General features: G+C 48.1%; 1 protein-coding gene and 6 long non-coding RNA genes across 11 annotated transcripts; all 7 read left to right on the plus strand.

The window, feature by feature from the left end:
- The first annotated feature begins 25864 nt into the window (after positions 1-25864).
- LOC129117711 (uncharacterized) lies at positions 25865-28685 on the plus strand. Its single transcript, XR_008533879.2, has 3 exons — positions 25865-26633; positions 28101-28298; positions 28427-28685. It is a non-coding gene; the product is annotated as an uncharacterized LOC129117711 (long non-coding RNA).
- A 2380-nt stretch (positions 28686-31065) lies between these two features.
- On the plus strand, positions 31066-32421 carry LOC143693161 (uncharacterized). Of its 2 annotated transcripts, none has more exons than XR_013180670.1 (3): positions 31066-31109; positions 31188-31273; positions 31354-32421. It is a non-coding gene; the product is annotated as an uncharacterized LOC143693161 (long non-coding RNA). The 2 variants fall into 2 exon arrangements; XR_013180671.1 differs by having other exon boundaries at positions 31097-31109; positions 31193-31273.
- Positions 32422-33975: 1554 nt separating this feature from the next.
- Positions 33976-34848, plus strand: LOC143693162 (uncharacterized). Of its 2 annotated transcripts, none has more exons than XM_077173179.1 (5): positions 33976-34147; positions 34226-34267; positions 34348-34461; positions 34545-34625; positions 34703-34848. In XM_077173179.1, exons 1-5 carry the CDS (start codon positions 34104-34106, stop codon positions 34806-34808), a joined length of 387 nt encoding a protein of 128 aa, XP_077029294.1. In that variant the 5' UTR covers positions 33976-34103; the 3' UTR covers positions 34809-34848. The 2 variants fall into 2 exon arrangements, with proteins under 2 accessions (XP_077029294.1, XP_077029295.1); XM_077173180.1 differs by having other exon boundaries at positions 34226-34262.
- A 22735-nt stretch (positions 34849-57583) lies between these two features.
- LOC143693157 (uncharacterized) lies at positions 57584-59350 on the plus strand. Its single transcript, XR_013180664.1, has 5 exons — positions 57584-57790; positions 57865-57906; positions 58005-58179; positions 58263-58343; positions 58421-59350. It is a non-coding gene; the product is annotated as an uncharacterized LOC143693157 (long non-coding RNA).
- A 192-nt stretch (positions 59351-59542) lies between these two features.
- LOC143693159 (uncharacterized) lies at positions 59543-61187 on the plus strand. The gene is made up of 4 exons (XR_013180666.1): positions 59543-59616; positions 59704-59868; positions 59952-60033; positions 60111-61187. It is a non-coding gene; the product is annotated as an uncharacterized LOC143693159 (long non-coding RNA).
- A 91-nt stretch (positions 61188-61278) lies between these two features.
- LOC143693158 (uncharacterized) lies at positions 61279-63768 on the plus strand. Its single transcript, XR_013180665.1, has 5 exons — positions 61279-61322; positions 61405-61518; positions 61602-61682; positions 61760-62860; positions 62938-63768. It is a non-coding gene; the product is annotated as an uncharacterized LOC143693158 (long non-coding RNA).
- A 16-nt stretch (positions 63769-63784) lies between these two features.
- On the plus strand, positions 63785-66763 carry LOC143693160 (uncharacterized). 3 transcript variants are annotated; one of them, XR_013180669.1, is made up of 6 exons: positions 63785-64132; positions 64227-64270; positions 64372-64415; positions 64497-64537; positions 64619-64997; positions 66155-66763. It is a non-coding gene; the product is annotated as an uncharacterized LOC143693160 (long non-coding RNA). The 3 variants fall into 3 exon arrangements; XR_013180668.1 differs by having other exon boundaries at positions 63785-64014; positions 64091-64132; positions 64619-66761; XR_013180667.1 differs by having other exon boundaries at positions 64619-66761.
- The last annotated feature ends 1890 nt before the right edge of the window (positions 66764-68653 follow it).

The following is a 68653-nucleotide window of genomic DNA, read 5'->3' on the forward strand; positions in this document are numbered from 1 at the left end:
TTCTTGTGGCCGCGGCCCGGGCCGGAGCGTTGCCGCTCGGGAGCGCTGCCGGCCCGGGCCGGGCGGGTGCCGAGGCGCACGGGGAATTTGGCGCGGCAGCGGCGGAGCCGCTTTGCCGGTGCGAGCCGCCGTGCGGAGCCGAGGGCAGCTGGCGCCGGGCCGGCCAAGGGCGGCAGAGGCGGCGCGGGCGCTGCTGCGCCGGCCCGGCCGGTGCCGGCCGCTCTGTCCGCTCCGGGCGCGGGGCTCGGGCGCCGCCGGGGCCCCCCGGGCAGGGGGAGCGGGCGGGGGCGGGGGGGGTCTCCGGGGCGGCGCCGCCCCTGCGCGCCGGAGCAGCCGCCGGAGGAGCCGCTTTGCCGCCGGGAGCCGCGCTCCGTCCGGGGCCGGCAGCGCGGGGTTGGGCTGCCGCAAGTTCTTGGGTGTCGCGGTTCGGAGGTGCTTTGTAGGGATCGATCGCACGGGTTTGTTCTGGTCGCAGTGGGTGTGCGCTAAGGGCTATGGCGTTCTTCCTGACCGGTACGGTTCTCGGTTCTTCGGGTGGTGACGAATCGAGTTCCGTAGTCGGATAAAGGTTTGGTTTGAATCGAGTTCCGTAGTCGGATATTTTTTTTGCCGGGCTATTCTGTTTTTAAAGGCGTGCAATGGTTTCTACGGGTCGTTGCGTGAAGCAGCGGCTCGGATTTTAATTCTGTCGCCGTGGCTTTTATTAGCGTGGGCGTGTAGCGTTTGTTTCGGTGGGTTCGAGGTGGCGTCGTGTCGTTAATAGCGGCGGGGTTTTTAAAATCTCTCTAATTGCGTTTGTGTTTCTCGTCTTCCAGGGCTTTTATTTCTTTGGTTTGTTTGATTGTAGTGTACGTTTTATTGTGACGGATCCTTTGGGAGATCTTGTCAATGGTTACGTTTCTCTTTCGGCTTTGTGTTTATTTCTGGGTGGTATTTTTATTTTGATCGAATGAGGCTCTATGCGTTTATTCTTCAGTTGGGAATAATTTTTTTGAGGTAAATTAAAGTTGCTTTGGTTTGGGGGACTTTTGTTTTACAAATGTATTTTCTTTTGGTTTTTTTTGTTTTTTTCTTTTTTTTTTCTTTTGGTTTCTTGTTGTCCTTTGACGTATTTGGTGGTTATTGATCAGTTTTATTTTTGGGAACGTGGGTATTTATATGGTGGGTCTTTTTAAGTAGGGTTTTTTTTTTTTTTTTGGGTAGTTATTTTCTTATTTTTTAGTGGTTGAGATTTTTTGGTTTTTTTCTATTTCGTTCATTAGTTCGCTTTCTAAAGTTCTTTTGACAGAGTATTGCTTATTCTTTGAGTTAGTGTAGATGTAGAATTTTGGTTAGTTTTTAAAATAACGTTCAGGGTCAGTGGCACTGATTGGAGTTGAGCGAGTTGGTTTGGGTTTTTTTAGAGGTTTTTGTGATTTGCTGCGTGTGTTTCTCAAGGGTTTTCTTTTCGTTTGGTTCCATTTTTCTGATGTGATGAGAACTGTTAGTGAAAAGAGTGTTGTGTGTTTTTTTCGCTGGCAGTCGTTTGGCTGGTGGAGGTATCTTGATGGTTTTGGAAGACATTGGTGGGAATTCGATGCTGTTTGTTTTGTCATTGCATTTAGGAATTGGATTTTAAATGTAAAATTCTAAGGATAGCTATCTTTAAACAAAACGAGTAGATGTGTAGAAATGGGAATAAACTTTCATTTTGATCTATTCGATCTCTATTTAAAATTTAACAGGTAACTTAAGTCATGATATATTCCAATAAGATATTGTATTTTTCAAAGAGCATTGTGTATGTTGATAGATATATCAATAGAGATGCTAAATATAAACACAGCTCAAAGGAAATTTTAAATCTAGAAATGTGTTGCGAATCTATGCAGATATATAGATCAAATTATTAAAGGATTGTAAATGTAAAGTGACATAAATCCATACAACACGTAATACAAGTGATACCGTATAGATCTTATGATGGTATATTATAGGAAACGGCTATAAATCTAGTACATCACTATGATATAATATCTAAAACATTATAGATATGGTAACTGTAAATACAACAACATTATTAAAAGTAGTTTAAAAGAAAGGATGGTTTTGTTTTTTACTTGGCAAAAGCAGGGGTTTTATTATAAAAACTACAAATACAAATGATAGAAAGGTAGAAATCTACTTGTAAAAAGATCTCATGAATACATCAAGATGGATATAAAAATTGAAAATATTAGAAAAAAGAAGTTGTAGCAGTAGATTTGGTACATGATAAAAATAATGATTTATCTCTATGATGTGAATAATAGATATGTGATATGTAATGATGAATGGAATGCATCAGTATAAACGGTGACTATAAAAGTGAATCTAATTATGCAAGCTCTAAATATAAAACTATTTCAATAGAGTTGAAAAGAAGGGTTTTTTGGTATTTGTTTGGTTAGAGATGGGATTTTTTTTGGAAGAATAAAAGTATGATAGAAATCTAAATGGAAGTCGAGAAATATACAGTCAATATATAATGATATTGCTAAAACCACAAAGTATGAATAAATACAGATAATAGGAATAGGCATAATAGATGGTATAAAGGACGTAACACATCACTGTCCGGTCTAAATATGCGTGTGAATAGAACTAGGAAAACTAGAACTATCAAATTTATTTCAAGAAGGCATGAAAGAAAGGGGGCTTATTTGGTTCTTGTTTGGTAAGAGGCAGGTTTCTGGCATTTATTTTTAGAGGAGTTTTTGGGGGGGATGGCCCCTGTTCTTTTTTGCCGCCTTGGCCGCCCGCAGGCCCAAGGCGCGCGGCGCCCCCGGCTGGGGTGGGCGGCAGTGCTGCCGCCTTGTGGGCAGAGCGCGGTACTGCAGCCCGGCGCCGCCGCCAGGCAGCCCTCTTGGGCGTGGCGCGTGGCGGAGTTTGTTTGACCTTCTGAAAATGGCGGCGAAAAGGGCGGGAAAGCGGAGGACCCTGGTGTGTCTATCCGGACTGCCTGCACGGAACACGGACGCCGGCGCAGCCCCGGCGGAATTTTTGTGGCGTTTTAGGTGTACCCAACATGGGCTGTGGGGTCAGCGGCGCCGTGGGCGGGCGTATTTTGGCGTGTTTCGGACCGGCATGTGAGTAACCGCCTCTCTCGGCCGAGGGGGCCTCTCTGGGCCGCCATGTTGGGAGTGGCGTGTCACCAATGTCGCGGGAGTTTGTTTGACCTTCTGAAAATGGCGGCCAAAAGGGCGGGAAAGCGGAGGACCCCGGTGTGTCTATCCGGACTGCCTGCACGGAACACCGACGCCGGCGCAGCCCCGGCGGGATTTTCTCTTGCGTTTTAGGTGTACCCGACACGGGCTGTGTGGTCAGTGGCGCCGCGGGCGGGCGTATTTTGGCGTGTTTCTGACCGGCATGTGAGTAACCGCCTCTCTCGCCCGAGGGGGTCCTCTCTCGGCCGCCATGTTGGGAGTGGCGCGTCGCCAATGTCGCGGGATATTTTTTTTTTTGACCTTCTCAAAATGGCGGCCAAAAGGGCGGGGATATCGCGGACCCGGGAGTCTGCCGCCCTGTGGCCAGAGCGCGGTACTGCAGCCCCCCGAGCCAGCGCCCTGCCCCTCGCCGCTGGCTGCCGGGGGCGGGGCAAGGGCGCGGCTGCCGAGCGAGGCAAGGGCGAGGGGCGGGAGCGAGGGGCGGGCGGGGCGGGAGCGAGGGGCGGGCGGGAGCGAGGGGCGGGCGGGGCGGGCTCGGTAAATGGCCGGGAGGGGTGAAAGACGTTCAGGAGTGCAAAAGGGACACGATGGCTGAGAAGAATGGCCGGGGGGGGGGGGCGGCCCGGCGGGGCCGCTTTCGGCGGGCGGCGGAGGCGCGGTCGTAGCGCTCCGCGGGCCGGGGGCAGCGAGCGGGGGCGGGCGAACGCCGTCGGAACGGAGCTGCACCCCCCCCCGAGCCCGCACACGCGCCTCTCCAGGAAGCGACGGCGGGCCGGAAAATCCCGGCGGGGCGGCGGCGCTGCCCGCCCTTTCTGCCGCCAGCTTTGCAAGGTAAGACCGTCCGCCCCGCCCCGCCCCGTCCCGCCGCCCTCCGGTGTCTGTAAACAGACGGACTCCCTCTGCCTTCCCACTTCTCCGTGCTGGAGAGTGGGAGAAAGGTCCGTGCTGCTTGCCGTGTCCTCGGTGGGCAGAGAGCTCTGACCTTGCCTTGCATGGGCTGCTGAGGATTGGATCCATGGGGATGTGCTTTGATGCATTTAGTGACCTTTACGGATTTCTTTCCCCGCTTTTTTCAGTTCCCAGAATCATGGAAGAATTCAGGTTGCAAGGGGCTCTAAAGATCACCTCATTCCAAGGCTGCTGCTGCCGTGGGCAGGGACGTGCTTCCATAGAGCAGCTTGCTCAGAGCCTCATCGCAGAGCACCGACGGGCCTTGAGCACTTGCAGCGGTGGGGCAGCCCCGGGACCTCTGAGCAACCTGTGCCCTGTGCCAGCCAGGTGCCAGAGGAGGAAGGAAGCCCTTCCCACCTGGAGCAGAGGCTGCGTAGCCTTGTGTCACCGAGCGTGTGAGACAGAAAGGCCCTTCCTTTCTGGAGGGGTAACAACACTCAAAGCTCTTTCTCGGGACAAGCAGAGCAATGGAAGGCCAAAGTAGCCTTCAGTTCTTCCAGCAGCTTTGGGAACAACTTGAAGGAGGAGCAGAGCTGGCCTGGTGCCTGCCATGGCTGTCTGTCTTCTTGGCTGAGGCTTTATAAATGAGGCGCTTTTCTGTAGTTCCTTTTCAGGCATGACGTGCAAGTTGCCCCTAGAAGTCCAAAGGCAGCTGTTTTCTTAGCAGAAGGAAGTCAGGAGGAGGCAAAGCCAGCAGCTAAGTCTGGATAAAAAACTTGGCTAACCTCTTTTCCCCCCCTCCTCCAAACAGGCAAGTGTGAAGCACTCAGCAGAGATCTGCCCGGGAGGAAAAGCAGAGCCAATCTCTGAGAAGAAGGGACGTGCGAGCTCTGGCGAGGACGGCTGCTCCCCCTGGCCTTGGTGTGGGACCTCCTGAGCTGCCATTCCTGTGGTGGGAGTGTTTCTCCTCTCCTCCAGCCAAGCCAGAGACCGCCTAGGGAAGGAGCAGGTAAGGTTGAAGTACCGAGGTCTCCCAGGTAAGAAGTGACACGGCAAAAGGAAATGGCCTCAACTTGCAGCAGGGAAGGCTTAGATTGGATTGGAGGGAAAATTTCTTCCCTGAAAGGGTGCTGAGGCGTAGGAGCAGGCTGCCCAGGAAAGTCCCCATGCCTGGAGACATGTCAAGGATGTCAAGATGTGGTGTTTAGGGACCTGACTTGGGGGGGCAGCAGCTGGGCTCGATGTCCTTAGAAGGCTTTTCCAACCGCAAGGATGCTACGGATCCTATGGTTCTGGAAAGCCTTGACCCCTCTGGCTCTAGCACAGCACCTGGATGCTGACAAAATGAGGCTGGTCCTAGAGCCTGGAGGTCCCTGTGCCACAGGGAGAGGACAAGCCGGTGTCACCTGCAGGGAGGGTCTCGTCCCCAGAGAGCCGTCAGTGACTCCGTCCCTGCCCGGGGCTCTGGGTGCGCCCTCGGGGGGCGGGGGACGACACCTGCCCTCAGGTGTCCCTCTGGGCACCTGGGAAGGGAACCAGGTCCATCCGTGCGGCAGCTGCAGGGCTTGCAGGCTTTGGGGCTTTGCAGCTGTGTGCCTTGTCACAAGGTGGCAGGGACGTGACACTGCCTGGCAACGCTGCTGGCCTCGGATCCTTGCTGCTCTCATCCTTATCCCATATGGATTTAGCAGCAATCTTCTGTCTTTGCTTTCAAACTGTCCTTGGGAGAGTTCCAAGAGAGGGTCATTAGTTATTTCAAAGCCTACATCTTTTACCTCTTGGCACTGAAGAGAAAAGACACAAACCTGCTTTGCATCCTTCTGCCTGGAAGTCATTGTGACACACAGGGAAGGGAGGAAGGGGCTGGCCGGGGTCAGCCTCTGCTGAGCCTCAGCTCTGGCTGCTCCTGCTCACAGGGTAAAGCCAAAAGCTGTCGTGATCAAAAACGCAGGCCGCCCTTCTGACCTGAGTCACAGGGGCCGTTTCTTCTGAATGAATCAAGGTGGGAAATCATTCTTGGAGCTTCAGAAGAAAAAAAACCCCAAAACCGTAGGTACGTTTGTAAGAGTGGGTATGTACGTACATTTCCTTCGATGAAGAAGAAAATCTTAGAAATATCATGTCACGTCTGGCTTCCTAGAGAAGATCCTGACCTCTGGGCTTCTGAAAGCAAATGGCTGTGCATTTATAGGAGCGTTTCCCTTCTTTTTATGTGCCTCCCCCAGTCATCTTCTACCCTTGCCCACGGCAAGGAGAGCGCGGTGATTTGGCTGCTCCGCTCTGCCGAGGTTGTTGCAGGCTGTGTAGCAGGGAGTGAGGCCTTTTGTGGCTGCTCATCAGACATTTTCCTACAGCCTTCTCCCTGCAATGGTAAAATGAGACTTGTGTTAGCGAGCAGTCAAGTAGAGCAGGTAACATTAGAAAAGAATTGTTTCTGAGCTGCTGTTCACTAGCACGTGTTTCCCCTTTCCGGCAGAGCGCGCATCATTGCGGGCTTGGGATCGATTGAAATGCGCTAAGGAAACCAGCTCTGGGGAGGGAGGGAGGGAGGGAGGGAGGGAAATGCTCTCTTAACATGTGCCAATTCTTCTGTCAAACTCATCAGGGCAGGACAGCGTTCAGACTGAAAGTGTAAGAAGATGTGGAGGGAGACAGAGAATCTGACAGGAGCACCGGACTCACAAGTGCACGAATTTTGCTTTTGGCTTGGATTCAAACGCAGAAGTTGTAAGGAATTTGGGAAGGAGAAGGGACATTTCAGAAGGAGAAGAAGAAAAAGAAGTTGTTGTTGTTGTTACAGCCCTGGCAAAATCTTTGGTTCTAGCTAATAAAGGAAGCTAGTTGAAATAAAAAAAAAAGAAAAAAAAGTGGTTTTTTTTTTTCCTTCGCTGTTGTATTCGTTGGTGGTTCGTTATATGGTGTGTTGTTTTATTTCTTGGTCTTATTACCTCTGTGTAAATAGTTTTTTTGAGTGAAGCTAACTTTCTGGACGGGTTGGTTTGTATTTGAGGTAGGATAAATTTCAAGAGGTTTCTTTCCTAGACTTCTGACAGGTATTCCTGGGATTTTGGTTTTGTTTACTGTGTGTATCAACAGAGAGATTTGGTAGGGCCAGCTGGGCTGCTGGAGTTTTGGGTGTTAATTTATGAGATGGCTTTTGTTCAATGCAGTTTTGAATTGTTGAAAGGGTTTTTAATGTAGTGGTTTTGAGGCGGTCTTTAAGAATTGTTTGTATCGTTTCACGTTGTTTGTAGTTGGTGTACGATCAGGGATATGGTGGAACTTCTTGAACGTTCTGGTTTTAGCGTTCCTAAGTTCCGATTTCTTTCTGCTTTGCTGTTTTGTTTCTGGTTTTCTTTTGGGGGACAGGGGCGTTTGTAGACGGTGGGTTTCTAGAGGCAATGTGTCTTTCAATTTGGGTAGTGATATTTTTTAGTATTTTAATAGTTTCGATTTTTTTTATTTTCATGCTTTTAATGAGTTGTTTTAAAATTTGGAAGATAACCTTTCTAGATGATTGGTTATTATTTGTGAGTTAGCCTCAAGGTAGAGCTTTGGGGGCTTTTTTTAGTAATGTTTAGGGTCAGTTGTAGGGTTTTGAGTTTAGTGAGTTGGTTGGATTTAATTTTTCATGGGTGTTTGTTTTGACTAGCAGTTCTGTCATTTTCCATGTGTATCTGAGTTTTTTGGGGTTTTGAGCCATTGGTTGAGGAGGAAGTTTATGATGAGAATGTACGGAGCTTTTGGGCTAGTTATAGTGGGATTTCAAATGTCTTGACAGTTCGGTTGATTTGAGTTTTTCTTAGGGTTCAATGTTGTGGGGTCTTTGTTCTGTTAGTCCTAGAAATAGGTTTGGTTTGGATACGCTGCGATGGGATGAGCGTGGGCTGCGTACCGGTGCTGCCGAAGGCGCGGTATTTGTGTGGTTCTGATGCGTTGGGTTAATGAATTGATACGGTCTAATATATAGATTAATTAAAGTAGAAATAAATATCAATATAAAAACAAATATAAAATGATAGTGGTAAACATAAATATAGAAAACAAATAGATAAACACATAAAACTATACTATATAGTATATTATTGTAACAGATGCTAATCTATAGAAACGATAGTCTATTATATATGTATACAAAGATATATAAAGATCGGTTGTAAATATAAAAATATTTAGATAGAGTTAAAAGGAATTGGGGATTTTTTGGGATTTTTTTTATTAGGTTATAGGCTGGGGTTTTTTTTCTAGATAGAAATAATATAAAAATAAAAATCCAGATCTCCAAATATATAACGCGTATACCGATCTCTCTAAATATTGAATATAAAGAAATAGAAGTAAAAGAATATCTAGGATATAAAAATACTATATATCTATTATTCTATTAAAAGGTATTCTCTCTAGTATGTATAATACCTACAAATGTAATAAATAAAAATTATAAAAGTAAATGTGAAGAGAATGATGAAAAATGAGATGATTTTTAGAGTTTTAAATATGGTTTAGATAAAGGGGTGTCTTTGGTTTTTGTTTGGTTAGAGGCAGGGGTTTTATTTGAAATAATAGAAGTATTATAGAAATGTGAATCTTAAGATAGAAATCTATCATAAGTCTAGAAAGAGAAATGACGAAACTATGGATAGAAATTGAAATCTAAATCTATGTCAGTAATATGAAGAGTTGTAGTATAGAATAGAAATGACCTTATGTGGCAATATAAATGAGAAATGGGAATAGAAATAGAAGAAGATGTAAATATAGTTGGAAAGAAAGGGAATTTTTTGGCTTTTGTTTGAGTAGAGGCAGGGGTTTTATTTGAAATAACACAAGTGTTCCAGAAGTGAAAATCTGAAGGCAGAAATAGATAATCAATGAATCAAAATACGTATAAAAATATAGAAATAAGTCCTCGGAATAGATGTAATGTAGAATATCAATTGATTTATAAATTGACATTGATAAAGAGAAATGGATCAGTAAGCAATACACATTATAAATAGAAATGTGACTATCAATAGGAAAACCTAGGGGTAAAATCTATTCAAATATTGTCTAAAAGAAAGGGTTGGGGTTTTTTGGGCTCTTCTTGGGTTAGAGGCAGGGTTTTTATTTGAAATAATATGAACATAGATATTACTCTTACCTGTTTCTAAATATTGAGATAGATAATCAAGATATAAATATAAAACCTAAGGAAATAGAAATAATAGGAAGGGATGTAATATAGAATACAAATAAGAGTATACATTGATATACAGTTTAAATGTCAATGTGAACATGAACCTGAAAGATACAATTTTAAAAAAGATTGAAATAGAGTTGAAAAGAAAGGGGTTCTTTTTGGCTTGAATTTGGGTAGAGGCAGGGGTTTTATTTTAAATAATGGAAGAGTTACAGAAGTAAAAATCCTAACACAGAAATATAGATTAAATATAGAAAGATATGAATAAAAAGATGTCAATAAATAGAAGAAATAGGAACAGATGTAAAATAGAATATAAACTTATAAAAAATCGGAAATTATAAATGTAAAAATAAACATTACACATCAATATACATTTGAAATATAAATGTGGATATAAAGATGAAAAAAAAATAATTTTTTTACAAATTTAAATGCAGTCGAAATTAAAGGGGGTTCTTTTTGGCTTTTATCCGGGTAGGGGCAGGGGAATTATTTTAAATAATGTAAACGTTACAGAAGCAAAAATCCTAACAAATATATACTTACTATGTAAAAATATGTATAAAAATAGAGAAATAAATTTAAGTACTAGGGAGAGATGTAATATAGAATAGAAATTTATTTATAAATAGAAATGTATAAATATACATCAATACGCATTATAAATAGAAAGGTGAATATTAATATGAAAAACTATTTTAAAAAATATTTACCTATTTTTTAAAAGAAATTGTTGGGTTTGGGTTTGGTTTGGTGTTTTTGGTTTTTTTTTTTTTATCCTATTAGGTTAGAGGCAGGAGGATTTTTTTCTTCTTCCTGGTTGCTTTGGGGCATTTATTTCAGAGCAGCTTCTGGGGGGGATCCCCCGTGTTCCTTTTTGCCGCCTTGGCCGCCCGCAGGCCCAAGGCGCGCGGCGCCCCCGGCTGGGGTGGGCGGCAGTGCTGCCGCCTTGTGGGCAGAGCGCGGTACTGCAGCCCGGCGCCGCCGCCAGGCAGCCCTCTTGGGCGTGGCGCGTGGCGGAGTTTGTTTGACCTTCTCAAAAGGGCGGAAGAACGGAGGGCCCCCGGCGGTGTGTCTATCCGGAATGCCTGCACGGAACACCGATGCCGGCGCGGCCCCGACGAGCTTTTCTGTGGCGTTTCAATTGCGATGATGGCATTCCGATTCGCCTGCAGGGTTCGGCGTCGCGGGAAATCGTTTCTAGGGCTCGAGGTGGGTGTCGGCATTTTGATCAGGCAGCTGGCAAAACGGCTACGCCTTGGGGTCTTTCCGAGGGGCGCTGGGGGCGGGGCCGGGGCGGGGCGCCGTGTCGACGAGGTGACGTCATTCGGCGGCACTCTGCCTGCAGTTCGCCCATGCACACGGCAGGGGGCGCTGTGCCGGCAGTGCGCCCATGCAGGCGGCAAAGGGCGCTGTGCCTGCAGTGCGCCCATGAAGACGGCAGGGGGCGCTGTATAAATAGAGTATTAAGTATAAACTATCTAGAAGAAGAAATAAAAGCTCGATGTCACCTGCAGCTGTAGAAAATTTCAGGCTCCCATGGAGGAAATAGTTTTCCTAAAATCATTACCGTTTTGGGGTTTTTTGCACTCCCCGGTAGCCTGAACGTTTCTACTGCTGCTTTTTTATCCTAAAGCCAGAATGGAAATCCCAGATTAGAAATACAGGGAAAGAAAGAGAGAAAGAAAGAAAGAGAGAGAGAGAAAGAGAGAAAGAAAGAAGGAAAGAAAGAAGGAAAGAAAGAGACAGAGAGAAAGAAAGAAAGAGAGAGAGAGAAAGAAAGAGAGAGAGAGAGACAGAAAGCGAGACAGAGAGAAAGAAAGAAAGAGAGAGAGAAAGAAAGAAAGAGAGACAGAGAGAGACAGAGAGAAAGAAAGAGACAGAGAGAAAGAAAGAAAGAAAGAAAGAGAGACAGAGAGAGACAGAGAGAAAGAAAGAGACAGAGAGAAAGAAAGAAAGAAAGAAAGAGAGACAGAGAGAGAGAGACAGAAAGAGAGAGAGAAAGAGAGAAAGAAAGAAAGAGAGACAGAGAGAGAGAGACAGAGAGACAGTGAGAACGAAAGAAAGAGAAAGAGAGAAAGAAAGAGAGACAGAGAGAGAGAGACAGAAAGAGAGACAGTGAGAACGAAAGAGAGAGAGAGAAAGAGAGAAAGAAAGAAAGAGAGACAGAGAGAGAGAGACAGAAAGAGAGACAGTGAGAATGAAAGAAAGAGAGAGAGAGAAAGAGAGAAGGAAAGAAAGAGACACAGAGAGAGAGAGACAGAAAGAGAGACAGTGAGAACGAAAGAGAGAGAGAGAAAGAGAGGAAGAAAGAGAGACAGAGAGAGAGACAGAAAGAGAGACAGTGAGAACGAAAGAAAGAGAGAGAGAGAAAGAGAGAAAGAAAGAAAGAGAGACAGAGAGAGAGAGACAGAAAGAGAGACAGTGAGAACGAAAGAAAGAGAGAGAGAGAAAGAGAGAAGGAAAGAAAGAGACACAGAGAGAGAGAGACAGAAAGAGAGACAGTGAGAAACGAAAGAGAGAGAGAGAAAGAGAGGAAGAAAGAGAGACAGAGAGAGAGACAGAAAGAGAGACAGTGAGAACGAAAGAAAGAGAGAGAGAGAAAGAAAGAAAGAGAGACAGAGAGAGAGAGAGACAGAAAGAGAGACAGTGAGAACGAAAGAAAGAGAGAGAAAGAGAGGAAGAAAGAGAGACAGAGAGAGAGACAGAAAGAGAGACAGTGAGAACGAAAGAAAGAGAGAGAGAGAAAGAGAGAAAGAAAGAAAGAGAGACAGAGAGAGAGAGAGACAGAAAGAGAGACAGTGAGAACGAAAGAAAGAGAGAGAAAGAAAGAGAGACAGAGAGAGAGAGACAGAAAGAGAGACAGTGAGAACGAAAGAAAGAGAGAGAGAGAAAGAGAGGAAGAAAGAGAGACAGAGAGAGAGAGACAGTGAGAACGAAAGAAAGAGAGAGAGAGAAAGAGAGAAAGAAAGAAAGAGAGACAGAGAGAGAGAGAGACAGAAAGAGAGACAGTGAGAACGAAAGAAAGAGAGAGAAAGAAAGAGAGAGAGAGAGACAGAAAGAGAGACAGTGAGAACGAAAGAAAGAGAGACAGAGAGAGAGAGACAGAAAGAGAGACAGTGAGAACGAAAGAAAGAGAGAGAAAGAAAGAGAGAAAGAAAGAGAGACAGAGAGAGAGACAGAAAGAGAGACAGTGAGAACGAAAGAGAGAGAGAAAGAGAGACAGAGAGAAAGAAAGAAAGAAAGAAAGAGAGACAGAGAGAGAGAGACAGAAAGAGAGACAGTGAGAACGAAAGAAAGAGAGAGAGAGAAAGAGAGAAAGAAAGAAAGAGAGACAGAGAGAGAGACAGAGAGACAGACAGAAAGAAAGAAAGAGAGAGAGAGAAAGAGAGAAAGAAAGAAAGAGAGACAGAGACAGAGAGAAAGGGAGAGAGACAGAGAGACAGAGAGAAAGAAAGAAAGAGAGACAGAAAGAGAGACAGAAAGAAAGAAATAGAGAGAAAGGAAGAGAGCGAGAGAAAGAAAGAAAGAAAGAGAGAGAGAAAGAAATAGAGAAAGACAGACAGAAAGAAAGAAAGAGAGAGACAGGAAGAGAGCGAGAGAAAGAAAGAAATAGAGAAAGACAGACAGAAAGAAAGAAAGAGCGAAAGAAAGAAAAGGAAAAAGGAAAGGAAGAAAAAAAAAAGGAGGAAGAGAAAGGAAGAAAAAAAATGAAAAAGGAAAAGGGTGAGAGTGAAAAAGAAAGCGCGAAAGTGGAAAAGGGGGTGAAAAACAGAGTGAAAAAAAGAAAAAAGAGTTGGAGTGGAAAAGAAAGGACATTCGGGAGGGGCGGTGCTGCCTAAGGTGCTTCCGCGCCCAGGAGCGAAGGAGCCGTTTGATCCCCTGGCGGGAGCGCCGCTCCCGGTGGCGGAGAACGGAGCGGTGGCTGTCAGTCCGAGACTCCAACTCCCGGCAGGCCCTGCGGCCGTAAAGCGCGGCGTCTGACGCAACGGCCGACGCGCCATATGAATGGCTGGCGGGCCGAGGCGGCCGCGTGCCGGGGGAGCGGGCTGGGCGCGGGGAGCTCCCGGCGCCTGTCCCACGCGGGACGGAGCCGCGGCAGCGACGCCGGAGGGGCGAAGCCTCCGTCCGGCCGCCCGCACGGAGCCGAGCGGCGCGGAAGGGGCGTCCGCCCGGTGCCTCGGCCTCGCTCAGCGGTCCCGGTGGCGGGGGCTGAGCTCGGGCGGGGCGCGCTGCCGCCCGCCGATGGCGGAGCGCCAGGCGGTGCTTTGCTGCCGCGGGCCGGGAGCTGCAGGAGCCGCCCCGGGCGAGCGGCGCCGGGCGCTGCCGCGGTCACTGTGCGGCGGCTGCCCTCGGGCTGGCGGAGGCGCGGGAGCCGCCGAGCTGCAGCCGTCTCCCTCGGGCCGCTGCCGCTGCTGCGGGCGGGGGCGGACGAGCGGCTGCGGAGGCGGCTCCGCGGCGTGCTCAGCCTTGCGAGCAGAGAGCGCTCGACATCGCTGGCATGACACGGCTGCTGAGTGCCTCAGTGCTCGTGGCTCTTTCTTCCACGCAAACAGATGGAGCGGCATCGCTGAGCAGTAAAACACAGCGATGGCCCGGAGAATGGCGAGCGCAAGGAGCGCCGGGCTGGATCCTTCTGATGGCACAGGTGCGATCGGCAAACTCAGCCCCTTGTGCCCCTGCCCTCCCGACCCCCAGGGGAAATGCTCTCCAGCCTCGAGCTGCTGAGAGACAAAACGTGTGATTTGACACTAGGGTCCGGAAAAGGTTTCCGTTTAGATTAGCAAATGCCTCCATTGTTCTCGGTTACATCCTAGGATCGGTTTTAGGCAGTGACTTTCTACCGCTTGTCGGATTTTCTTGTGCAATGGTAAGAAAATAGGCAGGTCTGATACTGGTTTCGCTTTTTTTCTACTTCATGTTCCATGAGCTGCTTTTATCCAAGCAATTGTTTTAAAGTTCTACTGTAGGCGTTTCTGGTTCACTTTTTTTTTTTTTTTTTTTTCCTCTAAATCGGCAGTAAATATAGCTGAGTAAAATTACCTTGGTTTTCTTCCTTCTTAAATGTTTTTATTGATAATCCTATTTGAATATGCAGAACACGTGGGTATGTCCTGTAATATATCCTAGCTTTTCTTGTTTACAGGGTACTCAGAAAATATTTTTCCCTTCGAGTCCCACTGAAACATTCTCCGTGCAATCTCCGTTAAGGTCTGTGTTTACAAATAAGCCACCATCAGCTGAGATATTTGCCTGTGTACCTTTTCCTGTCATTCAGAGCTTGCGTTCTGTGGTTTTTATGATAAACCTATCAAACTTGCGAAACCGTTTTGCAAGTCTTGACCGTTGAAGGCAGCAAGAAGTGGTTTTAAAGCCTGTTCTTGAGCAGACGAAGGGAAAAAGTGTGAATTTGCTGCTGAACTTGTCCTTTTTCATTTGACTTGCCTTGAATTATTTAGGAAGAGAGAGCACTAGAAAAAAGAGAGAAATAGAATTGGTTCTTGAGCCCTCCTAAAATGCTCCCTGTGATTCCGTGTGGAGCCAAAGTGAAGGGTGATGGAACAGAGCCCCTGTGCTTTAGAAGGAAATCAATTTCAACCTGATCTCCACCCTGAGTCTCCCTAATTTCTGTTTTTAAAATGCAAACTCAGTTTAGGAAGTGTTGGGAGTTAGTATTTTGGGGGAGAAATGGCAGTTGCACAAACCGTTCCATTTCCCAGAGGCTCTGGGAAGGATTCATTTTGTAAGCGCTGTAACTGCCATCGGTTGGGGGTTCGGGGTTGGAATGTGCACTTGCCCTCCTATAAAGCACTCGTTCATTTGCATTTCAGTGCCAGGAGTCTGGAGAAACTGGAGAAGAGCCCAAGCGACATTTTTCATCCTGAGATACAAAAGGTAGGAAGTGACTTTTTTTGGTTTGGTTCTTTTTCTTTATGATTTCCTGGAAATAGAAGTAATTAAGTATAGATCCTACTGGTTTGTTTCTTCCAGTAGCTAATAAGAATAATAATAATAATCTAATACTACTTAAACTGTCTCTTTATCCATTGAACTGGCCATTTCAAATCCAAACTTCTAAACACCAATAAAAGCATCATCCTTGTAGAATCTTTAATAGGAGGGGGCTAAAGATGCTGTTTTTGTTGACAGGATTTATTGGTTCTTGAAGGGCAAGAGGTGAGTACAAGCCTAACTACTTCTTGCTCACAGACCCGTCCGGTGAATACGGCTTTGTATTTGGATGGGCTTTTGATGACTTCTAAATCAATTGCTCGTTACAGTAAAAAGAAGTCATGTTTTTTTGAACCTGACAGCAAAAATAACTTGAAGCACCAATTTAATAATAATTGATCACCCGTCTAAGTTAATGATTTTATGCTATACTATCAAAGTTTAAAGGTAAATTATTGTGTAGTAGGAGATGGTATAAAATGTATGTTCTAACGTGTAGGATGTATGCAAAGATTAGAGGAAACAAATTTTTATGTCTTCTGTTTGACTGTTTACCAAATAATATTTGGTTTTATTTTCCTGGGATCGGTGAATTTTAAATTTGGAGTCCTCTATGCTAAGGATGGTCAGCTTACAGGTGATGAAATGTTCAGTCATGGTGAGGTTTTCACCTTCTCCTTAATTGTTTTGCTCATCTGAAAAGAAAAAAAAAAAAAAAAAAAAAAAAAGGTATGTTTATTATTTGTTACCCCGTTCTGTCCGTTTCCTCAGTATTTGCTGGAGCTCTGCTTACCCAAGCTTTGGGTAAAACAAGCTTTGGGTTCCTTCTGTCCCACTGGGTGTTGCCCAGTTTGGTTGCATCTGGTGAAATTCAGCCTGAGCCCTTACAGAACCAGCTCAAACCAGGTGAGAGCCATTCGCAGCTCTCTCAGGACACCCGGAGGAGGATGGGTGACGTTTCTGAGCATCTGGCAAGTGCACTTCTATCAAAACTCGGCCTGTGCAATTTCTGGGGAAAACCCTTCTGTATCCTGAAGGGTTCCTCAAAGTCTGTTGAGGATCCGGTTAGCAGTTGCTCACCTGGATGGTTCCAGCTCCTCAAGCTAACACTTGTACTCTTGCCCTGTAGTTTAGATCTATTGTAGTTTTGTTATTTTGCAAGATTTTACGTCTTTGGACAGTAACGTGCATTTCACTCTTTGGAACCTCTCGGATCGTGCTTTGGTGCAGCACCACCTAATGGGACACTTGGCTGCTGTGCTGAAGGGCTTGGTTACTAGAATTGTAAATCCCGGAGAGTTTGTAAGTCTTCTGTCCCCAGGGAGGTGTCACGCTTTGTTCACCGTTGCTCTGTTTGTCGGGTGCTGCTTCTCGTCGGAGGTATTAACTTCAAACTGCCCTGTTCTTTTTTGAACTTTTTTTCCTGGTTCTCTCCGTAGGGCAGGGAAGGACTCTCGTATCCCGGTCGTCAGACTCAGCGCTGCCCGAGAAGATACAGAGACTGTAAAAATCATAAGAAGCAACTAGGACTGCAGAGGAAACAAACTGGAGAGAACAAAAGGTGATATTGTTCTCCTTAGCCTGGATTAGAAACATCCACTGCGCTTTGATGCCGGTGGCTGCCAGGGGCTCGTTAGGTCTCTTGAGGCAGGTGTAGGTGTTCACTTGTAGGTTCTATTTTTTGGCAAAGGACCACGAGAGAAGTTTATTTATAGATCCAAATAAACATTCATCTTATCTGAACATAACCTGTCATCCCCTTTCTGACATTAAGGACTCCTGTATAAATACTTGGGGGGGTTTTCTTTGTCGTTTCTGAATGGTTCCATTTTGCCGGCTACTTGAACGAGTCTGAGGGGGTTTAATTGCATACTGCTTCCTTGAAATTCTGTTGGTCTCTGCTTGGAACCCTTCTTGTACTGCTTAATGAAAGACTTCTGATGGTGTTTTCTTGCCTGTTTGTGGTTAAGGTCGTGCTCTGATGCATTTACAGAAGCCATGGCAGGAGAGAGTCAGCTGCTGGAGAAGAGGAGACAGTACTATCCCTGTGCAGCACAGAACTGTGCTACTGCTGTGTCATCAGCTGTGTCTGCACTGAAAGTAGCCACCTTCACTTGTAGGTAGCTCCTTGGTGCTTTAGGACACGCTGAGGGATTTATTCCTTTTGGGATCCACGATGAGAATTCCCAAGAGAGGTAGTAGTAATAAGGTCTGAGATTGGAAAAAAGCCTGTGTCCTTGGAATGTTGTTGTTGTCGTCAAAAGTTAATTTTTCCTTCTTTCTTAGCCAGTAGTCAGCTTTTTGCTTTATTTTTTGTGGTATCAGTATTTGATTGTTTAAAAAATTGCTTCAAAAGAACTGCAGTGGCTGGCCACCAGGACCTTGTTCCGATTTGCCTATTTGCTTGTAGCTAAAACCTTTCCATATTGTTTATCATTCTATTGAAGAAACTGCTGCCCAGTCAACTAAGAACTGAACATCTGTCTGTCTAGGACATGGGGAGAGGATTTAGGTCATGTCTTTGTTTCCAGAAAAAAGTTCCAGTGTAGTTTCTAACTAGAGGAAAAGGGGGGGGGGGGGGGGGGGGGGGGTGAAGACTCGGGGCTCTGATGCCGTTGGGGGCACCCCGAGGTGCCCAGGAGAGGGAGCCCCACTGCGGTGCAGGAGCAGGTATGTTATCACGTACTAGAGAGCAAATTAGAAATAGAAATATGAAAATTATAAATATAAAAATATTTTTTAGATCGTTAAAGAAAGCGGTTTTTTTAACTTGTCAATAGGCAGGGTTTTGATGATAAAAATGATAAATACAAAGAATATGAAGGTAGAAATCTAAGTCTAGAAAGATATCATAAATACATACAGATAAAGTTTAAAACTAGAAGAAAAAATCAGTTGCAGCAGTAGATACGATACATAATATAGATAATACTTTAAATACATGTCTAGAATTTTATAGATATTATAGATAATTATTAATAGATTGCATCAAAAGAAACGATAAATAGAAATGTGAGTATAATTACACAAAGTATAAAAATATTTCGATACCGTTTAAAAGAAGGTGTTTTCGTGTATTTATTTGGTTAGAGATGGGGTTTTTGTTTGGATTAATAGACGTATTCTAGAAATATAAATCTAACTGTAGAGAGATCCAATCGATAGAGGAGGCTATTTCTAAAAACACAACCGAACGCCGCCGCCTTCGGGGGAATCGCACGAGCTCGGCCGAAGCAAGGCGAGAGCGGCCGACCCTGACGGCCTCGAGCGAACCGAGGCGAGGCTTCCGAGGCTGCCTGAAGCGAAGCGAGCCGAGCTCAGGCGAAGCGAGCCTGCTGCTCTCGTGCGCGCTGCTTAGCGCCAGTGCGCTCCCAGCCTAATGAGCTCCTGCCCGAGCCCGCGCTCCCGGTCGTGTCCGCGCCGTGGCCGGGCCACCCGCGGGACGCGGCAGCGGGAGAGCCCCGAGCCGGGCGAGCTGAACGGGAGGCGGCGGCGCTTGCCCGCCCGCCGTCGGGGAGCCGAGGCGAGGCGAGCGGAGCCGAAGAGGCGAATGCAGGCGCCAAGAGCCGAGTTGAGGCGCCAAGAGCCGACTCGAGCCGAGCGTCTCCGGAGCGAGCCGAGCTCCGCCGAGCGCCGCAGCATCCCGGGTAGGGCGAGGCGCCGGGCCGGGCTCGGGGTGCAGCCGGGGCTCTGGGAGGCTTCCCCGCCTGTCCCTCTCTCTAGCCCTCCTTCCTTCTCCCCGTCTTCGCCTTCTCTCGCTCCCTTTCCCCCATTCCCTCTCCCCCCGCAAAGCCGGCTCCTTCCTGTCCTGTCCCTAGCCCGCTACTCCCTTCTGTTCCCCCTGTCTCCTTCCTCTGCCCAGCCTCCGTGTACCCTCGTCCCGGGCTTTCCCTTCCCGTGCCGCTTTCCTGCACAGCCCGAGCTCCCTCGCCGCCCTTTGTCGTGCCCTGCTCTCGCTCCTCTCTTCCCGTGCCCCCTTTCCTTCTTTGCCCCGCAGCCGCGGGGCTCGGGCTGCCGGAGAATAAAGCCCCGAGGGCCGGAGCCCGGCGCCCCTGGGCCCTTGCGGGAGTCCCCGCGCGGGGCCGGAGGCTCTCGGCGGATCCCCCCATGCCGCTCAAGCAGCGCGGCCGACAGCGCCGGAGCTGCGGCTTTGCCGGCATCGCGCTGAGAGCGGCCCCCGCTCCGTGCCGGGCCGTCCCCGCCGTCTGTGCCGCTCCCTCTCTCGCTGCCCCTGGCCCGTGACAGCGAGGCTGGGCAGGAACCTCAAGCCTTCTGGGGGCTGCCCCCCCTTTCTTGTTGCAGCAGAATCCCTTGCTGGGGCCATGCACGTGTGGGAAGGGCTTGGGGGAAGCGCTGCGCTGCTGTCCGGGGCAGTCGGATTCGTTCGGAGCCTTCTTTGGGGGTCAGGGAAAGGCGGGGTGAAGACTCGGGGCTCTGATGCCGTTGGGGGCACCCCAAGGTGCCCGGGAGAGGGAGCCCCACGGCGGTGCAGGAGCAGGTGGGGGGCGGGCGAGGGGCGGGGGTCACGCTGGGTGCCGTCCCCCGGAGGGACCCAAAGCTGCCACCAAATGCACAGGGAGGGGTGAGTGGGTGTAGGATGCTAAAACCTGGCAAGGCATTCGGTTTTCTAGGTATTGCTAAAGAATAGGAATTGGTCTCTAAACTCAGCTGGGGAGAAACCCTCTCTATGCACTCATTTGTTTACAGGAATGTAGAAGGTTCCGACTGGAGATGGGTAGTAGTTCTGAAGATATTGCCGTGAGGTTTTGATCTAGGAACGGAGCGAGCTGTGCCCTGGAACCCTCAGAACAGCTGCAGGGGCTGAAGGCGATAGAAAGGGCTCTCTGGCACCTTTTGCCTCCGTTCTCTGCCAGCGCCCAAAGCGTGTCGCAGTCCCGGAAGAGGCGCTTGTCATCCCGAGAGCCAAAAGGAAGACGTGTAAAATCCCAGCTCTGCCTTGTGTTTCGTGTGGGTTTTTTACTTCGTATTGATGTCATTCCAGAGAGCAAGGAAAGAAGAAATGGGACCGGCTCCCACTATTACTGTGTGAAGGCTTTCTTGAAAGGCTGCTGTATTTCTATTGTCTTTTTCCACTCCAAGCTTGACTTTTGCCCTCGTTTTTCGAGCTCTGCTGCATTGGGTGTCCCAAGGAGGGCGGGGTTCCTCAGCAGGGCTCTTAGGAGGCGGCGCTGATTCTGCTTTTTCTGAAGGCGTCTCAAAGCGCGCTACCAGAATGACAGTTTTGTGCACTGGAAAGCTTTCCCTCAGTGCCATCAGCGCACGTCCGTGTCTGAATTGTGGAAGCAGACGGACTCAGAAAAGCCAGCACCCGGAGCAGATTTCTGTTGGCTCTGTGTCTGTGAGAAGCGGGCTGTGTGCTGGACGGGGAGAGGCGCTGTTGGAGAGTGGCATCAGCGCCAGGTGTGAGCTGTGAGGATGATGGGGGGCTCGGAGCAGCCCCAGGTGTGAGCTGTGAGGATGATGAGGGGCCGGCTCCTGCCGGGGGGGGGGGGGTGCGAGGCTGTTTTAGGGGGAGGCTTCGCCTCAGCTCCCTTTTGCATGGAGCTGCTGAGTAGAGGGGTTCACGGGGGGGCTCCCGGGGCTGTCTCATGGAAGGACTGCGAGAGCTTCTCGCAGCGTCTGGGCGAACACCTGGATACGCGCTTGGATCCGCGGAGCATCGCTTCAAGGAGGTGCCGAGGGACGAATCTTTGCGCCGGGAAGCAGCAGCCGAACGGCTGAGGGCGTGTGGATTTGGAGCGGGGACTTTGGTCCTTTCCCTTTTCAATTGGATCTTGGCAGTCCCCCCTCCCCGCTTCCCCAGGAACAAAAAGGGAGCTTGTGAAGACAAAAGAAATGAAGGAGAGGCAAGCAGCTACTCTCCTAATATTGTCTGTGTTTGAACTAGGGGGGATCCGCTTTCGCTTGCGGTTCCAAGGATGTCGATTGAAGGAAAAGCTGCCTTTTCCCGGCTGTTAGGGGTATCCCAGGGGTGACAGGGAATCCCTGCGTTCCATTTGAACGGGAATGGGCAAAGTATTGTTGTCATCGGATGGCTTTGATTTGAAGGTAGCCAGCCCATTTTCATCATCCTAAGGTTTAAATGGAGGGGACAGCGCTGGTGTCCCTCCTTAGCAAGGGTTTGAATGGAGGTCAAAATCCCCCCTTGCACATGGCTTGAAGGATTTCATTGGAGGAAAGCCCCTTCTTTTCTGCTCTCCCAGGGGATGAACTTGAAGGGGAGAAGCCATTTCTTTGCCCTTGTTGAAGCGAGGTGAGCGCCGCCCGCGGCGTCAGTTTCGGGGTTGAGTTGCGGGAAGCCGCAGCTCTGGCGGCGTTTGCAGGGCTGCAGTCGGGCTGTGCCGCTGCATTTGAGGGCGCTTCTTGTGGCCGCGGCCCGGGCCGGAGCGTTGCCGCTCGGGAGCGCTGCCGGCCCGGACCGGGCGGGTGCCGAGGCGCACGGGGAATTTGGCGCGGCAGCGGCGGAGCCGCTTTGCCGGTGCGAGCCGCCGTGCGGAGCCGAGGGCAGCTGGCGCCGGGCCGGCCAAGGGCGGCAGAGGCGGCGCGGGCGCTGCTGCGCCGGCCCGGCCGGTGCCGGCCGCTCTGTCCGCTCCGGGCGCGGGGCTCGGGCGCCGCCGGGGCCCCCCGGGCAGGGGGAGCGGGCGGGGGCGGGGGGGGTCTCCGGGGCGGCGCCGCCCCTGCGCGCCGGAGCAGCCGCCGGAGGAGCCGCTTTGCCGCCGGGAGCCGCGCTCCGTCCGGGGCCGGCAGCGCGGGGTTGGGCTGCCGCAAGTTCTGGGGTGTCGCGGTTCGGAGGTGCTTTGTAGGGATCGATCGCACGGGTTTGTTCTGGTCGCAGTGGGTGTGCGCTAAGGGCTATGGCGTTCTTCCTGACCGGTACGGTTCTCGGTTCTTCGGGTGGTGACGATAAAGGTTTGGTTTGAATCGAGTTCCGTAGTCGGATATTTTTTTTGCCGGGCTATTCTGTTTTTAAAGGCGTGCAATGGTTTCTACGGGTCGTTGCGTGAAGCAGCGGCTCGGATTTTAATTCTGTCGCCGTGGCTTTTATTAGCGTGGGCGTGTAGCGTTTGTTTCGGTGGGTTCGAGGTGGCGTCGTGTCGTTAATAGCGGCGGGGTTTTTAAAATCTCTCTAATTGCGTTTGTGTTTCTCGTCTTCCAGGGCTTTTATTTCTTTGGTTTGTTTGATTGTAGTGTACGTTTTATTGTGACGGATCATTTGGGAGATCTTGTCAATGGTTACGTTTCTCTTTCGGCTTTGTGTTTATTTCTGGGTGGTATTTTTATTTTGATCGAATGAGGCTCTATGCGTTTATTCTTCAGTTGGGAATAATTTTTTTGAGGTAAATTAAAGTTGCTTTGGTTTGGGGGACTTTTGTTTTACAAATGTATTTTCTTTTGGTTTTTTTTGTTTTTTTCTTTTTTTTTTCTTTTGGTTTCTTGTTGTCCTTTGACGTATTTGGTGGTTATTGATCAGTTTTATTTTTGGGAACGTGGGTATTTATATGGTGGGTCTTTTTAAGTAGGGTTTTTTTTTTTTTTTTGGGTAGTTATTTTCTTATTTTTTAGTGGTTGAGATTTTTTGTTTTTTTTCTATTTCGTTCATTAGTTCGCTTTCTAAAGTTCTTTTGACAGAGTATTGCTTATTCTTTGAGTTAGTGTAGATGTAGAATTTTGGTTAGTTTTTAAAATAACGTTCAGGGTCAGTGGCACTGATTGGAGTTGAGCGAGTTGGTTTGGGTTTTTTTAGAGGTTTTTGTGATTTGCTGCGTGTGTTTCTCAAGGGTTTTCTTTTCGTTTGGTTCCATTTTTCTGATGTGATGAGAACTGTTAGTGAAAAGAGTGTTGTGTGTTTTTTTCGCTGGCAGTCGTTTGGCTGGTGGAGGTATCTTGATGGTTTTGGAAGACATTGGTGGGAATTCGATGCTGTTTGTTTTGTCATTGCATTTAGGAATTGGATTTTAAATGTAAAATTCTAAGGATAGCTATCTTTAAACAAAACGAGTAGATGTGTAGAAATGGGAATAAACTTTCATTTTGATCTATTCGATCTCTATTTAAAATTTAACAGGTAACTTAAGTCATGATATATTCCAATAAGATATTGTATTTTTCAAAGAGCATTGTGTATGTTGATAGATATATCAATAGAGATGCTAAATATAAACACAGCTCAAAGGAAATTTTAAATCTAGAAATGTGTTGCGAATCTATGCAGATATATAGATCAAATTATTAAAGGATTGTAAATGTAAAGTGACATAAATCCATACAACACGTAATACAAGTGATACCGTATAGATCTTATGATGGTATATTATAGGAAACGGCTATAAATCTAGTACATCACTATGATATAATATCTAAAACATTATAGATATGGTAACTGTAAATACAACAACATTATTAAAAGTAGTTTAAAAGAAAGGATGGTTTTGTTTTTTACTTGGCAAAAGCAGAGGTTTTATTATAAAAACTACAAATACAAATGATAGAAAGGTAGAAATCTACTTGTAAAAAGATCTCATGAATACATCAAGATGGATATAAAAATTGAAAATATTAGAAAAAAGAAGTTGTAGCAGTAGATTTGGTACATGATAAAAATAATGATTTATCTCTATGATGTGAATAATAGATATGTGATATGTAATGATGAATGGAATGCATCAGTATAAACGGTGACTATAAAAGTGAATCTAATTATGCAAGCTCTAAATATAAAACTATTTCAATAGAGTTGAAAAGAAGGGTTTTTTGGTATTTGTTTGGTTAGAGATGGGATTTTTTTTGGAAGAATAAAAGTATGATAGAAATCTAAATGGAAGTCGAGAAATATACAGTCAATATATAATGATATTGCTAAAACCACAAAGTATGAATAAATACAGATAATAGGAATAGGCATAATAGATGGTATAAAGGACGTAACACATCACTGTCCGGTCTAAATATGCGTGTGAATAGAACTAGGAAAACTAGAACTATCAAATTTATTTCAAGAAGGCATGAAAGAAAGGGGGCTTATTTGGTTCTTGTTTGGTAAGAGGCAGGTTTCTGGCATTTATTTTTAGAGGAGTTTTTGGGGGGGATGGCCCCTGTTCTTTTTTGCCGCCTTGGCCGCCCGCAGGCCCAAGGCGCGCGGCGCCCCCGGCTGGGGTGGGCGGCAGTGCTGCCGCCTTGTGGGCAGAGCGCGGTACTGCAGCCCGGCGCCGCCGCCAGGCAGCCCTCTTGGGCGTGGCGCGTGGCGGAGTTTGTTTGACCTTCTGAAAATGGCGGCGAAAAGGGCGGGAAAGCGGAGGACCCTGGTGTGTCTATCCGGACTGCCTGCACGGAACACGGACGCCGGCGCAGCCCCGGCGGAATTTTTGTGGCGTTTTAGGTGTACCCAACATGGGCTGTGGGGTCAGCGGCGCCGTGGGCGGGCGTATTTTGGCGTGTTTCGGACCGGCATGTGAGTAACCGCCTCTCTCGGCCGAGGGGGCCTCTCTGGGCCGCCATGTTGGGAGTGGCGTGTCACCAATGTCGCGGGAGTTTGTTTGACCTTCTGAAAATGGCGGCCAAAAGGGCGGGAAAGCGGAGGACCCCGGTGTGTCTATCCGGACTGCCTGCACGGAACACCGACGCCGGCGCAGCCCCGGCGGGATTTTCTCTTGCGTTTTAGGTGTACCCGACACGGGCTGTGTGGTCAGTGGCGCCGCGGGCGGGCGTATTTTGGCGTGTTTCTGACCGGCATGTGAGTAACCGCCTCTCTCGCCCGAGGGGGTCCTCTCTCGGCCGCCATGTTGGGAGTGGCGCGTCGCCAATGTCGCGGGATATTTTTTTTTTTTTTGACCTTCTCAAAATGGCGGCCAAAAGGGCGGGGATATCGCGGACCCGGGAGTCTGCCGCCCTGTGGCCAGAGCGCGGTACTGCAGCCCCCCGAGCCAGCGCCCTGCCCCTCGCCGCTGGCTGCCGGGGGCGGGGCAAGGGCGCGGCTGCCGAGCGAGGCAAGGGCGAGGGGCGGGCGGGGCGGGAGCGAGGGGCGGGCGGGGCGGGCTCGGTAAATGGCCGGGAGGGGTGAAAGACGTTCAGGAGTGCAAAAGGGACACGATGGCTGAGAAGAATGGCCGGGGGGGGGGGGCGGCCCGGCGGGGCCGCTTTCGGCGGGCGGCGGAGGCGCGGTCGTAGCGCTCCGCGGGCCGGGGGCAGCGAGCGGGGGCGGGCGAACGCCGTCGGAACGGAGCTGCACCCCCCCCCGAGCCCGCACACGCGCCTCTCCAGGAAGCGACGGCGGGCCGGAAAATCCCGGCGGGGCGGCGGCGCTGCCCGCCCTTTCTGCCGCCAGCTTTGCAAGGTAAGACCGTCCGCCCCGCCCCGCCCCGTCCCGCCGCCCTCCGGTGTCTGTAAACAGACGGACTCCCTCTGCCTTCCCACTTCTCCGTGCTGGAGAGTGGGAGAAAGGTCCGTGCTGCTTGCCGTGTCCTCGGTGGGCAGAGAGCTCTGACCTTGCCTTGCATGGGCTGCTGAGGATTGGATCCATGGGGATGTGCTTTGATGCATTTAGTGACCTTTACGGATTTCTTTCCCCGCTTTTTTCAGTTCCCAGAATCATGGAAGAATTCAGGTTGCAAGGGGCTCTAAAGATCACCTCATTCCAAGGCTGCTGCTGCCGTGGGCAGGGACGTGCTTCCATAGAGCAGCTTGCTCAGAGCCTCATCGCAGAGCACCGACGGGCCTTGAGCACTTGCAGCGGTGGGGCAGCCCCGGGACCTCTGAGCAACCTGTGCCCTGTGCCAGCCAGGTGCCAGAGGAGGAAGGAAGCCCTTCCCACCTGGAGCAGAGGCTGCGTAGCCTTGTGTCACCGAGCGTGTGAGACAGAAAGGCCCTTCCTTTCTGGAGGGGTAACAACACTCAAAGCTCTTTCTCGGGACAAGCAGAGCAATGGAAGGCCAAAGTAGCCTTCAGTTCTTCCAGCAGCTTTGGGAACAACTTGAAGGAGGAGCAGAGCTGGCCTGGTGCCTGCCATGGCTGTCTGTCTTCTTGGCTGAGGCTTTATAAATGAGGCGCTTTTCTGTAGTTCCTTTTCAGGCATGACGTGCAAGTTGCCCCTAGAAGTCCAAAGGCAGCTGTTTTCTTAGCAGAAGGAAGTCAGGAGGAGGCAAAGCCAGCAGCTAAGTCTGGATAAAAAACTTGGCTAACCTCTTTTCCCCCCCTCCTCCAAACAGGCAAGTGTGAAGCACTCAGCAGAGATCTGCCCGGGAGGAAAAGCAGAGCCAATCTCTGAGAAGAAGGGACGTGCGAGCTCTGGCGAGGACGGCTGCTCCCCCTGGCCTTGGTGTGGGACCTCCTGAGCTGCCATTCCTGTGGTGGGAGTGTTTCTCCTCTCCTCCAGCCAAGCCAGAGACCGCCTAGGGAAGGAGCAGGTAAGGTTGAAGTACCGAGGTCTCCCAGGTAAGAAGTGACACGGCAAAAGGAAATGGCCTCAACTTGCAGCAGGGAAGGCTTAGATTGGATTGGAGGGAAAATTTCTTCCCTGAAAGGGTGCTGAGGCGTAGGAGCAGGCTGCCCAGGAAAGTCCCCATGCCTGGAGACATGTCAAGGATGTCAAGATGTGGTGTTTAGGGACCTGACTTGGGGGGGCAGCAGCTGGGCTCGATGTCCTTAGAAGGCTTTTCCAACCGCAAGGATGCTACGGATCCTATGGTTCTGGAAAGCCTTGACCCCTCTGGCTCTAGCACAGCACCTGGATGCTGACAAAATGAGGCTGGTCCTAGAGCCTGGAGGTCCCTGTGCCACAGGGAGAGGACAAGCCGGTGTCACCTGCAGGGAGGGTCTCGTCCCCAGAGAGCCGTCAGTGACTCCGTCCCTGCCCGGGGCTCTGGGTGCGCCCTCGGGGGGCGGGGGACGACACCTGCCCTCAGGTGTCCCTCTGGGCACCTGGGAAGGGAACCAGGTCCATCCGTGCGGCAGCTCCAGGGCTTGCAGGCTTTGGGGCTTTGCAGCTGTGTGCCTTGTCACAAGGTGGCAGGGACGTGACACTGCCTGGCAACGCTGCTGGCCTCGGATCCTTGCTGCTCTCATCCTTATCCCATATGGATTTAGCAGCAATCTTCTGTCTTTGCTTTCAAACTGTCCTTGGGAGAGTTCCAAGAGAGGGTCATTAGTTATTTCAAAGCCTACATCTTTTACCTCTTGGCACTGAAGAGAAAAGACACAAACCTGCTTTGCATCCTTCTGCCTGGAAGTCATTGTGACACACAGGGAAGGGAGGAAGGGGCTGGCCGGGGTCAGCCTCTGCTGAGCCTCAGCTCTGGCTGCTCCTGCTCACAGGGTAAAGCCAAAAGCTGTCGTGATCAAAAACGCAGGCCGCCCTTCTGACCTGAGTCACAGGGGCCGTTTCTTCTGAATGAATCAAGGTGGGAAATCATTCTTGGAGCTTCAGAAGAAAAAAAACCCCAAAACCGTAGGTACGTTTGTAAGAGTGGGTATGTACGTACATTTCCTTCGATGAAGAAGAAAATCTTAGAAATATCATGTCACGTCTGGCTTCCTAGAGAAGATCCTGACCTCTGGGCTTCTGAAAGCAAATGGCTGTGCATTTATAGGAGCGTTTCCCTTCTTTTTATGTGCCTCCCCCAGTCATCTTCTACCCTTGCCCACGGCAAGGAGAGTGCGGTGATTTGGCTGCTCCGCTCTGCCGAGGTTGTTGCAGGCTGTGTAGCAGGGAGTGAGGCCTTTTGTGGCTGCTCATCAGACATTTTCCTACAGCCTTCTCCCTGCAATGGTAAAATGAGACTTGTGTTAGCGAGCAGTCAAGTAGAGCAGGTAACATTAGAAAAGAATTGTTTCTGAGCTGCTGTTCACTAGCACGTGTTTCCCCTTTCCGGCAGAGTGCAGCCGCCCAAGAAGGGATTTTTTTGGCTCAGCCAGATGTGCTCCCGCCTCCCACCGAGACGCTGAGACGGAGCTGAGTTTGCCTTCCAATGTCTTGGAACAGAGGTTCATGGGAAGTTTTCTCAGCTATCTAAGGCACGGAGCCCTGGAGCCAAGTCAGCCTGAGCTGCTGCGTGCTTGCTGTGAGCCTTGAGGTGAGCGCACATCGTTGCGGGCTTGGGATCGATTGAAATGCGCTAAGGAAACCAGCTCTGGGGAGGGAGGGAGGGAGGAAGGGAAATGCTCTCTTAACATGTGCCAATTCTTCTGTCAAACCCATCAGGGCAGGACAGCGTTCAGACTGAAAGTGTAAGAAGATGTGGAGTGAGACAGAATCTGACAGGAGCACCGGACTCACAAGTGCATGAATTTTGCTTTTTGCTTGGATTCAAACTCGGAAGTTGTAAGGAATTTGGGAAGGAGAAGGGACATTTCAGAAGGAGAAGAAGAAAAAGAAGTTGTTGTTTTTACAGCCCTGGCAAAATCTTTGGTTCTAGCTAATAAAGGAAGCTAGTTGAAATAAAAAAAAAGAAAAAAATGGGTTTTTTTCCTTCGCTGTTGTATTCGTTGGTGGGTCGTTATAGGGTGTGTTGTTTTATTTCTTGGTCCTATTAACTCTGTGTAAATAGTTTTTTGAGTGAAGCTAACTTTCTGGACGGGTTGGTTTGTATTTGAGGTAGGATTAATTTCAAGAGGTTTCTTTCCTAGACTTCTGATCGGTATTGCTGGGATTTTGGTTTTTTTGTTTACTGTATGTATCAAGAGAGAGATTTGGTAGGGCCAGCTGGGCTGCTGGAGTTTTGGGTGTTAATTTATTAGATGGCTTTTGTTAAACACAGAATAATTATGTAAGTTAACAGCAAATTACCCAATATATCTAGGTAAGCTACCTAAACGCAATGCTTTATGTCTTACCATTTTTCTGTTCTTCTGCTCCAAGTAGTTGTGTCAAAAAAGAAAGCGCTGTTATTTTTCTGAAGAGCTTTCTTCTATAACAAGGCCTTTACTCCCTTTGAATTTGAGTCAGAGGAGCCAAACAGCTGCAGCTGCTCTGTGGGCTTCTATATTTGGTGGGATTAGCCCCCTCCCTTTTCCCAGGCATCATGGGAATGGGAGGCGGGCACCATCAGGGGTATATTAACCCCAGCTTTTGGTGAGGGGCTTCATTCCGTCTCTGGGGTGTGCTGGGGTGAGAGCTCTCCTGTTATTTCAGTGAAGAGCCTCTTTTAGCTTAGCTTGCTTTCAGCAGGTGTTTCTGGGCATCTAAAGCAATAGAGGCTTTGAAGATACTGTGAAGAAAATGGCATGGAATACAGGGAGTATTTAAGGTGAAGATTTCGGATTTTGTGTTTAGGGGTGATAAAGCGTATCTGCAATTTCTGGTTTTGTTCTTGTTTTGTGTTTTTATTGTTTTTAGGAGGTGCACAGCTTCCAGAGATCCCAGGTTGTGTCAAGCACAGCACTTCTTTCAGCAGATTCATCATGTCACAGGAGGCATCTGGCAGTGTTAAAAATGATGTTTGAGATTGAGGCTTCAGGTGAGTTGAGGGTTGTGACTAGGAGAGGGAGGGTGAGCAGGTATCCAGTTAGGAGTTATTGGGGGGCAGGGGGGTTTGCAGGCAGCAGGGTGAGAAAGGGTGTTTATTTGAGGGCCCCCCCACACAAGGCTTTTCAGAAGCATAGCAGAGGCATTCACATGTTTTCCTCACACAAGGTCATCCACTGCACTCACAGGAATGCCATTTCACTTTGCTTTTCTCTAACCCAGGTGCCACTAATAATAAAGGCCACAGCCTTGGAATCAGGATGAAGGTGGAGCCTGAAAGAGCCAGGCACACTCAGGAGAGGGCAAGTAGCTGACTTGCTGGGATTTGGCCTACATAACTCTAAACTCATACGTTGGTTTTGTTTTTCTTTATTGTAGCTGACCGAGAGGCTAACAGGTGATCACGGGGCCCTCCGAGGCAGACTCATTTCAGGTGCAACGTGGATTCACATCACTGATCATCCAAAAGATAAGTCGGGGGCCATGGCCTGGAGAAGGGAGGGTAGCAGGTTGGGAGTTCTTGGGACAGATTTAAAAATTAGCAGAGGGAAAAGCAATCTTCTCCAAGGGGCCTCTTAGGACAGCTAAAGGGAGAGACTCCACATTTGATGGCAGCGTGCAGGCGGGCAGGGCAGAGCAGTTCCGGTCCACGTCGTATTGTCCGGTGTACCGTGTTACCTACTGTGTCTTTGGGGTCCCTTTTGCCTTTTCCCCTCGAGACCCTCACCACAAGCATAATGTGTCGTGTTTAACGTCCCCCCGTTTGTCACGTTCTGTGTCACGGGTGTCTGCACATGTTTGTGCCGGAGCTGCTCTGCCCTGCCGCAGAGGCTGATGCAACAGGACAAGGCTCAGGGACACGCAGTTTGTGGGGTGTTGCCGGGCTCTAGATGATATTCCTAGATAGACAGAAGATGTTTGGAGCTGTGAAGATATCTTGCAGCCCTTTGACGTTTGTCCTCGCTTTCTTTCAGACGCAGAAGGATAAAATCCAGGGCAAAATCCATCCACCCATCCCGAGTGAGGAGGTTCCCCTGAGCAGGTCAGTCACCGCTTGTCTCTGCAGGGAGATTGTAAAGTGTGACTCTGTTACAGCTCTGTTCTTTTTCTTTTTAGGAAGCAAAGCTGGACATCAGCAGTCAAGGTGAGGTGGGCAAGGTGAGCATTGAGTAGCGTACAGAAGCAGTTGTTATTGCTCCAGTCTCACTTTCCAGTGCAACTCTAAGCATCTGTTCCTGTTTCTGCGCTTTAGGCAATCCACTAGGAGTACGCCAGGCCCCAGTCACCAACCGGCTGACGTGCCGGGTTTGCCGCTCTCCCGAGCCCTGCGGAAGAATCACGGGACTCGTTGATGAAGCCTCTGCCTTTTCTATATAAAGGTGTCACCAGGGTAGCCTTGGGCACGGGCCGAGGAGTTGCGGTGAGTTGGGGAAGTAGGGAGGAGGAGCTAGGGTCCACTCAGGTTTCAGCAACGCCACATCACCTCGTCTCCTCTTAGCCCAGGCGTGCCCCACGACGATGGCGTCAGCCTCCGAGTGCGGCTGAAGCGTGCGGCCCCAGGAGCCGGGCATTCTTGGGAAAAGAGTGAGTGGCAGAATTGTTGGGTTTTGGCCAATGTGCTGCTGAGGTTATGCATTGATATTTTGTTTACTTTATTGGAGCAGACGAAGAAACAACAGGAAGTTGTTTAACAACAGTGCCAGCAGGACCTTCCCAGCTGTCGAGGCAGCCTTCCTTTGCACCTGACACAGACCGGCATCCCCAGATGTCTGAGAGATAAGTAGAGGGCTACGACCCACAGAGGGGATGAAACCAGGGCGCAGGGCAGGGACCCACCGGGAGGGGTTTTTGAGTCCGCTTTGGAGACGGGGGTGTCCACGAAGCGGCCCCTTAGGCCTGGGGGGGAAATAAAAGCAAAGTCTCACTTTTGATCGCAGTGCTGAGGTGTACAGGGCAGAGCAGTCCCGGTGTGTATTGTGTCCCTTGTCTTTTGTGTATTATGTGTGGTTGGATGTGTCATGTCCTTTACCTTAGGCCTTTGAGGAGCCTAGCAGAAACCGTGGCATCATTGTTAGCATCTGTAATCTCTACATTCCTTGGCCTGGTACCCAGGCCATTGAACCTTTGACTCGGGAGCTCCGACAGGCATCAGAATTGCATCTCTCTTTGGAAGCATCCAGTCAGGTGGCTTTTCAGGTCTTGTTCTGAGCTGCACGGACAGCCGTGCTCCGCAATGCTCCATTTCAACGGATTAGGACTTGTAAGAATGTGAGGTTAGGGAGAGGATTCTGACCGTAGGATTCCTGGGTATCCATCTTTGCAGTTCTTGGAATAAATCCTTCAGCCAGCATCTTCCTCCAGGGTTCTCTGAGCCTCATCAGTTTGCCATCTGTCTCATCTCGGTCATCTCCTTTTGCATTCTCTGAGTCCTTGCAGCCACTTTGCTTGCCAGGAGCTTTCTGTTCCTGTTGTGTCCCCCCTGTCTGTCACGTCCCGTCCCGTGTCACGGGTGTCAGCACACACATTTGTGCCGGAGCTGCTCTGCCCTGCCGCATAGCCTGGTGCAGTAGGAGTAGTCCCTGGGAGTTTGTAATGTGGGGTGTAGTGGGACTCTAGATGGGATTTGTAGATAGACACAAGACGTCTGGAGCTCCTAAGTTATCCTGCAACAGTTTGACTCTTGTCCTAACTTTTTTTTCAGATTCAGATGGATTAAATGTGTGCCAGAGGGCCCCATCCCAGATGAGGGGTTTCCCCCGAGCAGGTGAGGCGCCGTTTGTCTCTGCAGCAGAAGTGTAAATGGTGACTCTGTTACAGCACTGTTCTTTGTCTTTCTTTTTAGGAAGCAAATGTGGATACCAGCTGTCAAGGTGAGCAGTGGAGAGAAGTAGTTGTTATTGCTCAGGTCTCAATTTCTGGTGCAGCTCTAAGCTTCCATTCTCGTTTGTGCGCTTTAGGCAATCCACTCGGAGTATGCCAAGCCCCCGTCACCAGCTGGCCGATGCTCCGGGTTTCCTGCAAATGTGAGCCCTGTGGATGCATTACAGGACTTGGTGATGAAGCCCTGAACTTTTCTATTTAAAGGTGCCATCCAGGTGGCCTCTGGCAGCTACCCAGGAGTTGTGGTGAGTCAGGGAAGTAGGGGGGAGGGGCGAGGGTCCACTCAGGTTTCAGCCGTGACAAATCACCTCATCTCCTCTTAATCCAGGCGTCCCCTGTGGCGACGGCCTCGGTCTCTGAGCGTGCCCGAAGCGTGCGGCCCGAGCAGCTGAGCGTTCTTAGGAGCACGGTGAGTAGCAGACTTGTGGGGTTTTGGCCGATGTGGTGCCACAATCAGGCATTGATGTTTGGTTTTCTTTAATACAGCTGTCGAAGAGACACCAGCCCGGTGCCAGCAGGACCTTCCCAGCTGACGAGGTGGACTTTCTTTGCACCTGAGACCGGCATCCCGAGATGTCTGAGAGAGAAGTAGAGGGCTACGACCCCCAGGGGGGATGAAAGCAGGGTGCTGGTTTGGGAATTACTGGGATGGGTTTTTGAGTCCGCTTTGGAGGTGGGGGGGGTGTCCATGAAGTGGCCCCTTAGGCCCCATAAAAGCAAAATCTCACTTTTGATCCCAGTGCTGAGGTGAGCAGGGCAGAACAGTCCTGGTGTGTATGATGTCCCTTGTCTATTGTGCCTTGTGTGTTGTTTGGGTATCTCATGTCTCTTACCTTAGCCTTTTCAGGGGCCTGTCAGAAACCTTGGCATTGTTCTTATCCTCTGTGATCTCTGCATTTCTTGGCCTGGCACCCATGCCATACAACCTTTGCCTGGGGAGCTCAGACATGTATCAGATTCGCATCTCTCTTTGGAAGCATCCGGTCAGATGTCTTTTCAGGTCCTGTTCTGAGCTGTACAGATAGCTATGCCCTGCCAGGATCCATTATGGCAGCTTAGGGCTTGAAAGAACGTGAGGACAGGTAGAGGCTTCTGACCGTAGGATTCTTGGGCATCCATCTTTGCAGTTCTTGGAATAAATAATTCAGTTAGCATCTTCTTCCTTCAGTGTTTTCTGAGCCACATCAGCTTGCCATCAGTCTCACCTCGGTCATCTCATTTGGCATGCTCTCGTTGCTCACAGTAATCCTTTTTGCCAAGAGATTCCTGTCTGTGTTGTGTGCCCATTGTTTGTCGTGTCCTGTCTGTCCTGTGTCACGGGTGTCTGCACATATTTGTGCCAGAGCTGCTCTGCCCTGCTGCATAGCCTTGTGTAATAGGACAAGCCCTGGGGGGTTGAAATTTTTCATGTGGGGTGTACTTGGACTCTAGATGCTGTTCCTAGATTGATATAAGGTGTTTGCAGCTTTTGAGTCATCCTGCAGGTGTTTGACATATGTTCTAACTCTCTTGCAGGTGCAGATGCATTGCATCCATGGCAGAGCACCCCATCCCGGGTGAGGGGGTTCCCCATAGCAGGTCAGTCACCATTTGTCTGTGCAGGGGATGTGTCAAGTGTGACCCTGTTACAGCGCTGTTCTTTGTCTTTATTTTTAGGAAGTATAGCTGGATCTCAGCAGTCAAGTTCAAAAGGGTAAGGTGAGCAGTAGCCTTTCTTGTTGCTGAGGTCTCAATTCCTGGGGCAAGTCTAAGTCTCCATTCTCGTTTTTGTGCCTTAGGCCATCTGCTCGGAGCATGCCAAGCTCCCATCCCCAGCTGGCCGACGGACCGGGTTTGCCGCTCTCGCGAGCCCCGCGTTCCGGGCAGCCGTCAGGAACCGCCGAGGAGTTGCGGTGAGTCAGGGAAGTAGGGAGGAGGAGCGAGTGTCCGCTCAGGTTTCAGCAATGCCACGTCACCTCCTGTCCTCTTAACCCAGGCGTACCCCACGACGATGGCATCGGCCTCCGAGCGTGGCCGGAGCGTGCGACCTGAAGAGCCGGGCCTTCTTAGGAGAACGGTGAGTAGCAGACTTGTGGGGTTTTGGCCAATGTGGTGCCACGATCAGGCATTGATGTTTGGTTTCCTTTGATATAGCTGTCTAAGAGACAACGGCCCGGTGCCAGCAGGACCTTCCCAGCTGGCGAGGCGGCCTTCCTTCGCACCTGACATGGACCCGCATCTCCATATGTCCAAGAGATAAGTCGAGGGCTACGACCCCCAGGGGGGATGAAAGCAGGGTGCTGGGTCGGGGCTCCTGGGGGGGAGGGGGTTGAGTTGTCTCTGGAGATGAGGGTAGCCAAGATGTGGCCCCTTAGGCCACGTAAAAGGAAAGTCTCACTTTTGATCACAGTGCTGAGGTGCACAGGGCAGAGCAGTCCCAGTGTGTATCGTGTCCCTTGTCTTTTGTGTATTATGTGTGGTTGGGTATCTCATGTCTCTTATCATAGCCCTGTGAAGCGCCTGTCAGAAACCTTGGCGCCATTCTTAGAATCTGTGATCTCAGTGTTCCTCAGCCTGGTGCCCAGGCCATTGAACCTTTGACTTGGGAGCTCTGACAGGCATCAGAATTGCATCTCTCTTTGGAAGCATCCAGTCAGGTGGCTTTTCAGGTCTTGTTCTGAGCTGCACGGACAGCCGTGCTCCGCAATGCTCCATTTCAACGGATTAGGCTTTGTAAGAATGTGAGGTTAGGGAGAGGATTCTGACCGTAGGATTCCTGGGTATCCATCTTTGCAGTTCTTGGAATAAATCCTTCAGCCAGCATCTTCCTCCAGGGTTCTCTGAGCCTCATCAGTTTGCCATCTGTCTCATCTCGGTCATCTCCTTTTGCATTCTCTGAGTCCTTGCAGCCACTTTGCTTGCCAGGAGCTTTCTGTTCCTGTTGTGTCCCCCCTGTCTGTCACGTCCCGTCCCGTGTCACGGGTGTCAGCACACACATTTGTGCCGGAGCTGCTCTGCCCTGCCGCATAGCCTGGTGCAGTAGGAGTAGTCCCTGGGAGTTTGTAATGTGGGGTGTAGTGGGACTCTAGATGGGATTTGTAGATAGACACAAGACGTCTGGAGCTCCTAAGTTATCCTGCAACAGTTTGACTCTTGTCCTAACTTTTTTTTCAGATTCAGATGGATTAAATGTGTGCCAGAGGGCCCCATCCCGGATGAGGGGTTTCCCCCGAGCAGGTGAGGCGCTGTTTGTCTCTGCAGCAGAAGTGTAAATGGTGACTCTGTTACAGCACTGTTCTTTGTCTTTCTTTTTAGAAAGCAAATGTGGATACCAGCTGTCAAGGTGAGCAGTGGAGAGAAGTAGTTGTTATTGCTCAGGTCTCAATTTCTGGTGCAGCTCTAAGCTTCCGTTCTCGTTTGTGCACTTTAGGCAATCCACTCGGAGTATGCCAAGCCCCCGTCACCAGCTGGCCGATGCTCCGGGTTTCCTGCAAATGTGAGCCCTGTGGATGCATTACAGGACTTGGTGATGAAGCCCTGAACTTTTCTATTTAAAGGTGCCATCCAGGTGGCCTCTGGCAGCTACCCAGGAGTTGTGGTGAGTCAGGGAAGTAGGGGGGAGGAGCGAGGGTCCACTCAGGTTTCAGCCGTGCCAAATCACCTCATCTCCTCTTAATCCAGGCATCCCTTGTGGCGACGGCCTCGGTCTCCGAGCGTGCCCGAAGCGTGCGGCCCGAGCAGCTGAGCGTTCTTAGGAGCACGGTGAGTAGCAGACTTGTGGGGTTTTGGCCGATGTGGTGCCACAATCAGGCATTGATGTTTGGTTTTCTTTAATACAGCTGTCGAAGAGACACCAGCCCGGTGCCAGCAGGACCTTCCCAGCTGACGAGGTGGCCTTTCTTTGCACCTGAGACCAGCATCCCCAGATGTCTGAGAGAGAAGTAGAGGGCTACGACCCCCAGGGGGGATGAAAGCAGGGTGCTGGTTTGGGAATTACTGGGATGGGTTTTTGAGTCTGCTTTGGAGGTGAGGAGTGTCCATGAAGTGGCCCCTTAGGCCCCATAAAAGCAAAATCTCACTTTTGATCCCAGTGCTGAGGTGAGCGGGGCAGAGCAGTCCCAGTGTGTATTGTGTCACTTGTCTTTTGTGTATTATGTGTTGTTGGATATCTCATGTCTTTTATCATAGCCCTTTGAGGGGCCTGTCAGAAACCTTGGCATCAGTCTTAGTATCTGTACTCTCAGCGTTCCTTGCCCTGGCACCGATGCCATGGAACTTTTAACTCGGCAGCTCAGACAGGTATCAGAATGGCAACTCTTTTTCGAAGCATCCGGTCAGATGTCTTTTCAGGTCTTGTTCTGAGCTGTATGGACAGCTGCACCCTGCAAGGTTCTGTTATGATGGATTAGGACTTGTAAGAATGTGGGGACAGGTAGAGGCTTCTGACCATAGGATTCTCGGGCATCCATCTTTGCAGTTCTTGGAATAAATAATTCAGTTAGCATCTTCTTCCTCCAGGGTTCTCTGAACTTCATCAGCCCGCCATCAGTTTCACCTCAGTCTTCTAATTTTGCGTCCTCTCGGTGCTCGCTGTCATTTTCCTTACCCAGAGATTTCTGTTCCTGTTGTGTCCCCGTTGTTTGTCCTGTCCTGTGTCACGGGTGTCTGCACACATTTGTGCTGGAGCTGCTCTGCCTTGCTGCATAGCCTGGTGCAATAGGAGAAGTCCCGGGGACTTGATGTTTGTAATGTGGGGTGTCGTTGGACTCTAGGTGGGATTTGTAGATGGGCACAAGATGTCTGGAGCTCTTAAGTTATCCTGCAGCTCTTTGATTTTTGTCCTTTCTTTCAGGTGCAGAAGGATGAAATCCAGGGCAGAGCCCCTCATCCCGGGTGAGGGGATTCCCCCGAGCAGGTCAGTCACTGTTTGTCTCTGTAGAGAGAGCATAAATGATGGCTGTTAGAGCAGTCTTCTTTGTCTCTCTTTTTAGGAAGTCAAGGCTGAGAGCAGCAGTCAAGGCCGAGTGGGCGAGGTGAGCATTGAGTAGTGTACAGAAGCAGTTGTTATTGCTGAGGTCTCAGTTTCTGGTGCAGCTCTAAGCATCTCCACTTTTTATTTTAGGTGGTCCACTTGCCATCTATCCTGGCCGGGCATGCCCATTCCAGGTGTGTGCAGCTTAAGGTATCAGTGTGGCATCCTTGTCAGATTTGGGAGGTTGTGTTTTCGCAGTGTCTCAGCATGCTTTTCTGCTTTGTTTCTTTGCAGGTGCTGTCGCTGCCCTAGGCACGCCAAGGAACAGAGGAGGGCAGGTGAGTCGGTGTTTAGGCAGGCTGACTCATAGGTGAGTGTTACACAGCAGCATGCTAAGTGTGTACCTATTCTTTTTGCAGGTATCTTCTGGGCACCCTCTGGAGTCAAATCAAGATTTGAGGTGAGCCGGGGCAGGGGTGCGGAGGAGCCCCGGGGATTACTGTTTTTGACGGCAATAGTCACCTTTTCTGTTTTGTCTTAGGTACCCTGAGGAGCCTCGTAGCCAAAGCTTGGAAACGACAGCACCGAGGCACACACGGAGCACGTTTCAACATCCACGTCCGACCGAGGATGGATTTTGTCCGCTCCTCTTCCAAAAGCTAAGTGTCGGGGCCAGTGGTTTGGAGAAGGGGAAAAACCTTTACTATCACAGAGGGCAATTTGATGTCAGCTTAGCAGAGAGGTCTGTAGTGGGACCGGCTCTCTGGAAGAAAAGGGAGAGGATTTCTCCTCAGCCTGACCAGAGCCTTTGCCGGGCAGGGCAGTTCCGACCCATCTCAGGATTCTCGTGAACTTTGCGTTGTCCGCCTTCCTCGGCCCGACGTCGTCACGGATCTTTCCCCCGAGGAGCTCGCCTTCATGTCCGGAGCTATAGCCACGGTCACCTGGCCGTTGGCTTCCTTCTCTAGGCTTGCTGAGCCTCTCGAGCATCCTCTTAACTGCTGTGGCACTAACTTCTTTTAACGAGTTACGTTTCATCATCACGTGCTATCGTCATAGGGCTTCCTCTCCTTTGGCATCATCAGCCTCTGGCACATCTTGCGCTAGGCATCTCGGGTGCCTAAGGGGACAGTGCCAGGCAGTTGCCACTTGTCTCTGTGTTATGTTGTCCGTGTCTGTGTTGTTCGTGTCTGTGTCCGTTGTCTTCCACGTCATAGGCCTTTGTTACGTCGCGATGCTTTATCAGCACTATTCTGTGCCATATAGGCTGTATTCTACTCACGTTCCTTTCTGGATATCCCTTATTCTGGCATCTTTACATTTTTACTCTTTGAGACAGGAATGTCTCAAACGGACAAGATGTTCTCATCCATCTTCCTTCTCACTACCAGCTTTGGTAGTGCCTTTTTTTCCATGCCATTCTCTTGGACTGCTAGAGGGAGTGTCTTGCACCCTCCTCATGAGACCGCAGTACTTCTATAGGTTCCATCTTCTGAAGGGTATAGGACTCAAGAATTCATCTTCCAGCGAGTTATCTCAAGTCCTGGCTTATATTGTGTGTACCTGTGCTGGCTTATACTGTATGTACCTACCCTCTATGTACACTTGCACTGTATGCATCGACTTACATTGTTGTGTGTACTTATATTGTACCACTTATGGTTGGAGCTGCCCTGCCTGGGCACGTAGTCACAGTTAGGTAGAAGAGTTATAAAAACTTTACTGTTCATCTGTCTTTTATGGGATTTTGGGTAGAAAACTTATTGGTTCAGAGTGGAGACAAGTCCTAGCTGTCAGATAGCCACTCGTTGACCGCTTCCTGTCGTCTCACAGGTCCCCAAGGCTACCGATTTCCCCAGAACCTACCAACTGACGTCAAGGAGCGCAGCCAGAAGATGTGTCGCAGCACGTTCTTCAGCGTCTCGAGTAAGGGCCGCAGCGAGTGTGTAAGTGGGAAGAGCGTGTATGAGAGCACATGTCTGTGTCTGTCTGCGTCTGCTCGTCTCTGCATGTGTCAGCGCATGCCGACTGGATTACTGGATTTAACCTTGTGTGTGTGACTTTTGCTTTTCAAGTTTTTCAACTCATTTTCAAATTTAGAATAAAAAATCCCCAGCTGGGTTTCCCCCCCCCCGGCTGTTTTTTTTTTCCTCGGTCCCGGACGGTCTGTGAGGTGACGTTCATCACCAGAGTTTGGGCGCGGACTGTCCAGGGACCGGGGTTTTTGTCAAGCAGGAGGATTTTTTTGAGGCTCCCGGGAACCACGTTCCCGAGGACCAATGATTGCTGGGGTGTAATTTAGCAGTTGTGATGAGAGGGATGGTGACTTCGTGTGTCATCTGAAGGGGGTGTTAATGGTAGATGAGTGGTGTTTTCTGTGTGCTTTTGTTGATTTGGGTTTCCTATAACAGTAAATCTACATGTAATGAAAATAGAAAAAGGTTATCATCTTGTGTTAATATGTGTGTTGTGTTGTATTGCTCTGTATTGCAGGGTGAGCACAGGGTGAACTCTCTCCTCCTTGCTGTGACACCTGGGCTGGCAGGGATGACACAGTGACCTCGGCCGGCCGATGCTGCCTGTGCCATCACCTGGCACTGACGTGTTTGATGAAAATCCTTTTGCAGGGATTTTTCTCCTGAGAAGCCTCAGAACAGAAATGGAACCAATAACGATCTGCTGGCTGTGGAGTGTGGGCTGGAGATGGTTTAGCAACAGGGGCATCTTGGATTGGTCTCCTGTGCAGTGTCTACTTGATGACCAATCATGGTCCAGCTGCGTCGGGGCTGTGAGCAGTCCCAGGTTTTTATTATTCATTCCTTTCCAGCTTTCTGATGTCTCCTTGCTCTTTTAGTATAGTTCTACTATCTCATTTTCTTTTAATATAATAGAGATCATAAAATAATATTTCAGCCTTCTGAAAGGTGGAGTCAAGATTCTCGTCTCTTCCCTCGTCCTGGGGACCCTCAAACACCGCCACAATCAGCAGCCGAGCAGGTTTGTGCGAGCCTCTCAGTAACCCTCAGCCGGTCCCGAGTCGGCAGACACCGGGGGGCAGCCCTGACACGGCCGAGAGCGGGGAGACACTCTCTGTGCCCCGAGGGTGCTGAGGGCACCTGGGCTGGCAGGAGACACTCTCTGTGTTTGCCCCGAGGGTGCTGAGGGCACCTGGGCTGGGCCCCTGTGCAGCACAAGAGACACCAGAGACATGGGTAGATGATAAAGGGCTGACTCTTAGCAGGGGTTAATCCAAGGTTTTATTAGGAGTCCCAAAGGAGCTCCTGCACCTCAGGGGCCTCCTGCCAAGAGCCCCAGGGAGATGTGCCAAGGTTACATTTAAAGGGAGGTGGAAACCGAAAGTAGATAACATTTTACCAACCAATAAGTGACCCTAAGGGATGGATGCTGGGGCATAGACATACAGGACAGCGTATGGGGCAAGGCTCGGGGGGCTGACCCCTGGCCTCTGGCTAAACACTGGACGACTTGGACTGAAACTTCTGCATGGAGGGGATTGGAGGCTGAGTGATTGACAGAGAGCCAGGGTGGGGGTTTGGGTATGATCTCATCCCGGGAGAGGGATAACACAGGTAGAAGGAGAGGGGTACAGTTTGGGATAAACCATTTGGGAAAAATATGGGGATATAAAACAAAATGACTTCAAAGTATTATAAAGTATAAAAATGCACTACAGCAGGTTTGGGCAGCACCAAATAAAATGCTTTAAAAATAGAAAAATTAAAAATAAAAATTTAATCAAAAATATAACTAGAAAAATAAATGTTTTAAAAATTGAAAAATAAAAATAAAATTAAAAAATAAAATTAAAGCTCTAAAAGTAGAAAAATTTTTTAAAAAATAAATAAAAATAAAAAATAAATGCTTTAAAAATAGAAAAATTAAAAATTAAATAAAAAATAAAATTTAAAAAATAAAATAAAAAGCTTTTGAAATAGAAAAATTAAAAATAATAAGTAAATAAAAAAATAGAATTAGAAAAATAAAATAAAAGCTTGAAAAATTAAAAATAAACATTAAGGAAAAAATAAAATTAAAAAAAAAATTAAAATAGATGAAAAACAAAATAAAAACCGTAAAGTGCTGTAAAGTACCATAAAAGTTCCATAAAGGGTAATGTCATAAAGCACGACTGTCGCAAAAGGTGTCGTAAAGCGCGACTGTCGTAAAACTGGCGTAAAGCGCGGTTGTCGAGCTTTATGGCACTACCTTTTATGGAACTTTAACGGTACTTTACAGCACTTTACGGATTTTATTTTGTTTTTCATTATTTTTTAATTAATTTTATTTTTTAATTTTATTTTTATTTAATTTTTATTTTTTATTTTTCTACTTTTACAGCTTTTTTATTTTTTAATTTTATTTTTATTTAATTTTTAGTTTTGATTTTTTTATTTTTAAAGCATTTATTTTATTTTTTTAAATTTAATTTTTATTTTTGATTTCTGTATTTTTAAAGCTTTTTATTTTTTAAATTTTATTTTTATCTTTAATTTTTAGTTTTAATTTTTCTATTTTTAAAGCATTTAATTTTGTTTTGTTTTAGTTTTGATTTTTTTATTTTTAAAGCATTTATTTTATTTTTTATTTTTTATTTAATTTTTATTTTTGATTTTTCTATTTTTAAAGCTTTTTATTTTTTTAATTTTATTTTTTATTCAATTTTTACTTTTAATTTTTCTATTTTTAAAGCATTTATTTTATTTTTTGATTTTTTTTAATTTTTATTTTTGATTTTTCTATTTTTAAAGCTTTGTATTTTTTTAATTTTATTTTTTATTTAATTTTTACTTTTAATTTTTCTATTTTTAAAGCATTTATTTTATTTTTTGATTTTTTTTTTAATTTTTATTTTTGATTTTTCTATTTTTAAAGCTTTGTATTTTTTTAATTTTTTTTTAATTTAATTTTTAGTTTTGGTTTTTCTATTTTTAAAGCTTTTTATTTTTTTAATTTTATTTTTTATTTAATTTTTATTTTTGATTTTTCCATTTTTAAAGCATTTTTTTATTATTTAATTTTTATTTTTGATTTTTCCATTTTTAAAGAATTTTTTAAAATTTTTTATTTAATTTTTTTTTTAATTTTTCTATGTATAAAGCTTTTTATTTTATTTTATTTGGTGCTGTCCAGACCAACTCAAGCTGGTGATTGTGGTGGTGTTTGAGGGCCTTGCAGTTACCCCGATTAATAGGTAAGAGATGATGTTTGGAGGCCACAGTGTTACAGGTAGGGGTTAAACAGTTTTTTACGGTCTTTCAGGTGATTTTTCAGGGATTTTTAAGGATATTTTAAGGTGTTTTTTTCAGGAGTTTTTAGGAATTCTCTGGAAATGTTTAGGATACCTTTAGGGCTCTTTCAGGGCTTTAAAAATAATTTTTAGGGTGTTTTAATGACTGTCTTACTGGGGCGCCCCAGCCACCCAAGCCACCCCGTGCCGGCGCTGCGGCGCTCCACCTCAGCCTCCCGTCAGCGCCGCCCGTGGTCGCTTCCCCTCTCCTGCCGCCGCCGCTGCATGGCGGGCCGAGCTGCGCCTTCCCCACCGCACCCTCCCGCTTCAGAGCTTCTGGATGGTGTGGCTCCGCTGCCTCCTGCAACCATGGGCGTCCCAACGTTTCCTTCCACGGCTGCAGCCGCAGCCCCGTTCCCGTTCCCGCAGCTCCACCGCCTCCCACACCCCCCGGCCCGCCCGCCGCCATGATGACTGCCTGCGCTGCAGTAGTGACGGAACCCATGCATGCGCAGTTGCTACAACCCCAGCACCAATGATATCACTCCGCGCCGACTCATCGAACCACAGCGCTGCTTCAGGGATCAGCTGCACGCATGCGCAGTTCTATCTCCACGGCCCCGCTGCCACCCCCCACTGCTTTTGCCGCAGCTTTGGCACAGCCCGGTCCTGGTTCCGAGCCGCTGCGTGCCGCTGTCCGGCCACAGCCGGCATCCCTGTGCCCTGTCACGCCACTTCTGCCGCCACTGTGTCTATACACGGCACCACAGCAGGTGAAAACTGCAGCGCCTTGCATGTATCCTTCTGTGTCTCTCCTTCTGCCGGGCACCGAGAGATCCCTCTGCAGTGCCGCGCGTAACTGTGCACAACCGATACCTGATGTGCCTCCGTGCTTTCGCCTTCCACACTCCTAGCACCCAGTGGGACTACTTTGTGTCACGATTCGTCTGCACAGCCACATCCATGCACACAAACCGTGCGACGAGGAGGAGGAGGAGGAGGAGGAGGAGGAGGCTGGAATAAGACAGCTGCTTTAATAAATACAGGACAGACAGAGAATTATTTTGCCCCTGCAAATGCCAACCCTTTGATCCCAACACAAAAGAATTTTGAAAAAGAACTGTTCCCAAATAGCACCAGAGTCCCCTCAGTCTTTGGGACAGATTTCTCGACCCAAAATTAGACAGTAAACCCTGAAAATTCGCCAGCATTAATGCCAAAATTAGAAAACTCACAAAAATCTTTTGATAATTTTCAACTAACAGATTGGTGTGAAAAATGCCAATCACTTGCTTTTAAAATTTTGAAAGTTTAATAGTAATAAAATGGTTATAAAAACAGTAATACAATTAGAGTAATAATAATTTGGCCAAGTTGAATTAGGATAATATGAGACAACAAAAACAAAGAGTTACGGACGTCTGGGTACCTTTTTCTGGGCAGCATGAGCCCGAAAAAGGACCCCCGTTAACAAAGGATTAACCTTTAACAGCAATAGCCTGTTGCATAGTCATACACTTCATACATGGTGCATAAATTCCATTCAAATACAGGATTCTGTCTGGTCATCATCCACTTCTTCCTTCTAATCCTAACGGTGCCTTGGAGGCAGGAAGAAGTTCGTTTCTTCTGATAAGAGGGCAATAAATTCTTTTTCTCTGAAAGATTTAGGTGTCCTGTGGCTGCTATCTTGCTGCAAGTCCTTTCTTTAAAAAAAGTATCTTACATAGCATCGTTTCTATTTTAACAGTTTTTGTAACCTAAAACTATATTTAACACACTACTTAAGAGAGTTAATACAGCATTACTTTCTAACACAACACATATAATATTCATTTTAATATTTCCAAAAAGCCAATCATAAAATACATGCATTTTTCACAATCCCCACTCTTATTCTTTGTAAATCCTTTGGCTTGAGCAATATTTCTTATCTACTTGCATCTTCTGGACTATGCGGGCAAAATAAAACAGGGGATTACACAAGGAAGAAATATAAAAATAGTTGCAACACATAAAATGAAAGACCTTAATTTCTTCTAATACATTACCCTACCAGCTAGGTTTTAACATTGTTATCTAATTTTTGGACCGGTACCTGGATTATTATATGCATATATATTTTTTTCTTCTTTGATTTCTTTTGCTTTTTCTAGAATGACTTTTCTGTGGTCATCAATTTTCAACAATTTGATATATTAAACTTTCCACAAACATCCCTTTCTTTGGCCAATAAATAGTCTAAAGCCAACCTATTCTGATACCCTACAGTTTTTGTTTGGCTTAGCTGACTTGATATTAACTCCAATGCCTGGGCAGCTCCATTTGCTATCATTTCTATAACTGCTTGGAGTCTTGTAATACGACTCAATAGATAATTTGGGGTCAATACAGAGTTAAGTTGCTGTGCTGGTTTTACCTTTTTGTTTATTATTTGTTTTTTTACCAAATCTCGAACCGTATCTTCAAGATTAAATGTAAAACAAATCCATCTCTCTCCTTTTGGATATTCAATTCCAAATCTATTACCACTTTTTCCTAAGTTTCTTGTAATCCAATAATTTACTCCATTTTGCCTACAGGTTCTTAATTTGGATGGGTTATAACAGTGGCTGTTGACATAGGTGTGTGTAATTAAAGAGGAACTTTGGTATCTTTCCACGTGATGCTTTCTGCAGCATTTGTGACACAATCTTCTGGTATCCCGAAAGGGAAAAGAGAACAAATGAGTGCCAGAAGCAGGAATAACAGAGGTCCAGTATGGCTTATACTCCCATCTCCCAGGCCTGTGAGGTTGCAACCCACAGCAGGTGTGTTTGATCTTCTCGGTGGCAAAATACAGAGGCCAATCTGGTCTTGCCCTCTATTTCCTTGTCACTTTCTCTTAACTAATTTCCAGGCAAATTGGTTTCGACACCCTTTAACTGTGGTCTCTTACCATTCTTCAGGTATCTCTCATTCAACAGGCAGTAATAATTCCCATCCACAAAGCTAAGTTATTACTTTAACACTTTTTGCAATAAGAGCATAAATGTTGTGAACTACAATACTAATTATTCTCACAATTCAAGCATTTACTTATAACCCAGCTAGCATGTCCAGTATTGGAATGAATCAAATAAAGTTTACTGATGGAAATGGTAATTCCCCTTCTCCCTGTACAATTCTCAGGCTAAGGTCGGAACACAAAAACAGTCTTGATCCTTCTATCTGGAGTATTCCTCCCCTAAGGAGATGTTTTATTCAGGCCGTGCTTGAAACCAGTGGTATAAGCATTGTCTTACTTCTGAATTCAGTGTTATTCTTTGTACATTTCTTGGATCATTTTGCTTTTTCCAAACTATTACCGCTCAGTCCCTATTGGAAAGTCAGTTTGGTATCACCCGGTTTAAATGTGATAGTCCATTGATTCTGCTGGCATGAATTCACCCTTTTTCCGTGATTCTGATTGTTGCTTCGGTAGTACCTGGATAGGACTTCTTAATAGCATAGTAATAAAAGTAAGATAATACTGCATTAACTTTTACCATTCACTTTTCTTCCAAACTTTCTGGGTTTAGCTAAAAGCTTTTTCCACAGCAGCCTCTTCTTCTTCTATCCAGCTGTGCTAATAGCTGCAGAGGCAAATTCTTCTTTTTGTGAGTTACAGTTAGTTAAATAAGAAAAGCTAGACCAATTTTAACACTAGATGTATCACATCTATTGCTTTTTACTTTTTGGGCAGCATTTAATTGTTTTAGCCTTACAAACCCATTCTTCAGGAAAAAAAACCAAAAACCAAAAAACTTCTTTTTAACAGCAAACAAAACATACAAAAGAAAAGACCAAAAATCTTCTTACTTAAGAAAAACAAACCACTTTGTGAGGTTTGGAGAGTCAGCAATCTCTGCTTTGATTTTATCTTTTAGTGCTAGCCCCCTCCCGCTCTTTTCACGGCCTTGCTGTCAATGCCGTGCTGCCACTTGGCTGCAGGGCCGGAGCAGGGGAGAACAGCCACGGGCATGGGGACCCTGGGGGCAGCCTTGGGTCCCTTTTGCCCTCTCTCTCTCTCCTTCTCTCTCTTTCTCTTTCCTTCTCTCTCTCGGCCCACTTACCGGGGCCAACGCTGCCATCCTCGACTCGGGACCCCGGCAGTCTGGGAGCCCCCCTGGCAGTTCCGCCACGGAGCCAGCCCGCTCCTGCCTGGCAAACCCGTGTGTCCCCTGCTGCCAGCACCGCCGCCGGGTCACCTCCATGGATCGGTGCCTGCCGCAGCCTCCGAGACCCTGCCGCTCGTAGGGAGCGGTCAGACACCTCCCAACCTTGACAACCCCAAACTTGGCGTCCCCAGGTGCTCCTGACATTCTTTTCCTTTCTCTAGTCAACTTATCCTCTTTTCCCTTCAAGGAGGGCCTGTTCTGCTAAACCCTTTCTGGACCTCAGTTCAGCATTGAATAACCTCCTAACAATTGTGTGTTAAGACACTTCCCTGCCTTTCATGCAAAAACCCCACATTCACACTTCTGCTCTCTTCTAGCACCAAAATGTCATCACTTCACATTCTAACATCTCAGAGTTTGCTAACCACCTCCCTACTTCAACTTCTCTTTCTTCTCTTCTTACCTGTTTTTTTTTTTTTTTTTTTTTTTTAATTCAACAGACCTCAGATGGTACGAGGTGAACCTAACTAAATTACTTCCAAAAGTAGGCTTACAACTTTCTTTTACTAGGATTGCAGTAGCTGTTAAATACCTACTGGCTAGCTGTGGCTTACTAACATCTTTGATATATAAGCTACTAGATACTTTTTTACTCTTCCTTACTCTTGAATTAAAATTTTATGAGCTACTCCATTTTCTGTATTTATGTATAAATGATAAAGGATTTTTCTAACAAAGGTAAGCTTAAAGCTGGTACTTAGGCTAGTTTTAACTTAACTCTTTTAATTTAACAATATCTTCTTTGGTCTGTTTTATATCATCTCCTTCTGTCAATTTTTTTCATACACGAATTTTGCTACTTGTGCGTACCCCTCAATCTATAATCTATAATATTTCAATAATCTAGGTAATTTTCTGATCTCTCTCTTTGAAGAGGGAGGGAGAATGAATAAAATTCTTGCAATTTTCTCATGGTTGGTTTTCTAGCTACTTTTATTTATTAAGTGTCTAAGATATTTTACCACTGGGTAGTGAGTCTGAGTTCTTTTATTAACCTCCCTTTAATCTTATACTAGTCTATAACTGCCATCAGACTTTACTGGGGGGAAAGGGATATTATGAGGAAACATACAAGTTTCTAATGCCCCATCCTTTATTAGTCCTTCTATGACTGGCTTCAAATCTTCCCGTCCTTCTAAAGATACAGGATACTGACGTACATGTATGGGACAATCTCGTCTCTCAATTGTAACCCTTATGGCGTCAATATTTAATCCTCCCCTATTTCCTTCTCCAGCTCAAACTTCTTTGTTGATTTTTTTTTCTTCATCCTCTTGGCCTAATTTTAAAACTCTAGCTGTCATTTTCCCATTTTCTGATATAACTCCTATTCTTAATTGCACTTGTAAGACTCTTCCCAATAAATTGCTACCTGCCCCTGGGACCAATAAGACATCTCCCATCCAAATTCTAGTTTCTTCCCTCAATTACTACATCTTTAATGACCAGAAATGTAAAACTTTCTCTTTTTGCCCCTGTTACTTTCACTATATGTTTGCTCACACTATAACTTTTTGGAATATTTAACAGGCAGGTTCTCTCTGCCCCTGTGTCTATTACAAATTCCAGTTCTTCTTCTTGGGGACCCACTTTTAAAGTTATCACAGGCTCCAGATGGTATTTGTCCCCCCCAAAAAATTAGAGCTTATGACCTCCCTATTCCTCCTCTGTGCCCATCTCTTTAAAGATTTTCAGATCTTCTGCTTACTTAGGACCATTTTCCTATTTCTCTTAAGTTTGTTTATCTATTTAGCTGAAGTTTCTTCTTTCCCTTCTAAAAGCTGTCCCTTAAAAACTTTTTTTTTCCTGCATTTCGCCTTTGATATGCTGTCTCATTTATTCCTTTGATTATGTAATTACGATAATTATTCACGTGTTTACTCCCCTCCTTATTATTTTTACCCCACTCAGGAGGTACAGTTGGCATTTTGTCTTCTCTGGGGGTCCCCACAGATTATCTTTTTTCCTAAGCTTTTATTTCAGCTGCTCTGATTGCCTTTCTTCCTGAGAAAAATATTATTTTCATTACAGACCTCATCTCTTCTCAAATATAAATGTTTGGACCTAAAAATTGGTCTAATTGTTCAGCTATGCCTATGGGATCCTCCAAATATCCCTTTTATTTATTTCTTAAAATTTCAGACCTCAGACGAAGTCAAAGGAGCATTCACAAACCCTGGTCCGCCCCCTCCTATGGGAACCTCTTTTAATGGAAATAGACCAATCCCTTTATCCCATTCTTTTTGGATTTTTATCTTCTATAGCTTTTCTCCCGTATTTTTAGGATGAATCAGGAGAGGGCTTTCTTTTACCAGAACTTTTAGTGTTTCGATAAGGTGATTCCTTTAGAGCGTTCCGCTGAGCAGCCGGAGCTGTGGTTACCAAGGGAACGGAGCTCAGGGCAGGACGGGGGAACTCGGCACAGCTCAGGGTCTCGGTCCTCCAAAGGCGGGGTCTGCAGCCGGGATCGTCCCAGGGGCTGTTCCGGTGCAGACCGAGCTGCAGCGTGGATCGGCCCCACATGGCTCACGGCGGCTGATCCGGCAGAGACAAAACCGGCGACGGACCCCGGCTGCAGCGGCGGGAGCCGAGCAGAGTCAGGGCAGCCGGGGATGGGACAGACGGGACCCCCCCTCGGTGCGGTCAGCGCGGTACCCACGGTGCACACGGCAGGAGGGACCCCCCGCCCCTTGCGCCGGCACGGCCAGCGGAGCGGCCGCGGGCCAGGCGGCCGGGACCGGGACAGACAGACCGGGACAGACGGACTGTGCCGGAGCCGACACAGAGGCTGGGGCAGCCGCGAACGAGTGGGGGAACAAACGGGAATGGATGAGGTAATATTTCTATAAGCAAGATTGAAATGAAAGCGAGCTTTGAGATCCCTCAGTTACTGAACAACAGGAAAACAACGGTGTGGCCAGCTGAAGGTAATCCCCTTTGATGAAACAACACCTTCTGCCTGCAGACAGCTCCAAGGGGCCGAGCAGACCCTACTAGCTTGGCAGAAGGGGTCCAAAGAGGAGCTTTTAGGGTTTAAAATGTAACACAGTATGGTAATGTAGTGATTCTTATAGGCCGTATGGAAATGCTATAGCATTTGTGTATTGTACTAGATTGGTTAGTGAGAAGTAGAATATTCAACACAGAAGATGATTTATTATATTGTAATGGGAACTTCACTCTCTTGACCTTTTACTCACTTACCCCTTTTTACTCTTATGCTTTTGCTCTCTTACCTTTTTACGCTCTTACCCTCTCATCGTCTCAACCCCTCTCTTCTCTCAGGCCTGCTCTGAGCTGTGGCTGGCAGCTCCCAGCAGGCCCCTGCACCCAGGCCCTTTGCAATAAACCCCAAGTTCCAAAAGGCCCCTGCCCCCGGGCCCTTTGCAATAAACCCCAAGTTCCACGACCCGGCTTCAGAGATCACTCGTCCCGACCGTGCTACCCCCGATGCTCCTACAGGTAGAAACTCACTCACTAGTAAGGAAAAATCTTTCCAAAGCATTTTTTTCTATTTTTATCCTCCGAGTATTCCAACTTCTTTTGCTAAATTTCTACAGATTGGAGTTCAAATTACCATTTCTGACCAGTGCAGAGACAAATGATGAAACATTCCTGAGTTATTCTTACTCTTCAACTTATGGAAGTAGCCAGCACTCAATTTGCATGATCTAACCAAAGTAGCCATTTCACAGAAAAGCACTTTCTATAGCAATATTGAAAAACTATAGATTGAGGTAAAACCATCAAGTTTCTGCCGTCACTGCTGCAAAGTCACATGTTTGAAGACCATCCCACTGAATTTTCTAAAGATGTGTGAATGTGTCATCTGGACCACAGGAGATAAAGCAGGGTTAAAACGCTGGCTGAGCAAAACTGAAGTTAACAAACACAAGGTTCATCAACCTTGTAATAGAAGCTTGCAGAAACCTATCAACGCTTATCCAATAAAGCCCTGTGGCACTTTGTTCTTCCCACTCCTCCCAAATCTCCATCTGTCTGAGCCAGCATCAGCAGGAAATTTTGCACGGAAGCTTGCCAGATAAAATAGCTATATCATCTGCCATTAGTTTTAGAGAGTTATTCAAAAATAGATTAAAAATTATATATTATTTTTTAGCTGTGTCCTAAGTTAGGGATGGGCCAAGTCTTGTGTCTTTGTCTCACAGAAAGGTGGTTCATGTATCCTTTAATATCATATGTGCAAATATTTCCAATCTGCATTCTGCCTTATCAGAAGGCTAATTAATTACTTTATTATAGTATATTACATTACATCTAAACTGAATCTGCCAAGTACTCAAGCCTGCACACACCACACACTACTCGTTACTGTCACCCAACAGACCCAACACACACACACACTTGGCCCCGACAGGCCAAGGAAACAAAACACCATCACTTTGGGTGAACAATCTCCACGTTGCATTCTACTTCAGCACAAACAGAGGCACAGCAAATGAGATAAGAATTGTTTTTCCTTCATCTGAGGTTCAGAGAATGTGAATCCCAGAAATATTCTTGGGAAGAATTGTACCTTGCTTTTCTCTGTGAAGAGAAATGCGGTGACAGGTGCACCCTGGCCTCCAGGGCAAAGAATCACGGAATGGTTTGGGTGGGAAGGGACCTTGAGGTTTATCTTTGCTTTATCCAACACTTCAACAGGCAAGAGGGGGCTCATCTGCTTCAGAGCTGCTTGCTTTTCTCACACCTTTCACAAGCAAAGCCTGAAGCAAACCCTCCCAAGTTGCCCTATCGACCAGGGGACCCCTTAGCACTCGGTGACACTGCCAGCAAAACCTCAAACTTTTACTCACACAGGGACGAGGCCGTGCACTCAGTCGTAACCCAGATTCACTTTTTCCAACAGTAGCCTCGAACTTCCTTTGTTCTCTCTGCAGGCCTTTTTGCAAGCACACCGATTAACAGACTACACAAGTTTCACCAGCAGACTTCAGCTAAATCCAAAATTGGTTTCTACCCCGAGTAAAATTTCCAACCCCCTGTTCCAACCTGCGATGTTTGGAATTTTAAGAGGTGGCAGCCCACTCGAGATCAAAGGTCCCGGGCAGGGTGCAGGCCCACGGACACAGATGCCATCCCTTTTCCAAGGGAAACTAAACTCATCACCCCAGTTTCCTTACATCAGTTTGCCGAAGACGTTCACCGCTCCCAAGTCACTCAGAGTTCTCGTTGGCTGCAGACTCGGTCTTGGAGTTACGGAGTTACGCTTCCTCCTAACAGTCACCTCCTCACCCCCCTGCTGCTGCGTCCCTTTCTCCACCCCTAACCCTACTCTATTTTCCAGCCCGCCCTTGCTCCATCCCTCACTCCGCTCTTAACCCGTCCCACCACACTTCCCGCTCCATCCGTTACTTCACCCACCGCCCACCCGTGAGTCCCCTGCAGCAGCACGCAGGAGCCCGAACCCTCGGAGGACGGCGCAGCTCTCGCAGCAGGACAACACCCAAGCGAGACAGGCAGGGACAACGTCTGTGGGCTGCAGGGTGTCACAAGGGGCTGCGGGCTGAGGGGAGGGGGCTGGAGAGTGACACAGAGGATGGGGGGAGCTGAGAGGCAGAAGGGGGCGTTAGGAGCAACTGGGAGGCTCCAGGGTGGCACAGAGATGCTGAGAGGCTGGGAGTGGGGAAATTGAGGGTGACAAAAAGAGAGTGAGGGGAAGCAGATGCCTTGAGGGGCAAAGTGGGGGCTGCTTGAGGGTGACAGGTGAACCACCCCTCACACCACCCCTAACCAGGTGGAGAGTGCACGGTGGAGGCCAGGGGGCCGAGGGACAATGTCAAAGGTTTCGGGGTGGCACGCAGACATTGCGGGCTGAGGAGGGGGAGGCTTGACAGATGGAGAGCTCACACTGAGGGTTAGGGGTACAAAAGACACAGGGTACCAGGTAGGGTTAGGGTACAGGTGCAGCAGCCCTCAACCCAACCCCAAGGTCACCCTAAAGAGCACCCTTAGGACCCCAGTTTTCCCCAACAGCAGCACAAGGCAGTAACCCCAATGCTGGGACATCCCCAGAACTCTCCCAGCAGCTGCAGGCAGCAACCCTAATAAAAAGGTAGCAATGATGTTTGTGGTCTAGAGAGTGACAGGTAGGAGTTGGGTGCTGAGCAGTTTTTTAGGGTTTTTTTTTTTAGGGTTTTTCTCATGGCTTTAAAAGGATATTTTAGGGCTTTTTTGGAGGAGTTTTCCAGGAATTTTCTGGTAACGTTTAGGATACTTTTAGGGCTTTTTCAGGGCTTTTAAAAGATTTTGTTAGGGTATTTTAAGGACTTCCTTAGTACTTTTAAGAATTGTTTGGGGGGGGATTTGGGTATTCTTGGGGTTTTTTTAGGACTATTGAGGGTATGTGGAGGACTTTTTAGGGTTAGGGTATTTTTAGGGTTTTTGAGGAAATTTTTAGGTTATTTAGGATCTTATCAGGGTATTTTAAGGATTTTGGGGTATTGTTTGAGCTCTTTTTGGACTATTTAGGGTATATTTAGGGATTTCTCAAGGTTCTTTGGGGATTTTTAGGGTTTTTTTAAAAGTAGGATATTTCCAGTGTATTCTAACAGCATTCTGAGGCTGTTTTTAGGTTTTCATGGGGTTTTTAGGACATTTTGAAGATTAGGAGGTTTTCAGGGAATTTTTAGTTTTTTTTAGGGTCTTTTCATGGCACAACACATGGAGGCTGAGGGGCAGCTTGAGGGGCACTGTGGGGGCCTGAGGGTGACAGAGGCTGGGAGCTGAGGGAGGAACAGGGAGAGGAGACAGCGGGTGACACACAGAGATGCTGAGGGTGGCAGGGGCAGCTGTAGGGTGACACAGAGAAGCTGGGGGCTGAGGGGCAAAGGAGAGGGGTCAAGGGTGACACACAGGAGCTGAGGGCTGGGGGGCAGAGGGACCGGTTGAGGGGTAAAGGGAGAGGGCTTGAGGGCTGGACAGTCCAGTGGAGATCAGGGGTACAGGGTACAGCTGTACCACCCCTCACCCCAGCCCTAACCTCAGCCTAAGCAGCCCCCCTAAAAACAGCCTTTTCCCCCAACAGCAGCACAACACAGCAGCCCTAACAGCGAGACCAGACAGCAACCCTCACACAGCAGCACAATGACAGAACCCTCAGAGGACAACAGACCCACTGCAAAAAGGTAGGGATGACATCTGTGGGCTAGACAGCAAGAGGTAGAGTTCGGAGACTGAGCACGTCTTTGTGAGGTTTCTTTCCAGGACTTTTAAAGGTATTTAGGAGATTTTGGAAGGGACTTTTCTGGGACTACTTAGGGTATTGTTGGGGCTTTTTCAAAGCCATTTTATGAGTCTTTAGCATATTTGGAAGATTATGGTCAGGGTCAGAGAAAACACCCTCCGAAAAGGCAGAGTTTTAGGACTGCAGCGGAATGCTTTAGCAAGGGGCCAGCAGCGGCACAGCGGGTCGGGTCCCACGCTGCCAGTCCGAAGGCTGTAAGTTTTAGACCCAGCTAAGTTGTTGTGGTTAGGGTTAGATGCTCTCAGCTTTGGTCTGGGAGAACTTCTGCACAGAAAAACTCACCCCCCGCATATCCCGACGCCAGTTTGCAGGAGGTGCTCGGCACTGCCAGGGCAGCCCGAGTTCTCGGCAGGGGCAGCTTTGCTCCCGGAGAAATCCTGCACTGGCCCTCTTCCCCGTAAAGCCAAACTCACCCCCGCTGCGCGTCGACGTCCGTTCGCAGGAGGCACGTGGCACTCCAAGGGCGGCGAGAGTTCTCGGCGTCGGCAGCCGCGGTCCGTGAGAAATCGTTCTCTGCAGTTTTGGAGGCCGAATCACAGTTTCGGCCACGGGCACACAGAGAGGAAAGATGGTTAATTTCCTTAGAAAGGAAAGTCTGGCACCCCATGGTTTCAGGGGCAGACGAAGGGCTGTGCAGGGGAAGGAACTCCTCACAGGACCTTTCTTCACCTCAAGCCCACTCCAAGGTTTAGCAGCCCCCGTGTGCCCAGCTGCTTTCAGAGGGTTACCCAGGCACACCCGCACAGGGAGCTGCTAGTCCAGAGGGGCTAACAGGGGCATCCCAAGGGTCCCTCCAGGAACTACGGTCGGAGCATCCAGCACGGACTAGGGAGCAGCCAGACCCACCCGGGCACGGAGCAACACTTTGAGAAAACGCCAAGGGAAGAGCCCTTTTGCCAAGGGGCAGCATCTGAGCAGGCCAGGCAGCATGTGGGGCTCCAGGAGAGGGCTTTCAACTTTCCCCTTTTACTGTGTCAGTCCCTCCCCAGGGCCCCCAGACCCTCCACAGCACTCCCAGACAGGAGAGGAGTTATTAGGAGAAAAAGGGTTTAGAAAAAAGGGAAAAAGCTTCCTTTTCCTTTATTCTTTCTGTTCAAACTGGGAGGAAGTCTGCTTCCCCTGCAATTTTAATGGTCTCAGTTGAAAGAACCCCTGCCTTTTTTATGCTGTCAGGGGTGTTAATTGACAGGGAGTCCTCATTTTCTATTATTTTCCAGTTTAAGTAGAAGGGGAAAATCTTGCCAATGTTTCTTATGGGTTTGAATTAAGGGTAGCCAGCCCCTTTTTGTTGTCCTGAGGCCTAAATTGAGGGAGAAGCCCAGCTATCCCTCCATAAGAGTTTGAACTGAGGGAAAAATCCCTCTTTTTTCATCACTGGAGAGATTTAAAGTGATGAAAACCCCTCTTTTCCCAGTATTAAGGAGAATAAATTAAAGGGCAGAAGCTATTTATTTGCTATTGTATTAGTTTCAGTAGAGGTAACTGCCCCATTTCCTCTGTTTAAGGGGTGCACTGGAAGGAAGCTCTGCCTTTTTCAGCATTTTAAGGGTTTAAAACTACATTTCACGGCCCTTCTTTCTGTGCCATAGGACCAAGTATCTCAGAGCAGGGTGAGCCTGGCATACACTTAACCCTTACACTGCCTGGGAAGCTTTTATTTTTCTTATTTTTACTTATAATGTAGATAGGCCTAATTAGAGGTCCCAAGGAGACTTAGACTATTCATATCATAAGCATTCTTTTCCACCCAGCATAGTCATACATGAAGTACTACTTAGTAGCCACTAAGGAATAATTATGTAAGTTAACAGCAAATTGCCCAATTTATCTAGTTATGCTGCCTAAACAGAAACTTTTATTTCTTATCAGTTTCCTGCCCTTTTACTCCAAGTAGTTGTTGCAAAAAAAGAAAGCACTGTTATTTTTCTGAAGAGTTTTCTTCTATAACAAGCCCTTTACTCCCCTTGACTTCAAGTCAGAGGAGCCAAACAGCAGCAGCTGCTCTGAGGGTTTTTATACCCGGTGGGATCAGCCCCCTCCCTTTTCCCGGGTGCCACGGGAACGAGAGGCGGGCACCATCAGGGGTATATTAACCCCAGCCTTTGCTCAGGGCCTTCATTCCCCCTCTGGGAGGTGCTGGGATAAAAGCTCTCCTCTCATTTCAGTCAAGAGGCTCTTTCAGCTTATTTCAGCTTGTTTTCAGCAGGTGTTTCTGGGTATCTAAAGCAACAGAGGCTTTGAAGATACTGTGAAGAAAACAGCATAGAATACAGGGCGTATTTAAGTTCATGATTTTGGGTTTTGTGTTTAGGGGTGGTGAAGTGCATTTGTAATTTCTGGTTTTGTTCTGATTTTGTTTTGTATTTTTTTTTTTAGGAGGAGTGCAGCTTCCAGAGGCTCCAGGTTGTGTTAATTACAACACTTTTTTCAGCAGATTCGTTGTGTCACAGGAGGGATCTGCCCAGCGTCCAAGATGATGTTTGAGATTGAGGCTTCAGGTGAGTTGAGGATTGTGACTAGGAGAGGGAGGCTGAGCAGGTATCCAGTTAGGAGTTATTGTTGGGGGGGTGGTTTTGAAGGCAGCAGGGTGAGAAAGGGTGTTTATTTGAGCCCCCCACCCAAGGCCTTTTAGAAGCCGAGCAGAGGCATTCCCACGTCTTACAGCACACAAGGTCATCCACTGCACTCACAGGAATGCCATTTAACTTTGCCTTTCTCTAACCCAGGTGTCACTCACAATAATGGCCATAGCCTTGAAATCAGGATGAAGCAGGAGCCTGAAGGAGCCAGGCACACTCAGGAGAGGGCAAGTAGCTGACTTGCTGGGATTTGGCCCACATACCTCTGTACTCATACTTTGGTTTTGTTTTTCTTTATTGTAGCTGACCGAGAGGCTAACAGGCGATCACGGGGCCCTCCGAGGCAGACTCATTTCAGGCGCAACGTGGATCCACATCACCGATCATCCAAAAGATAAGTCAGGGCCACGGCCTGGAGATGGGATGATGGGAGAGTAGTGGGTTGGGAGTTCCTGGGACAGATTTAAAAATTAGCAGAGGGAAAAGCAATCTTCTCCAAGGGGCCTCTTAGGACATCTAAAGGGAGAGGCTCTACTTTTGACGGCAGCTTTCAGGCAGGCAGCGCAGAACAGTTCCGGTCCACGTCGTGTTGTCCGGTGTACCATGTTACCTAGCGTGTCTTTGGGGTCCCTTTTGCCTTTTCCCCTCGAGACCCTCACCACAAGCATAATGTGTTGTTTGTTGTCCCCCTGTTTGTCACGTTCCGTGTCATGGGTGTCTGCACATATTTGTGCCGGAGCTGCTCTGCCCTGCCCTGCCGCATAGCCTGCTGCAACAGGACAAGTCCCATGGACTTGCAGTTTGTGGGGTGTTGCCAGACTCTAGATGATATTCCTAGATAGACAGAAGATATTTGGAGCTGTGAAGTTATCCCACAGCCCTTTGACTTTTGTCCTCACTTTCTTTCAGACGCAGAAGGATAAAATCCAGGGAAAAATCCATCCACCCATCCTGAGTGAGGAGGTTCCCCCGAGCAGGTCAGTCACCGTTTGTCTCTGCAGGGGGAGTGTAAAGTGTGACTTTGTTACAGCACTGTTCTTTTTCTTTTCAGGAGGTAAAGCTGGATATCAGCAGTCAAGATGAGGTGGGCAAGGTGAGCATTGAGTAGCGTACAGAAGCAGTTAGTTGTTATTGCTCCAGTCTCACTTTCCGGTGCAACTCTAAGCATCCGTTCCTGTTTCTGCGCTTTAGGCAATCCACTCGGAGTACGCCGAGCCCCAGTCACCAACCGGCAGACGCACCGGGTGTGCCGCTCTCTCGAGCCCTGCGGAAGAATCATGGGACTCGTTGATGAAGCCTCTGCCTTTTCTATATAAAGGTGTCACCAGGGTAGCCTTGGGCACGGGCCGAGGAGTCAGGAGTCACGGTGAGTCGGGGAAGTAGGGAGGAGGAGCTAGGGTCCACTCAGGTTTCAGCAATGCCACATGACCTCGTCTCCTTTTAACCCAGGCTTACCCCGTGACAATGGCATCAACCTCGGAGCGCAGCCGAAGGGTGCGGCCCCAGGAGCCAGGCATTCTTAGGAGAACGGTGAGTAGCAGAATTGTTGGGTTTTGGCCAGTGTGCTGCAAACATCATGCATTGATATTTGGATTTCTTTCATGTAGTTGACTAAGAAACAACAGGGAGTTGTTGAACAACAGTGCCAGCAGGAACTTCCCAGATGTTGAGGCTGCCTTCTTTTGCACCTGACACGGATAGGCATCCCCAGATGTCCGAGAGATAAGTAGAGGGCTACAACCCACAGAGGGGATGAAAGCGGGGCGCAGGGTAGGGACCCACCGGGAGGGGTTTTTGAGTCTTCTTTGGAGATGGGGGTGTCCATGAAGCGGACACCTTAGGCCCCATAAAAGGAAAGCCTGACTTTTCATCACAGCGCTGAGGTGTGCAGGGCAGAGCAGTCCCGGTGTGTATCGTGTCCCTTGTCTTTTGTGTATTATGTGTTGTTTGCATATGTCATGTCTTTTACCTTAGGCCTTGGTGGGGCCTGTCAGAAACCCTGGCATCATTGTTAGCATCTGTGATCTCTGCATTCCTTGGCCTGGCACCCATGCCATAGAACTTTTGACTCGGGAGCTCAGACAGGCATCAGACTCTCTTGTCTCTTTAGAAGCATCCGGTCAGCTGTCTTTTCAGGTCTTGTTCTGAGCTGTATGGACAGCTATGTCCCGCCAGGATCCATTATGGCGGACTAGGACGCGAAAGAACATGAGGGCAGGTAGAGGCTTCTGGCTGTATGATTCTTGGGCATCCATCTTTGCAGTTCTTGGAATAAATCATTCAGTTAGCATCTTCTTCCTCCAGGTTTCTCTGAGCCTCATCAGCTCACCATCGGTCTCACCTCGGTCATCTCCTTTTGCATCTTCTCAGTCCTCGCAGCCATTTTCCTTGCCAGGAGATTTCTGTCCGTGTCGTGTTCCCGTTGTTTGTCACGTCCTGTCCCGTGTCACGGGTGTCAGCACACACATTTGTGCCGGAGCTGCTCTGCCCTGCCACATAGCCTGGTGCAATAGGAGAAGTCCCGGGGACTTGAAGTTTGTAATGTGGGGTGTAGTTGGACTCTAGATGGACACAAGATATCTGGAGCTCTTAAGTTATCCTGCAACAGTTTGACTCTTGTCCTAACCTTTTTTCAGATTCAGATGGATTAAACGTGTGCCAGAGGGCCCCATCCCGGGTGAGGGGTTTCCCCCGAGCAGGTGAGGCACCATTTGTCTCTGCAGCAGAAGTGTATGTGGTGACTCTGTTACAGCTCTGTTCTTTCTTTCTTTTTAGGAACTAAGTCTGGATACCAGCAGTCAAGGTGAGCAGTGGAGAGAAGTAGCTGTTATTGCTCCAGTCTCAGTTTCTGGTGCTGCTCTAAGCTTCCATTCTCTTTTTTGTGCTTTAGGCAATCCACTTGGAGCCTGCCAAGCCCCCGTCACCAGCCGGCCGATGCACCGGGTTCCCTGCACGTGTGAGCCCTGCGGATGCATTACAGGACCTGGTGATGAAACCCTGAACTCTATTTAAAGGTGCCATCCAGGTGGCCTTCAGCAGCTGCCGAGGAGTTGCAGTGAGTAGGCGAAGTAGGGAGGAGGAGCCAGGTTCCACTCAGGTTTCAGCCATGCCAAATCACCTCCTCTCCTCTTAACCCAGGCACCCCCTGTGACGACAGCCTCGGTCTCCGAGCGTGCCCGAAGCGTGCGGCCCGAGCAGCTGAGCATTCTTAGGAGCATGGGTGAGTAGCAGACTTGTGGGGTTTTGGCCGATGGGCTGCCAAGATCGGGCACTGATGTTTGGTTTTCTTTAATACAGCTGTCTAAGAGACAACAGCCCGGTGCCAGCAGGACCTTCCCAGCTGACGAAGTGGCCTTTCTTCGCACCGGAGACCGGCATCCCCAGATGTCCGAGAGATAAGTAGAGGGCCACGACCCACAGAGGGAATGAAAGCAGGGTGCTGGTTTGGGAATTACTGGGAGGGGTTTTTGAGTCTGCTTTGGAGGTGGGGGGTGTCCATGAAGCGGCCCCTTAGGCCCCATAAAAGGAAAGCCTGACTTTTCATCACAGTGCTGAGGTGTGCAGGGCAGAGCAGTCCCGGTGTGTATTGTGTCCCTTGTCTTTTGTGTATTATGTGTTGTTTGCATATGTCATGTCTTTTACCTTAGGCCTTGGTGGGGCCTGTCAGAAACCCTGGCATCATTGTTAGCATCTGTGATCTCTGCATTCCTTGGCCTGGCACCCATGCCATAGAACTTTTGACTCGGGAGCTCAGACAGGCATCAGACTCTCTTGTCTCTTTAGAAGCATCCGGTCAGCTGTCTTTTCAGGTCTTGTTCTGAGCTGTATGGACAGCTATGTCCCGCCAGGATCCATTAAGGCAGACTTGGACTTGTAAGAACGTGAGGGCAGGTAGAGGCTTCTGACCGTAGGATTCTTGGGCATCCATCTTTGCAGTTCTTGGAATAAATCATTCAGTTAGCATCTTCTTCCTTCAGTGTTTTCTGAGCCTTGTCAGCTTGCCATCGGTCTCACCTCGGTCATCTCATTTGGCATCTTCTCAGTCCTTGCAGTCATCCTTCTTGCCCAGAGATTTCTGTCTGTGTTGTGTGCCCATTGTTTGTCACGTCCTGTCTGTCCCGTGTCACGGGTGTCAGCACACACATTTGTGCCGGAGCTGCTCTGCCCTGCCACATAGCCTGGTGTAATAGGAGAAGCCCCGGGGAGTTGAAGGTTGTAATGTGGGCTGTACTTGGACTCTAGATGCTATTCCTATATTGACCTAAGGTGTTTGTAGCTTTTGAGTTATCCTGCAGGTGTTTGACATATGTTCTAACTTTCTTTCAGGTGCAGATGCATTGCATCCATGGCAGAGCACCCCATCCCGGGTGAGGGGGTTCCCCATAGCAGGTCAGTCACCATTTGTCTGTGCAGGGGGAGTGTCAAGTGTGACCCTATTACAGCGCTGTTTTTGGTCTTTATTTTTAGGAAGTATAGCTGGATCCCAGCAGTCAAGTTCAAGAGAGCAAGGTGAGCAGTAGCCTTTCTTGTTGCTGAGGTCTGAATTCCAAGGGCGCAAGTCTAAGTCTCCATTCTCGTTTTTGTTCCTTAGGCAATCCACTCGGAGCACGCCAAGCTCCCATCCCCACCTGGCCGACGGACCGAATTTTTCACCCTGATGAGCCCTGTCTTCCGGGTAGCAGTCAGGAACCACCGAGGAGTTGCGGTGAGTCAGGGAAGTAGGGAGGAGGACCAAGGGTCCAGTCAGTTTTCAGCAATGCCACATCGCCTCCTGTCTTCTTAACCCAGGTGTACCCCACGACGACGGCGTTGGCCTCCGAGCGTTCCCGAAGCGTGCCACCTGAGGAGCCGGGCCTTCTTAGGAGAAGGGTGAGTAGCAGACTTGTGGGGTTTTGGCCGACGGGCTGCCAAGATCAGGCACTGATGTTTGGTTTTCTTTAATATAGCTGTCTAAGAGACACCAGCCCGGTGCCAGCAGGACCTTCCCAGCCGGCGAGGCGGCCTTTCTTCGCACCCAACACGGACCGGCATCCCCAGATGTCCGAGAGATAAGTAGAGGGCTCCGACCCACAGAGGGAATGAAAGCAAGGTGCTGGGTTGGGACTCCTGGGATCGGGGAGGGGAGGTCTTGAGTTGGCTCTGGAGATGAGAGTAGCCAAGAATTGGCCCCTTAGGCCCCCTAAAAGCAAAGTCTCACTTTGGATCACAGTGCTGAGGTGCACAGGGCAGAGCAGTCCCGGTGTGTATCGTGTCACTTGTCTACCGTGCGTTATGTCTTGGTTGGGTGTCTCATGTCTTTTATCTTAGCCCTTTGAGGGGCCTATCAGAAACCTCGGCAGTATTCTTAGCAGCCACGATCTCCACGTTTCTTTGGCCCGGCACCCAGGCCATAAAACTTTTGACTCGGGAGCTCAGACAGGCATCAGAATTGCAACTCTTTGTAAGCATCCAGTCAGATGTCTTTTCAGGTCTTGTTCTGAGCTGTATGGACAGCTGCACCCTGCAAGGTTCTGTTATGATGGATTAGGACTTGTAAGAATGTGGGGACAGGTAGAGGCTTCTGACCATAGGATTCTCGGGCATCCATCTTTGCAGTTCTTGGAATAAATAATTCAGTTAGCATCTTCTTCCTCCAGGGTTCTCTGAGCCTTATCAGCTCGCCATCGGTCTGTCTTACCTTGGTCATCTCATTTGGCATCTTCTCAGTCCTCGCAGTCATCCTTCTTGCCTAGAGATTTCTGTCTGTGTCTTGTGCCCATTGTTTGTCGTGTCCCGTGTCACGGGTGTCAGCACACACATTTGTGCCGGAGCTGCTCTGCCCTGCCGCATAGCCTAGTGTAATAGGAGAAGCCCCGGGGAGTTGAAAGTTGTAATGTGGGCTGTACTTGGACTCTAGATGATATTCCTAGGTTGACATAAGGTGTTTGCAGCTTTTGAGTTATCGTGCATGTGTTTGACATATGTTCTACCTTTCTTTCAGGTGCAGATGAATTACATCTGTGGCAGAGGGTTATGGTTACGAGGTGCCAGGCCTTCTTAGGAGAACGGTGAGTAGCAGACTTGTGTGGTTTTGGCCGATGTGGTGCCAAGGTCAGGCGCTGATGTTTGGTTTTCTTTAATATAGCTGTCTAAGAGACAACAGCCCGGTGACAGCACAACTTCCCAGCCGGCGAGGCGGCCTTTCTTCGCACCCGACACGGACCGGCATCCCCAGATGTCCGAGAGATAAGTAGAGGGCCACGACCCACAGAGGGGATGAAAGCGAGGTGCTGGGTCGGCACTCCTGGGATGGGGGAGGTTTTGAGTTGGCTATGGAGACGAGGGTAGCCAAGAAGTGGCCCCTTAGGCCCCCTAAAAGCAAAATCTCACTTTTGATCACCGTGCTGAGGTGAGCAGGGCAGAGCAGTCCCGGTGTGTATTGTGTCACTTGTCTGTTGTGCATTATGTCTTGTTTAGCTGTCTCATGTCTTTTATCTTAGCCCTTTGAGGGGCCTACCAGAAACCTTGGCACCAGTCTTAGCATCTGTGCTCTCAGCGTTCCTTGGCCTGGCACCCATGCCATAGAACTTTTGACTCGGGAGCTCAGACTCTCATCTCTTTTTATAAGCATCCAGTCAGCTGTTTTTTCAGGTCTTGTTCTGAGCTGTATGGACAGCTATACCCCGCCAGGATCCATTATGGCGGACTAGGACTTGTAAGAATGTGAGGGCAGGTACAGGCTTCTGGCCGTAGGATTCTTGGGCATCCATCTTTGCAGTTCTTGGAATAAATCATTCAGTTAGCATCTTTTACCTCCAGTGTTCTCTGAGCCTCATCAGCCCACCATCAGTTTCACCTCGGTCATCTCCTTTTGCATTCTCTCAGTCCTCACAGCCATTTTCCTTGCCAGGAGATTTCTGTCCATGTCGCGTCCCCGTCGTCTGTCACGTCCCGTGTCACGGGTGTCAGCACACACATTTGTGCTGGAGCTGCGCTGCCCTGCCGCGTAGCCCGGTGCAATAGGAGAAGTCCCGGGGACTTGAAGTTTGTAATGTGGGGTGTAGTTGGACTCTAGATGGGATTTGTAGATGGACACAAGATATCTGGAGCTCTTAAGTTATCCTGCAACAGTTTGACTCTTGTCCTAACCTTTTTTCAGATTCAGATGGATTAAATGTGTGCCAGAGGGCCCCATCCCGGGTGAGGGGTTTCCCCCAAGCAGGTGAGGCACTACTTGTTTCTGTAGAGGAAGCATAAATGGTGGCTGTTACAGCATTGTTCTTTGTCTCTCTTTTTAGGAAGTTAAAGCCGAGAGCAGCAGTCAAGGCCAAGTGGGCGAGGTGAGCATTGACTAGTGTACAGAAGCAATTGTTATTGCTGAGGTCTCAGTTTCTGGTGCAGCTTTAAGCATCTCTTTTTTTTTTTTAATTTTAGGTGGTCCGCTTGCAATCTATCCTAGCCGAGCATATCTGTGCCAGGTGGGTGCGAGCTTAAGGTATCGGTGTGGCATATTTGTCAGATTTGGGAGGTTGTGTTTTCACAGTATCTCAGCATGCTTTTCTGCTTTGTTACTTTGCAGGTGCTGTTGCTGCCCTAGGTACGCCAAGGAACAGAGGAGGGCAGGTGAGTCGGCGTTTAGGCAGGCTGACTCATAGGTGAATGTTATGAAGCAGCATGCTAAGCGTGTACCTTTTCTCTTTGCAGGTATCTTCTGGCCAGCCTCCGGAGTCAAATCAAGATTTGAGGTGAGCCGGGGGAGTGGTGCGGAGGAGTCCCGGGGATTACTGTTGTTGAGGGCAATAGTCACCTTTTCTGTTTTGTCTTAGGTACCCTGAGGAGGCTCTTACCCAAAGCTTAGAAACGGCAACACCGAAGCACACGCGGAGAACATCTCAACGTCCACGTGCGACCGAGGATGGATTTTGTCCGCTCCTCTTCCAAAAGCTAAGTGTCGGGGCCAGTGGTTTGGAGAAGGGGAAAAACCTTTACTATCACAGGGGGCAATTTCACGTCAGCTTAGCGGAGAGGTCTGTATCGGGACAGGCTCTCTGGAAGTAAAGGGAGAGGGTTTCTCCTCAGCCTCACCTGAGCCTTTGCCGGGCAGGGCAGTTCCAACCCATCTCCACGTTCTCGGGAACTTTGCGTCGTCCGCCTTCCTCGATTTGACGTCGTCACGGATCTTTCCCCCGAGGAGCTCGCCTTCAGGTCCGGAGCTACGGCCACGGTCACCCGGCAGTCGGCTTCCTTCTCTAGGCTCGCTGAGCCTCTCGAGCATCCTCTTAACTGCTTTGGCACTAACTTCTTTTAAGGAGTTATGTTTCATCATCACGTGCCATCATCATAGGGCTTTCTTTCCTTTGGCATCATTGGCCTCTGGCTCATCTTGCGCTACGAATCTCGGGTCCATAAGTTGAAAGTGCTAGGCAGTTTACTCGTGTCTCTGTTATGCCATCTGTGTCTATGTTGTGTCATCCGTGTTATGTAGTCTGTGTCTATTGTCTTCCGTGTCATAGGCCTTTGTTACATCTCGATGCTTTACAGGCACTATTTTGTGCCATATAGGCAGTATTTTACTCACATTCCTTCCCAGATATAGCTTATTCTAGCATCTTTACATTTTTACTCTTTGAGACAGGAAAGGATTACAAGATTTTCTCATCCATCTTCCTTCTCACTACCAGCTTTGGTAGTGGTTTTTTTTCCATGCCATTATCTTGGACTTCTAGAGGGAGCGTCTTACACCCTCCTCAAGTGACTGCAGTTGTTCTGTAGGTTCCATCTTCTCAAAGGCTATGGGGCCCAACAATTAATCTTCCACAGAGTTATCTCAAGTCTTGGCTTATATTGTGTGTACCTATGTTGGCTTGTATTGTGTGTAGCTATATTGCATGTACCTTTGTTGGCTTATATTGTATAGGCTTATATTGTATATACTTATATTGCGTGTACCTGTGTTGGCTTGTATTGTGTGTAGCTATATTGCATGTACCTTTGTTGGCTTATATTGTATAGGCTTATATTGTATATACTTATATTGCGTGTACCTGTGTTGGCTTGTATTGTATAGGCTTATATTGTATATACTTATATTGCGTGTACCTGTGTCGGCTTGTATTGTGTCTACTTACACTGTATGTACACTTGCACTGTATGCGTTTGCTTATATTCTATGTACTTATAATATACCACTTATGATTGGAGCTGCCCTGCCCTGGCATGTAGTCATAGTTAGGTAGAACAGTTGTAAAAACTTTACTGTTCATCTGTCTTTTATGGCATATTGGGTAGAAAATTTATTGGTCCAGAGTGGGGAAAATTCCTAGCTGTCAGCCACAAGTTGACCAATTCCTGTCGTCTCACAGGTCCTCGAGGCTACCGATTTCCCCAGAATCTACCATTCGACGTCAAGGAGTGGCAGCCAGAAGACGTGTCGAAGCACGTTCTTCAGCATCTCGAGTAAGGGCCATAGCGAGCCTGTAAGCAGGAAGAGTGTGTGAGAGCACATGACTGTGTGTGTCTGTGTCCACTCGTCTCTGTGTGTGTGAGCACATGCTGACTAGTTTTAACCTTGTGTATGTGACTTTTGCTTTTCAGGTTTTGTAATTCATTTTTAAATTTAGAATAAAAAATCCCCAGCGGGGGGGGTTTTTTTTTCCCCCCTGGCTGGGTTTTTTTTTCCTCGGTCTTGGTCGGTCTGAGAGGCGGCGTTCATCGCCAAAGTTTGGGCACAGACCATCCAGGGACCGGGGTTTTTGTCAGGCAGGAGGATTTTTTGGAGGCTCCTGGGAACCGCGTTCCCGAGGAGCGGCGCGAATGCGTGCCGGGGGTTAGCAGAGCAGTTGAGGTGTGAGTCAGTGTGGGTTTGTGTGTAAGCTGAAGGAGGTGTGTGTGTATGTGTGTGTATGTGTGTGTTGAAGGGTTGTAACCTTATATGACTTTTGCTTTTCAGGTTTTGTAATTCATTTTTAAATTTAGAATAAAAAATCCCCAGCCGGGGGGTTTTTTTTTTTTTTCCCCCCCGGCTGGGTTTTTTTTTCCCGGGTCCCGGTCGGTCTGTGAGGCAACATTCATCACCAAAGTTTGGGCGCAGACCGTCCAGGGACCGGGGTTTTCGTCAGGCAGGAGGATTTTTTTGGAGGCTCCCGGGAACCGCGTTCCCGAGGAGCGGCGCGAATGCGTGCCGGGGGTTAGCAGAGCAGTTGAGGTGTGAGTCAGTGTGGGTTTGTGTGTAAGCTGAAGGAGGTGTGTGTGTATGTGTGTGTTGAAGGGTTGTAACCTTATATGACTTTTGCTTTTCAGGTTTTGTAAATCATTTTTAAATTTAGAATAAAAAATCCCCAGCCGGGGGGTTTTTTTTTTTTCCCCCCCGGCTGGGTTTTTTTTTCCCGGGTCCCGGTCGGTCTGCGAGGCAACATTCATCACCAAAGTTTGGGCGCAGACCGTCCAGGGACCGGGGTTTTCGTCAGGCAGGAGGATTTTTTTGGAGGCTCCCGGGAACCCCGTTCCCGAGGAGCGGCGCGAATGCGTACCGGGGGTTAGCAGAGCAGTTGAGGTGTGAGTCAGTGTGGGTTTGTGTGTAAGCTGAAGGAGGTGTGTGTGTATGTGTGTGTTGAAGGGCTGTAACCTTATATGACTTTTGCTTTTCAGGTTTTGTAAATCATTTTTAAATTTAGAATAAAAAATCCCCAGCCGGGGGGTTTTTTTTTTTTTCCCCCCGGCTGGGTTTTTTTTTCCCGGGTCCCGGTCGGTCTGCGAGGCAACATTCATCACCAAAGTTTGGGCGCAGACCGTCCAGGGACCGGGGTTTTCGTCAGGCAGGAGGATTTTTTTGGAGGCTCCCGGGAACCGCGTTCCCGAGGAGCGGCGCGAATGCGTGCCGGGGGTTAGCAGAGCAGTTGAGGTGTGAGTCAGTGTGGGTTTGTGTGTAAGCTGAAGGAGGTGTGTGTGTGTGTGTGTGTTGAAGGGTTGTAACCTTATATGACTTTTGCTTTTCAGGTTTTTCAAATCATTTTTAAATTTAGAATAAAAAATCCCCAGCCGGGGGGTTTTTTTTTTTTTCCCCCCGGCTGGGTTTTTTTTTCCCGGGTCCCGGTCGGTCTGCGAGGCAACATTCATCACCAAAGTTTGGGCGCAGACCGTCCAGGGACCGGGGTTTTCGTCAGGCAGGAGGATTTTTTTGGAGGCTCCCGGGAACCGCGTTCCCGAGGAGCGGCGCGAATGCGTGCCGGGGGTTAGCAGAGCAGTTGAGGTGTGAGTCAGTGTGGGTTTGTGTGTAAGCTGAAGGAGGTGTGTGTGTATGTGTGTGTATGTGTGTGTTGAAGGGTTGTAACCTTATATGACTTTTGCTTTTCAGGTTTTGTAATTCATTTTTAAATTTAGAATAAAAAATCCCCAGCCGGGGGGTTTTTTTTTTTTTTCCCCCCCGGCTGGGTTTTTTTTTCCCGGGTCCCGGTCGGTCTGCGAGGCAACATTCATCACCAAAGTTTGGGCGCAGACCGTCCAGGGACCGGGGTTTTCGTCAGGCAGGAGGATTTTTTGGAGGCACCTGGGAACCGTGTTCCTGAGGACCAATGATTGCTGTGGAGTAATTTAGCAGTTGTGATGGCAGTGATGGTGAGTTTGTGTGTAAGCTGAAGGGGGTGTTAGTGGTAGATGAGTGTTGTTTTCTGTGTGCTTTTGTTGTTCTGGGTTTCCTGTCACAATAAATCAACATCTAATGAAAATAGAAAAAGGTTATTGCTTTGTGTTAATATGTGTATTGCTCTGTATTGCATTTGCCTTAGCTGCTGCATTTTGCTGTGCTGCTCTGTATTGCTGCTCTGTATTTGCATTAACTGCTTCATTTTGCTGTATTGCTCTGT

The sequence above is a fragment of the Agelaius phoeniceus genome, unplaced genomic scaffold (assembly GCF_051311805.1).
Source record: "Agelaius phoeniceus isolate bAgePho1 unplaced genomic scaffold, bAgePho1.hap1 Scaffold_342, whole genome shotgun sequence".
NCBI classification, from domain to species: domain Eukaryota; kingdom Metazoa; phylum Chordata; class Aves; order Passeriformes; family Icteridae; genus Agelaius; species Agelaius phoeniceus.

Excerpts from the sequence above, each read along its gene's own strand:
- LOC143693162 (XM_077173179.1), top strand. The coding sequence starts at position 34,104 with ATGGCAGAGCACCCCATCCCGGGTGAGGGGGTTCCCCATAGCAG. Across the intron at positions 34,148-34,225 it reads GAGGGGGTTCCCCATAGCAG|GAAGTATAGCTGGATCTCAG; the intron begins GTCAGTCACCAT and ends CTTTATTTTTAG. Across the intron at positions 34,268-34,347 it reads GTCAAGTTCAAAAGGGTAAG|GCCATCTGCTCGGAGCATGC; the intron begins GTGAGCAGTAGC and ends TTTGTGCCTTAG.